At 52.1% G+C, this 68307-nt stretch overlaps 18 protein-coding genes across 18 annotated transcripts; 9 read left to right on the forward strand and 9 right to left on the reverse strand.

Annotated features, from left to right (window-relative positions):
* Positions 1 to 2045: 2045 nt before the first annotated feature.
* COL26b_012656 (uncharacterized protein) lies at positions 2046 to 3404 on the reverse strand (the record flags this gene model as incomplete). The annotated part of the gene is made up of 2 exons (XM_053185295.1): positions 2046 to 2489; positions 2541 to 3404. The coding sequence occupies 2 exons, from the start codon at positions 3402 to 3404 to the stop codon at positions 2046 to 2048; spliced, it is 1308 nt and encodes a 435-aa protein (XP_053030738.1).
* A 1208-nt stretch (positions 3405 to 4612) lies between these two features.
* On the forward strand, positions 4613 to 6452 carry COL26b_012657 (uncharacterized protein; the record flags this gene model as incomplete). The annotated part of the gene is made up of 4 exons (XM_053185296.1): positions 4613 to 4866; positions 4958 to 5389; positions 5443 to 6153; positions 6215 to 6452. The coding sequence occupies 4 exons, from the start codon at positions 4613 to 4615 to the stop codon at positions 6450 to 6452; spliced, it is 1635 nt and encodes a 544-aa protein (XP_053030739.1).
* A 5925-nt stretch (positions 6453 to 12377) lies between these two features.
* On the forward strand, positions 12378 to 14080 carry COL26b_012658 (uncharacterized protein; the record flags this gene model as incomplete). Its single annotated transcript, XM_053185297.1, has 4 exons — positions 12378 to 12623; positions 12734 to 12950; positions 13026 to 13426; positions 13517 to 14080. 4 exons carry the CDS (start codon positions 12378 to 12380, stop codon positions 14078 to 14080), a joined length of 1428 nt encoding a protein of 475 aa, XP_053030740.1.
* Positions 14081 to 14428: 348 nt separating this feature from the next.
* Positions 14429 to 15220, reverse strand: COL26b_012659 (uncharacterized protein; the record flags this gene model as incomplete). Its single annotated transcript, XM_053185298.1, has 1 exon — positions 14429 to 15220. One exon carries the CDS (start codon positions 15218 to 15220, stop codon positions 14429 to 14431), a length of 792 nt encoding a protein of 263 aa, XP_053030741.1.
* A 1415-nt stretch (positions 15221 to 16635) lies between these two features.
* COL26b_012660 (uncharacterized protein) lies at positions 16636 to 17811 on the forward strand (the record flags this gene model as incomplete). Its single annotated transcript, XM_053185299.1, has 1 exon — positions 16636 to 17811. One exon carries the CDS (start codon positions 16636 to 16638, stop codon positions 17809 to 17811), a length of 1176 nt encoding a protein of 391 aa, XP_053030742.1.
* Positions 17812 to 18068: 257 nt separating this feature from the next.
* On the reverse strand, positions 18069 to 20323 carry COL26b_012661 (uncharacterized protein; the record flags this gene model as incomplete). Its single annotated transcript, XM_053185300.1, has 3 exons — positions 18069 to 19360; positions 19637 to 20095; positions 20167 to 20323. 3 exons carry the CDS (start codon positions 20321 to 20323, stop codon positions 18069 to 18071), a joined length of 1908 nt encoding a protein of 635 aa, XP_053030743.1.
* Positions 20324 to 23441: 3118 nt separating this feature from the next.
* Positions 23442 to 24279, forward strand: COL26b_012662 (putative NRPS-like protein biosynthetic cluster; the record flags this gene model as incomplete). The annotated part of the gene is made up of 2 exons (XM_053185301.1): positions 23442 to 24215; positions 24256 to 24279. 2 exons carry the CDS (start codon positions 23442 to 23444, stop codon positions 24277 to 24279), a joined length of 798 nt encoding a protein of 265 aa, XP_053030744.1.
* Positions 24280 to 24593: 314 nt separating this feature from the next.
* On the reverse strand, positions 24594 to 25034 carry COL26b_012663 (uncharacterized protein; the record flags this gene model as incomplete). Its single annotated transcript, XM_053185302.1, has 1 exon — positions 24594 to 25034. The coding sequence occupies one exon, from the start codon at positions 25032 to 25034 to the stop codon at positions 24594 to 24596; it is 441 nt and encodes a 146-aa protein (XP_053030745.1).
* A 277-nt stretch (positions 25035 to 25311) lies between these two features.
* On the forward strand, positions 25312 to 29802 carry COL26b_012664 (NRPS; the record flags this gene model as incomplete). Its single annotated transcript, XM_053185303.1, has 2 exons — positions 25312 to 29476; positions 29723 to 29802. 2 exons carry the CDS (start codon positions 25312 to 25314, stop codon positions 29800 to 29802), a joined length of 4245 nt encoding a protein of 1414 aa, XP_053030746.1.
* Positions 29803 to 30298: 496 nt separating this feature from the next.
* Positions 30299 to 30575, forward strand: COL26b_012665 (uncharacterized protein; the record flags this gene model as incomplete). The annotated part of the gene is made up of 2 exons (XM_053185304.1): positions 30299 to 30534; positions 30566 to 30575. The coding sequence occupies 2 exons, from the start codon at positions 30299 to 30301 to the stop codon at positions 30573 to 30575; spliced, it is 246 nt and encodes an 81-aa protein (XP_053030747.1).
* A 2323-nt stretch (positions 30576 to 32898) lies between these two features.
* COL26b_012666 (uncharacterized protein) lies at positions 32899 to 33576 on the reverse strand (the record flags this gene model as incomplete). Its single annotated transcript, XM_053185305.1, has 2 exons — positions 32899 to 33050; positions 33111 to 33576. The coding sequence occupies 2 exons, from the start codon at positions 33574 to 33576 to the stop codon at positions 32899 to 32901; spliced, it is 618 nt and encodes a 205-aa protein (XP_053030748.1).
* A 3547-nt stretch (positions 33577 to 37123) lies between these two features.
* On the reverse strand, positions 37124 to 38231 carry COL26b_012667 (uncharacterized protein; the record flags this gene model as incomplete). The annotated part of the gene is made up of 4 exons (XM_053185306.1): positions 37124 to 37532; positions 37597 to 37671; positions 37727 to 37960; positions 38017 to 38231. The coding sequence occupies 4 exons, from the start codon at positions 38229 to 38231 to the stop codon at positions 37124 to 37126; spliced, it is 933 nt and encodes a 310-aa protein (XP_053030749.1).
* A 3500-nt stretch (positions 38232 to 41731) lies between these two features.
* Positions 41732 to 43117, forward strand: COL26b_012668 (uncharacterized protein; the record flags this gene model as incomplete). The annotated part of the gene is made up of 1 exon (XM_053185307.1): positions 41732 to 43117. The coding sequence occupies one exon, from the start codon at positions 41732 to 41734 to the stop codon at positions 43115 to 43117; it is 1386 nt and encodes a 461-aa protein (XP_053030750.1).
* Positions 43118 to 44179: 1062 nt separating this feature from the next.
* COL26b_012669 (uncharacterized protein) lies at positions 44180 to 46354 on the forward strand (the record flags this gene model as incomplete). The annotated part of the gene is made up of 2 exons (XM_053185308.1): positions 44180 to 44715; positions 45355 to 46354. 2 exons carry the CDS (start codon positions 44180 to 44182, stop codon positions 46352 to 46354), a joined length of 1536 nt encoding a protein of 511 aa, XP_053030751.1.
* Positions 46355 to 46759: 405 nt separating this feature from the next.
* COL26b_012670 (uncharacterized protein) lies at positions 46760 to 50177 on the forward strand (the record flags this gene model as incomplete). The annotated part of the gene is made up of 4 exons (XM_053185309.1): positions 46760 to 47118; positions 47172 to 47294; positions 47378 to 50001; positions 50068 to 50177. The coding sequence occupies 4 exons, from the start codon at positions 46760 to 46762 to the stop codon at positions 50175 to 50177; spliced, it is 3216 nt and encodes a 1071-aa protein (XP_053030752.1).
* An 11472-nt stretch (positions 50178 to 61649) lies between these two features.
* Positions 61650 to 63134, reverse strand: COL26b_012671 (uncharacterized protein; the record flags this gene model as incomplete). Its single annotated transcript, XM_053185310.1, has 5 exons — positions 61650 to 62154; positions 62202 to 62293; positions 62342 to 62455; positions 62510 to 62766; positions 62819 to 63134. The coding sequence occupies 5 exons, from the start codon at positions 63132 to 63134 to the stop codon at positions 61650 to 61652; spliced, it is 1284 nt and encodes a 427-aa protein (XP_053030753.1).
* A 1330-nt stretch (positions 63135 to 64464) lies between these two features.
* COL26b_012672 (uncharacterized protein) lies at positions 64465 to 65871 on the reverse strand (the record flags this gene model as incomplete). The annotated part of the gene is made up of 1 exon (XM_053185311.1): positions 64465 to 65871. One exon carries the CDS (start codon positions 65869 to 65871, stop codon positions 64465 to 64467), a length of 1407 nt encoding a protein of 468 aa, XP_053030754.1.
* Positions 65872 to 66731: 860 nt separating this feature from the next.
* COL26b_012673 (uncharacterized protein) lies at positions 66732 to 67931 on the reverse strand (the record flags this gene model as incomplete). The annotated part of the gene is made up of 1 exon (XM_053185312.1): positions 66732 to 67931. One exon carries the CDS (start codon positions 67929 to 67931, stop codon positions 66732 to 66734), a length of 1200 nt encoding a protein of 399 aa, XP_053030755.1.
* Between the last annotated feature and the right edge of the window lie 376 nt (positions 67932 to 68307).

Here is a 68307-nt window from a genome sequence, read left to right on the forward strand (position 1 = left end):
CCAGAGTGAGGGCTTTTTCCTTTATCAATAGAGTTTGGCATAACCATAGAAAACTCTTCTCAACTCCTCTCAAGGTCGCTTAGTGGCGGACACCTTTCATAGCGACTGACACCTCTCAAGGTTATCATGGCCAATTTGACAACAAGTGTGTCTGAACTGATCTCACTGGCTTGGAAACAGGGTCGATCAATTAGTACAGGCATGTTAGGTACCTTCCCTTAAATACACCTGTTTTTGCAGCTGTCTATGCTAGAGAATAATGTGAGCTTTTTTTTTTTTTTAAAGATACATAACTTGCTGTTACCTCCGGAAATGCTTGCAATGAAGGCACAGCTGCTAAGATGATGCGGAAAGGTAACCAGAATGCTAGGGTGACTAAGCCTATGTCTTTTACCTTCAGTCACATCTCCTTCAGGGCGGTACGTACGGACTGCACCTACCAGGTGGTGGGCATCAGCCACAGCCACTACAAGCCTCCAACGGGAGATTTTCAAAGGCCAATCCAGCTAGTTCAAGAAAGAATCATCTAGGGACCTACAGAGATAAGTCTGGTCCTACTGCTCTATGATGGGGCTAGCTGACACCCTGAGAAATGATGGAGGGTGAGTCGCTTCTGGTGCGCCAGCCATAAGGCAGCCACTAAAATTGAGGTGGTTCGCATCCTCTCTCGCCATGCCCAAATCCATTACTTCCCAGCTGCGCGAATGTTTCCCTCTTCTCTTTCAAATTATTCCCTTCACGATTTGGACAATCTTTCGGATCCTAGCTAAGGCTACCGTCACGACAAGCCTAAGGATTGCCTGCTTTCTGATTTCACCCGCCTCTCTCCCATCCCGATTTCAATCAGCTCTGGCATTGGACGACTTGCACGACGGAACCTTTCACGCCACAACGCTATTACATAAAGTCAAAATGCTTGGTTTATCTACATAAGCAATCAGTCTTGCCGTTTCAATCTTTTTTGGCATACTCAGCCTACTTGTAGCCACACTTAATCTCTGGGTAGCCTATAAAGGTCGTATGGATCGTATTAAGAAGCCTGAAGAGCTCGAAAGGCTTGAGGGTCTCCAGTACTCAGTGTACCAACCTCGCGTCCAAGTCTCACTTCATCACGATTATGCAGCTACAGGTCAGTTCTGCACGCCATGCCGCCTTACGTTGCCTAACCTTTTTCTATTCAGATCAGTGGCCAGCGAGACCTCGCGGGGTTCCACACCCAACTACACCCCCTTGCGGATGCCTTCTTACGTCTACGGAATCGGTTGGCAGTAGCCGCGAATGGATCCCGGAAGCTACCACGACCCGACGTGTGTGTGCTAGCCACCGCTCAGAAAAGCTGCGCTGGGGTTAATAGCATGTATGTAATCCTCAACGTTTGACCGCATGCACTGCTGATCATTCGACGGATGAAAAGCACGATCGTCCAGCATTCGCGGCCCGGCCCGCTTAACGTTGTCACTTAGTGGTTGAAAAGTACGATAGAGGTTGATTGAGGGATGGGCTTGCACCATCCGTACCTACTTTATGAGGTTGCTTTCCAGGCGGGCCAAACTGTATCTCACAAGTCTGCAGCCTCTTTGTATTATGCACACGGGTGTGCAAAAGCTAGGTCAGGCGTTTGGGGCGCATCTTTTTTATTAGTCGGCATTGGCTGCGAAACATACAACATCAATAGACCATCATGGCAAAATGATTTTCATCATATTAGAAAGACTTCAGCCTTTCCAACTTTAGTCGCAACGGAGTTTGAATTTCCACATCGGAGCACAAACTGTCGCTCTTTCCGGACTTTGCCTTTGGGACCAACAAGGTTAAAGAACTGACTCGCCATCAGACTGAAACGCAGTATAGTACAAGTCCCTTCCGATTAAGCGATGATCTTGGTATCGTCTGGCGGGCTTGTCTTCCTTCCAAAGGTCACGAGGTTTCGCGATATCTCGATCAATACGAAGGAGCCCAGATTGAACTTAAACGTCATGATATCAACTTCCAGTTCATCCCAATTTATGTTTCCGCCCAAGTCCCTCGAGAACACCTCGGACCTTCTATTTCTCAGGCACAACCAAGATATCATCCACATTCACAACCTGCCCCGTCGCAATAGACCGGTTCGCTGCAATGCCCGTCAAGATCGACGCGGCGCCGTCCACATGGCTGGCGGCCCTCATGTACTCGTCGGAAACAGGTTCTCCAAACAGATCTCTCAATAGCACAAGATCACCACCTCCATGTGCACCCTTTGCCTCGCCGAGATCAATCTCCTGGGGCGGGCCGAACAAGGGCCGCAGCAACATCGTCCTCTTCTCAATTGCGCCTTCGAGAGCCTGGCTTCCCCCCGAGTTCACGTAACTCTTCTCGACAACCTCGACCTCCAGACGTCCGCCGGTTCCGTTGAAGTTGACACGGAAGCCCTCCCACGGGGCATACGCCGTTAGCGAGTACGTCATGACGGCGCCGTTGCGGTATCGGATTAGTAGATTCATCGTGTCCTAAAATGACGGTCAGCATTTTGATGCTAAAGAGGACTTTGCAATGCCAACCTCGATGGAGATACCGTCTCCAAACACACTCTGGTCGCGATAATACGCGTCTTCATGCTCAGCATCAAGATACATCGCCTTCAAATTAGGATTCTGATCCAGCTGCAACGCAAACGGATCATCTTTCGCCGCCTCGCTCCCATGCGCACGCGAGTAGAACTTCGTCACGCCCCTACTCTCCGCGTTCTCCTTCCCGTAGAATTTCAAATCGCCCTGCGCATACACCGTCTGCGGCCGCGTCTGCAGCCAGAAGTTCACCAAGTCGAAGTGATGCGTCGACTTATGCACCAACAAGCCCCCCGAGTTGCGCTTATCCCGGTGCCACCGCCGGAAGTAGTCGGCGCCGTGGTTCTCGTTCAGCATCCACTCGAAATGCACGCTCGTCACCTTGCCAATCTTGTCCGCCTTGAGTATCTCAAAGATCTTGGTGTTGTGCGGCGCGTAGCGGTAGTTGAACGTCACGCGGACCTTGTTCCCCGTGCGCTCGACCGCCGAGAAGATCTCGCGGCACCGCGGCGCGTCGATGGTCATCGGCTTCTCGGTCACGACGTTGCACCCGAGCTCGAGCGCGCGCACGATGTAGATGTTGTGCGTGCGGTCGACGGTCGTCACGATCACCTCGTCGGGCTTGGTGTCGGCGATCATCTGGTCGAAGGAGGCGGCGAGGTACGTCGGGACGGCGCTGTGGCCGAGGGCTTCGAGCTTGCTATTGGCGAAGTTCATGCGTGTCTGGTTGGTGTCGCAGAGGCCGACGATGGTGGACGTCGCGCTGTAGTCTTGGGCTATGGCTGTGTAGAAGAAGCTGGAGCGGCCGCCGGTGCCGACGATGGCGTAGCGCTTCTTCTTGGTCGTGATGTCGGCCATGTTTGGTGATATTTCGGCGATTTTGTTGGTGTTTGATAGGTTTGAGATTCCAACGGAAACAGGTCTCAACACAGACGTGTGCAAAAGGAAAAGGACCTGAAGTTATTTGCAAGTCTTGGTAACCCCGCGAGGACGTCACGACTCCGAAGAACGGCAATCACACACCCCACGCAGCACGGCATCCGGCACATCGACACCCTCATCTCGGGTCCATCTCCCCCATCTCCCGAGTTTAGCCAAAATACGACCACGTTTATTGTCTCCTGCGGCAGTTTGAACACCCGAGGCCTGATCCCCACACAGCAATGCGGGGGTGGTCCGACTCCTTTTTTCTTATCCTCTGGGGGCGACGCGGGGGTGGATTGCTCTTAAGTGGGTTCTCCTCATTTTAACCAAACCTCGGGCGGGGGAAGTCGGGGTTACGAGAATGCGGAGAGAGTTTGGGGGTGTCTATCTTTTGATTGCAACGTCAACGTCAGCCCAGCCGGTACCCAGCTGAATTGCACATTGCCCAGCGCGGCCGTTGACAGCCACCCGCTCCCCAAGCCCGTGGATCTCCGGCTCTGAGCAGGGAATCGCTTCCACGACTCGTGGGAGACCTGCCAATCATCACGCGGTGTTGCAGGGCATGATTCGACACGAGGCGGCCAAAACGTCGCACCCCTCGTCGCTCGCATTCAGGCTGAAATTCTTCCTCCAATGGGGACTTTTCTCGGCGGCCAGGGGTGTGATGTCTTGGATGTTGGTCAAGCAACGGGACCAAGACCTTGGTATGGGATTAATATCCGGGTGGTTACGTTGACCGTATCCGTCCATGGGTCGTCGCGCCAGGACCACGCGATGTAGAAGAGAAACCGAGCGGAAATACGCAACGGCCCAGGTCATGTGTTCGAGGATATCCATAATTCTGGCCCCAGTCTACCCCGGGCTTTCTCCAGGTTTGCTGCGTGAAATTGAGTCGGCTGAGAGGAGCCCGAATGTTGGGGTAGAACCTGGGGTTTGGGGGCTGCGTGCGACTTGATAAGATGAACTGTCCCCGGATTCTGGGTGGTTTATACGACGCTAGGTTTTGGTTGACATCCCACCGGTTCCATCCTCGCGGTGTTGCGTGATCATCTCAGCCGCCATTCCTGTCGCCTTCTCATCGTCTTCTAGAAGGGATTCGACATTACTTGCATCATTTCGGGCCTGCTAGGGCGTGAGTCAGGATGGCTACCAATGCACCAGCCACGAACCAAAATGGCGGCAACGCCGTCGACGCGATTGAGCCCGTCCGCCATGAGCCGGTCCAGGGTGACAGCCTTCAGGAAAAGGCGGCTCAGTTCTTAGTGGAACATGGAGGCGGCGATACGGCATTCACCTATGAGGAAGAGAAAGCGGTCTTGAAGCGCATCAACTTCCGCATTCTGCCTCTTCTCCTGGGCGCATACTTCTTCCAGCAACTCGACAAAAGTTCCCTCAGGTGAGTTCCATCGACACAATCCTCTTCTCATTGAACCTTCTCAAACATTCATCTCGTCTTACATCAACAACTAACCATCTCGACACAACAGCTATGTTTCCATCTTCGGCATCACAGAAGACGCCGGCCTCGTCGGCCGCCAATACTCCTGGCTCGGCTCCATCCTCTACATCGCTCAACTCGTCTGGCAACCCGCCGCCGCCTTCATTCTCGTCAAGCTGCCCAACGGAAAAGTCATCGCCGCCGCAATCTTCCTCTGGGGCTCCATGCTCGCCATCATGACCTCATGCACAAACTTTGGCTCACTTCTCGGTCTGCGGTTCATGCTCGGCACGTTCGAGGCTCTCATCGCACCTTCATGTCTGAGTGTTACAACTATGTGGTGGAGACGCAGTGAACAGACGCTCGTTACCACGTCTTGGAACGCCATGAACGGTGTGACTTTCATCGTGGGTAGCTTGGCGACGTATGGACTGGGACACATCAAGAGCGAAACGCTGCACTCATATCAGATCATCTTCCTGTGAGTAACCATACCTCACCCAGCTGTCAAAACAGAGCTAACAACCGATACAGGTTCTGCGGCCTTCTGACCGTCTCATACTCCTTCATCGTCCTCATCCTCATGCCCGACTCGCCCATCTCCGCCAAGTACCTCACCGAGAGAGAAAAGGTCATCGCCGTCGAGCGTCTCCGCGCGAACCAGATGGGCATGCAATCAGGCCACTGGCGCTGGGACCACGTCCTCGAGACCTTCCTGGACCTCAAGACATGGTGCTGGTTCTTGCTCATCATCGCCATCTCCATTGCCAGCGGCGGCATCTCCACCTTTGGCAACCTCATCGTCAAGTCTTTTGGCTACGACAGCTTCACCACGATCTTGTTCAACATCCCCTTCGGCGCCATCCAGATCATCGCCATCATGGGCAGCGGCTGGCTCGCGACTAAGATCAAGCGCAAGGGTGTCGTCATCTCTATGCTATCCGTCCCGCCTGCCATCGGCTCCATCCTGATGCTTACCGTGCCCCGTCATGAGAAGGGTGTCTTGCTGTTTGGGTACTACCTTGTCTCTATCCTTGCTGCCATCACCCCCATCATCTTCACATGGCAGGTGCAGAACACCGCTGGTGACACCAAGAAGAAGACGACTTCCGCCGTAGTCTTCATCGGAATGTGTGTTGGCAACATCATCGGACCCCTACTGTACTCTGTCGACGACGCCCCACTCTACCGTCCTGGACTCATCTCGAACTTGGTCATGTTTGTCCTTGTTGGCATCATGGGACTGTAAGTTCAAGCCCTCCTAGCCTGCGACCTTGGCCGCGATTGCTAACTTGCCACTTTGCAGTCTGATTCCTATCTACCTCAAGTTCCTCAACAGCAAGCACGCCAAGCGCCGTGAGGAGCTCGGCAAGAGCGCCCAGATCGTCGACGAGTCCATGTTGCGTAAGGACGAGACGGAGACCAGCAAGGCTGTCGAGGTTGAGGGTGATGCTGCCGGCCAGCAGCACAGGACGATTGAGGAGGATAATGCCCTGCGCGACATGACTGATCTTAAGAACGAGGATTTCATCTATGTCTACTAGCTCCGAGGGAACACTCGTAGCGAAGCACCTCGGCAAACCTTTAGGTTTCTGTCATGCATAATACCATTTCACGTTAGCCATGTGTTCAACTTCTCTGAGTTCCTTCTTGGAGACTTGCCCAATGCTGTGGCACCGTTGTCATCGTCATTAGTTACCGTCTTCCTTGAATCGTTGTCATATTTAACATTGCGTAGGAGTCTTGCTATCCGGCGGATAACCTCCTATATTGGGTCTAATAGTCTATTTGACCTAAATTAACTTTCAACACTATTGTCACTATTCCTATCCCTGTCTCTATTTTTATCGTTATCGTCGTTGTCATCGATTATTTCTAAGTTACTCGCCCGGTCAGCCAGAAGTATTCGCCCGAATAGGAAAACTCTTGCGTGGACAGGAATAACCGCGGAGATATCAATCGGAAAAATCGGAAAATGAGGCGGACTCAAAAAAAAGTACGCCACATATATGTCAGCATCTAGTGCGCAACACAAGAATGTTGTGTCTCAGATTGCAGGCGATTGTGGAACCCCATTTCAGCAGATCTCCCTGGCGTGGCTGTGCGGCTCGCGCATGCAGGCAACAACCACTTAAGGCGACGATCTCCTCACGACTGCTTTACCATCCATTCAGGAACAAGCAAGCTACCATCCCCTACATCTCCTTTCGCGGACCCAGGTGTTTACGCGTTATCAAAAGCGTGTGTATAGCTGGTAGGTTCGATGGCGCCCGACTACGCGAATCCGCAGCATGAATGGTGGCCACGCCCATCCGATGGGCGGATGGTTCCATTGGTGGTGCAAACGGCCAGCGACCCGAGTCTCCTACCTCCGACGACGCGGTGGACGCGGTTAGGAAAGCCGATTCCGCAAGTCACGCTCCTTCTCCGTCTCACAAGTTGGGTTGCGTCGTCATTATTCGTCCCCGGCACCCGAGATATTCGTAAAAACCCTGTGTTTCTTCTCATCACGGCTCCCAAATTCATTGTTTCATGGCCCGTGTTTTGCGTTCTGGTATGATAGCTCTATGTGCATCTTTTCTGGGCGTTCTTGAGGCTTCCAGACGTATTTCGCTTTGCTAACATACCCCTTAGGTATCCTGGCAAGAACCCATGGCCACATTTCATAGACTAGTTTACGGATTAGTAAACTCACTTTCCATGCCTGGGTTGGGTGTTCAGCGACAACCCCTGGCAAATGGCGGCTCTCGGAGACTGGATCCGCACACCGCTCTTATCTCCGCTGGTGGCATTGCGGCAACTGGCCGTCAGTATCTGGACGACATACGAATGGACGAGGGCTTGGTTCCTCCTCTGCCAAGTCAGGACCAACCAAGGCTCACCTACAATGAGAACGGAAGAAGACATCAAGAAGATACCACCGCCTTTGTCCGTCCGAGGTATCTTTGCCTTGTGAAAGACTTCGACGAGTGCACCTATGAAACCATCAACGTATCCGAATACCTTGCCGAGAATGGAGACGACATTGATCTGGAGTTTGTCCTTGTATCCTACACACGTATGCATTTCCGGGTAGCCACCGACGATGAAATTTCCAGTTATGACTATCCCGATGAGGAGACGAGAGAAGCCAATCGAGCTCTTGCGAGAAGAGATCGGGAGACACTGGCACGATGGGGTATGGATGCGGCCAAACGAGTCAGGAAGAAAGCCTTTTGGTTGGACTTTGAATGCGTGCGAAACGACGACGGGGTTGCAAGATCATCTAGCAGCAGCGAGGACGTGTACAGAATCTGCGACATCGTACGGGCGGCGCACTCTATGATCATAGCTATCGGACCTACGGCTTCAGAAACGGTGGCCTGCCTTCTGGCCCACGAGGAACCTCCAAAATACCGCAGGGAACAGGTGACTCCCTGGCTCAGACAATGGGGCTCAAGACTATGGACGCTGCCCGAACTGCTACTTTGCCCAGCAGAATACAGAATACGGCTTTATGTTGTCGGAGACACTTCAGAACCAAAGCCTATGGCGAAACGGAATTTTGCAGAGAGGGCTTGGGATGATGCAGAGGCTGTCAAGGAACTGGTCAACCACTTCGAGGGCTCGGCCATCCTAACTTCGGTGAACTTGATCGAGGCAGCATTAAGATGCTTTGCTCGGCGCCAAACCGACCAGTTCAGCCAGGGAGATATAGCCTACGCGATCATGGGTCTCTTTCCCAGCCGCCTTCGGCCGCAAGTCAACAAGGAAGACACCGGGTTCCAGGCCTTTGCCAAATTGTCTCTCGTCAACGACAGTGGCGCCTTTCTTGATCGCTTAGTCTGTCTCTCGCCGCCAACTGGTGCTCCTTGGTATCACGCTGAAGACCTATGGGGAGCAAGACTTGGAGATATTCAACCATTTCTCAAAGTGCAAGGCGTTTCAGGCTCCAACACAGTCATTCTTGATGGCGTCTACGGAGCCACAATCCAATGGCAGCGCATCGATCCAGAGCCGTATGGTGACCGGAGTATGGGCCACTTTCAGAACGCACTCTTCTCTTTCTCTTTCTTCTGTTGCACAGCTGTGCCGGTTCTAATCATGATCGGGATTTATGTGTCATCATTTGACCATATGGGTGGAATAAAGCCGCCCGAAGGGTTCCCCAAATTTCTTCACCCGGATTGGCCACCCATTGATCGATCTGGCTCACTGGTTCCAGTCAAGGCATTTGCGACAATCATTTTCTCCGCCATTGGCGTATTTGCTTTCGCACTTCCTGCACTTCTCATCGGTTCCAAGCGAAACACCAAGCAGCCATTCGTCCCTCGCCTCATTGGCGTTGAAGGTTTCATGAATGCTGGAACTGTTGAGACATATCTCTGGGGCTCCAACCACGGAAACCTTAGAGACGTATCCTTACAGTCTTACTCTGACACTGTCAGCACTCGCTCAGAGACTCTTCCCCCGCAACAAGCAGAGGACAGCTTTTCTTACACCCTCATTGATACGCACCTCCTGACGGTGACACATCTACAATGCAACACGCCCCCTCTTGCGATGTTTGTATGTGGGCAGGAGCACGAGATGCACAGGGCCATGCTTTGTTCATATGACCCGAAAGCACAGACGTATCATCGGCAAGCCAACCTCAGAACAAGCCGTCGCCAACTGGAAGGGATGCGTTTGATGGACCAAGTTAGCGTCTCACTTGCATCACATCCAACTATCACCGGTGTCGCCGAAAGTCCTCTACCAGACGGTCTACAGCCAGATATTTCGAACACAAGCAATCACGGCAGGCAGTCTCCAGTAGTGGAACGACCGAGTCGACGGAAAACATAATTTTTGTTTCTCGTCATATGCCTTGTGAGTATCCTCACTCCTCTGGTATACCACTTCAACTGTTATTCGCATGTTGGGGATTTACCACATTTCAAGTGCCCGTCATATGGACTTGGGTGGTATGGCTCCAAGAGTCTTATTGAGACGTCCAGGTCCTTGCTGTCATCAACTCGGCATTGGCGTTCCTCTATTTTGATCCCCATTTGCCAATGAGTCTGACATTCTGTAGCTCAGCGTCAATATCTTCAGACCATACGATTTCAACGGCCGTTCCTACGATTTGTTGAACTACAAGGTCTCCTTCTTTGTTGGACAAGTCTTCTCGCTCGCTATTTTGTCAAGGCTGCCGCTCAACTTGGTCTTTCCGTACATTTTTGTCGCAAAGGGTGAGTTCGCGCCGCATAATGAGGCCACCATCAGCTAATCTCCCATGGTCAGTATTCATACTTGTCGCTGAAGCCACCAACGATGCTACTCTTACCGGTTTTATCCCCGAAGGCGCGTTAGATGGGTGCCTATTGTCAACAGTCCTTGTTCTCATCTTGGCCTGGTACCCAGCGAATGAGCTACCATTGAGACTGCTCCTAGTGACCGTTGCCGTCCCTAAAGTGGAGGTTCTCTGGGGGTTGGTCCTTCCCAAAGCTCTCCCATTTCGCCTTTTCGCCGCCATATTTCACTTTATCTTCTTAGTGATCCACATGATGATTAGCATGTCACAGACCATCGGCCAACCTGGCGAAGTTTCTTGGCTGGATGCGTGCCAAACTATTGCGCAACGCCATAGCGTTTGGTTACACAAGTTCTTCGACGATACGACGAGGTTGAATTTGAGTCGGCGACAGGTAGGTTGTGCTCCGCACTACAGTTCCAGAGCTAATTCCCAAGTAGCCGCTTGCACGCTCTGTTGCTGGGATATTTCTCGTCTTTGCTGTATCCTTTCTGACCTCGGTTCTTTTTGACTCAAGAGACAATAATGGTCGCGACGATTCCAGCCTAGGTCTTATTTACATAGTGATTACTTTGTTAGTAGGACTAGTCACGTATTGCAAGCCCCCGGCTTCCTGTGAGTAAACGCATTATCGACGGCGAATGAGAACGAATGGCGCTGACACTTGTGACTTTGCCAGACGCATTCATGGTAGTGAGCTGTCTTGTCCCCGGAATCATGATACTTTCCCAGGATGGCAGCCACTATTGGAGGAACGCAATCCTTCTTCTGCGAGTTCTTGTACACCTTGACCAAATTGTTCTTCCATGTAAGTACATGCTTCTTCCAACTTGGTCTCGAACTTTCTCACAACTTAGAGTACTCTGGTCAACAATTCTGCAAAGCGCTCAAGGCTGGACAGAGGCAGCGGCCGCCATTTCACTGTCCTGCGTTGGTAACGCCGTGGGCCAGACCTTGGTCCAGTATAGCACCAAAGTATACGACATGACTGATCGATGGGGGTTCTATCTTTCTTTCTTGGTAATACAGAGTGTTATCTTGGCCATCATTTGGGCCGATGGGTACTTGTGTAGACGTGGAACAAGACTCATTGGACCGCCTTCAGCTGAAGACGCTGAGGCAGAGCCGCTGTTTACAGACATTCATTCCTAATATCCAGGAAGACCAGACGAGACATCAACCTGACTTGATATTGTCTGAGATAATATCGAAGTGATTCACTCCAATTGCCTCATCAGCTTTGACCACGTGCCCGTTCGCTGCCCTTGCCCAGTCCATATTATACAGTGACGCCCCGACTGAGACAATTTAGTTTGTCTAAAGAGCCACACCGCTAGCATCGGGATTGCATCCGCCCTGACTACGGAAAGATCGGGGGACTGAGAATGTCAGTGCGGTATCAGTGGACAAGGGTCAGATCACTGACTTGGGGTTATGTACACAATTCAGGCCCCATCGCATGTTTTCTGACGAGGTATGCATAGTGGTAGTATATTGTGTGGTCACTTACGGTATGGCCGTCAAAAAGTGCCGCTTTTTACCCCGAAACTTACCTGGCCTGCCCCGAGCCTCCCTTTCCCTGGGGGGCGACTTCCAAAGTTCAATTGAATCTCTACCAAGCCCACATTCATGGATCCCCTGGTTTCTCTTACGTTTTACGGTGGGCCTTCCCAGTACGAGATGTGTTCTTGTAAGCTTTTCCTGCTTTCTCGACTCTCTTGAGCTGATATCTTGGTATCTCAACGCTAATGCTGTCAGCTTCCTTCCGGTGTGGTCCATGATGGCGATGAGCCTCGCTTACTGTTCGAAAGGAGACCAATGCCCCGGGCTGATGCCTGTTTCTGTCAACTTGTGAACCTTCCCCCCCCGGCTTTGGCCAGTAACTGGTCGCAATTTCAACTTCGGCATCCTACGCACGCGGGTGATGGGGTTTGCCGGCTTCCGTCCTGGTTCGGAAGTGAGGACATCGTTAGTCCCGGTTCCGTGTCGGCGAGGATTCATGAGTCGTGAGCCGGTCTCCCTTGGAAGGGCTATTTTGCAACATGCGACGTCCTGCACTACATCTTGAGTCCATCTCAGGTATTTCAAGAGTAGCTCGTTGCGGCCGCTGATTGACTTATTGGAACCCGATCACTCACCAGTCATATTCGTACTCATTTCCTGAACATCCCTCAGGGTCGCAGTTCCAGTCACGATGCATCCCACCGGCCTGAAAATCCTCGCTGCGGCGTTGACTGCTGTTGGTGTAAATGGCCACACTCTTTGGTCCCGGCAGGACGCCGACTACCAAGCCCTTGTCGCATCGCTTTCGAGCACCGCCAAGGTGCTCTATTCGGGATCCGACGATTTCAACAACGTCACGACACGGTGGTCAAATTTGGACATGCCGACGGTGAATGTGGCCGTGAGGCCTGCCACTGAAAACGATGTTGTCGAGACGGTAAGAAGAATCATCCAATTTCTGTTTTTTTTTTTTTTTTTTATACTTCCTATCTACCTTTCCTCAGTAGATCTTTGGCTGATATTGGAATCGGGAGGTTTGACGCACAGGTCAAGTTTGCCAACAAGAAAGGCCTCCCCTTCCTGGCCACAAACAGTGCCCATGGCGCCATCACCACACTGGGCAAGATGAAGAGCGGCATCCTGTTAGACCTCGATGAGCTCACGGGTGTGGAAATTGCCGCAGATGGCCAGACGGTGACGGTGGCCGGCGGAACCAAGTCGCATGTTCTTTCTCACGCGCTTTGGGATGCTGGCAAGCAGGCAGGTAAGGGCCCCTCCCCCTACACCTATCTAGACCCCGTGTGTACCTCTGATGATGCTAACGTATGACGGTTTGAAGTCACGGGTGCATGTGAATGTGTCTCGTATCTCGGACCCGGCCTCGGTGGTGGCCACGGGTTCCTCCAGGGCCGCCACGGGCTGATTGGCGACCAGTTCCGTTCCATGAACGTTGTGCTCGCCAACGGCACACTCGTGACTATCAACGAGATCGCGACCCCAGACCTGTGGTGGGCCATGAACGGCGCGGGCCACAACTTTGGAATTGTCACCAGCGTCACATCCCAGATCTACGATGTCGAACATCAAGACTGGGCGCTAGAGCTGATGAACTTCAGCGGCGACTTGGTGAAGGAAGTGTACGAGGTGACGAACAACGAGATTCTGAAGAACGGGACGCAGCCGGTGGATTTGATCAACTGGAGTTATTGGATGTTGAGCCCGGATCTTGATTCCGAGAAGGTCAGTTCAGCCCTCGTCTTCCTCGGCACCCTACCATCCCCCTGCCAAACCCCAAAGTGTGCCAACGTTATATCTGACTTACTCTCTCAGCCCATCGTCCAAGTCCTCCTCATGCAAGAAGGCGTTACCACCGTCGACCCAGCCTACACCGCCCCATTCCACGCCCTCGGGCCCCTCTCCAACTCGTCGGAGTCTGGCGTATACACCGACCTCGCAAAGTTCGTCGGCGTCAGGACCACCGACGGCCCGTGCCTTAAGACCGGCGCCAACAACCCGCGCTTCCCCATCTACCTCGAGACGTACAACACCACCGCCCAGAAGCTCGCCTTTGATTTCTTCGCAAACAGCATTGTGGCCAACTCGGCGCTCACTAACTCATTGGTCACCTTTGATGACTATTCCATGCAAGGGGTCAAGGCCAAGGCAGATGATTCGAGTGCGTATGCGCACCGCGCTCAGAATGTATTGGTCGGGCCGTTGCTGCAGTACATGCCCGGGGACGCGGCGCTGGACGAGGAGGTTGCGAAGCTAGGCAACGAGTTCCGCCAGATTCTCCACGAAGGCACAGGACGTGATTTTGTTCCTGTGTACCTGAACTACGCGTTTGGAAATGAGGGGCCGGAGCAGTGGTATGGACAGAGGAGTGGCGTATGACTCGCCTGCAAGAGGCGAAGGCGGCGTATGATCCCAATGGCTTGTTTAGCTTTTATGGACCTATTGCTTAGGTGAGTTGAGGTGGGGGAATGTCAGATTATTCATAGAGCTTTGGTGATCAGGTTTAGTTCTTCTAGCTTCGCAGGACGCGTACGCTATTTATTTCAGCTTGGAGGGTTTGGTTTAATTCAATGTCACCACCATGAGTTTGCTCGGAACACCAAGCACTTTGCCTTGGATAAAGTACGAGGATAATCTCGCAGATATGAGTCTACTCGGAGACTACTGACTTGAGAGTAATCAGCGAGGTGACTGACTATCTGAACATCACATGGGACATCGGCGTCGTCAGGCAGAACCCGGCAGCTTCAGTCCCGTAAAGTCCTCCAAAGCCTTCACTACCGCCTCCTGCAAGCCTACGTCTTCGGTAGCAGGCAGCGGCTCGCCCTTTTGCTTCTTCGGATCAAAGTACCGACCCATCTCTCCACTCACATCGTGTTCGCCCTCGGCCAGCATGACATACGTCTCCAGCCCGTCTTCCATCTTGTCAGGCGCCTCGAACTTCGTGAGCTTGGTGGGCACGTAGCCCGGGTGCATCGCCACCACCGACGTGCCCTTGCCCTGCAACCTCTTCGCGGCCGCATTCACGAGGCACATGACGTGGAACTTGGAGTTGCAGTACGCTTCGAAGTCGTTCCACTCCTTCTCGCCCCTCTTGAGCCAGAAAATGTCCTCGACGTCCGGCTTGCCCTCGCGATGCAGCACCGACGCGACGAACACGATCCGTTTCGGCGGCGTTAACAGGCAGGTGAAGATGTACGGCGACACCAAGTTGACAAAGACCTGGGCGGGCACGCCCGACTCGGTCTCGCGGAAGGGCCCGTACAGCAAGCCGGCGTTGAGGACGACGGCGTCGAACTGGCCGACTGCGTTGGCCTGCTCGGCGAGGGAGCGAGTCTCGGACGTGCTGGTGAGGTCGGCGATGAAGACGCCCGCGGCGCCCGGGACGAGCCTCTTGGCCTCCTCGGCACGGGCCGCGTTGCGCGCGTGCAGATAGACGGTGTGCTTGCGCTCGACGAGCTGACGGGCGGCGCCGAGGCCGAAGCCGTCGGTGGATCCAGTGATGAGGATGCGGCCCATCTTTCACTGGGGTGAGTTGCGAAGGTTTACAGGGGCGGGATTGATTTCGCGTTGGGATGGTGTGATTTTGTCGACCAGGAGCTTAAGAGAAATGAGGGAGGATTTTGTAGCGACCGATGGTGAGTGGATGCAGCGGGTGAGATGAGTGAGGTCCTCAAGAGTCACGACATCAGGGAGTGGAATCGCGGCGGCGGAAGCAAGAAAATTCCTTGATGGTAAAGTGGATCTGTTCTGTAGCAACGATTGCACGAGGCATTTTGCGTATAACCGGCTTGGATCGGAGCAAGAACTGAGAGCTGATTCTTGGTGGAGCATCTGCATGCTACATGTCAGGCGGCGGTAATTAGAAGCGGCACAGCCTGATGTTCAAGTCTGCGTGGATAATATCATATTATGCAGGCAAGGGTTGCTAGGCATCTTTATTTGGGGTTTTTTTTTTATTCTTCTTAGCCTCTTTGCCAGCTTGGCAGGCAACGTGAAGTGAGGCGTCTCGAGTGGGGCACCTGAGGGGAACCGGCGGGGTTAGGCTGACAGCCCCGGTTCCCCGGAGCCCCGGAGCCCCGCTGAGCCCCACTGAGGTCCAGATGGCCCGGGTAGAACCCCGGCGTCGCATTCGGGCACCGGCGCTTGACAACCGTGCCCACGCCGCTTAGCTGATAGTTCAGCACCAACAGCTGGATACACGTGGAGCTACAACCAGCCGCATCATCACCGGTAGCGGAGATTTCGCACACCCAATTAAAGCACTTCCGAAGGTGACAAAGCAAGAACTTCGTACTGCTATTCGCGCCGAGCTCGGGACCCCTTGTATGCGCCCCCGGATCCCGAGGGCCTTGCGCGCGATTCATTACGTTTAAAATGCTTTCCCCAGCTCCACGGCACGGCCCATTGTTCGGCTGTACCCTTTCATCCGCACCTATGCCAACCGAGCTTTGGCATATCTTGTCAGCCCTGCCTGCACCCCTGAGCCGGATCTATGCGCAAAGTACTCAGTACTCGTTGCGCATGAATCGTGGGTAGGATCCCGAGAAATGAGACTGCAGTGGGCAGTGCAATTTAGGTGGATCCTTTGCGTGCAAGACCCTCGTTTGGCAACACACTCATGGGCAAAAGCCGGGAAAGGATTAGCCGGAAAGACATCTCCTTAGTTGCAGAGCTGTTCAGTGAGCGTGTGACTGTGCCGGGCCGCTCTCTGTGAAGGCGACGCGAGAAGTCTCCGTTTTACGAGGTGCAACTTCTAATAAGGCTGCCTTCATGGAAATGTCTCGGATAATTGCGGGAGGTATTTGACGCTTACAGATTCTCATGTACCTCGTCATTTTTAAGAGTCTCGGAGTGAAATAAGTAAAACGAACAAGGCCTGTCAGCATCAGAGTTCACACGCTTGTTTATCATCGTCAACGCCAACTTTCATCATGTCCCACCAAGGCATCTTTCGCTACCTGCCTCCCAACGCAAGGCCCGCCTCGGCCGAGAAGGCCTACCTCCTGCCCTCTCTCTTCGAGTTCAGCTCCATCGTCACACTTCCACTCACAGACCTGAAGCCTACGCTCGACCTGGGCGATGCCTCGCCTTATAAGCTCTCGGTGCATGGGTTTACCTCCCGCCGGCATCACTCGGCCTTGCACACTGAGCCATTCGGCCATGCGAGCTGGAAAGATGAGAAGGCACTCAGAGACGTCTATTTTCCCGAGGTCGAGGAGTTTGTGAAGAAATTGACGGGCTGCAAGACAGCGGTGGTGAGTGCGGCGGTTGTGCGGACGCAGACGTACAGTGAGGGCACCGGCGATTCCAGCTCTTCAGCAGAAGACGACGGGAAAGGAGAAGGGGAACGGGAGGAGGAGGGGGGAGAAGAAGGCAGCAGCGCTGCTACTCCCAAGTTCCCTCCCATCGTCGGCCTCGCCAAGTTCGACGGCGTCTCCCCTGCCCCCAAAGTCCACCTCGATCTCACGCCCAAGGGTGCAAGACTGCACATTCGGAAATACGCCCACCAAGTCACTTTGGCGGCGGAGCACGTCATCACGGCGGAGAACGCTCTGCTTCCCTCCGGGGTCAGGTTGGAAGATCTCAAGGATCACTACCACGAGGCCGGCGTCCCGCGCTTTGCGCTGTTTTCCATCTGGCGCCCGATCAAGACGGTCAAGCGGGATCCGCTGGCCGTCGCACCAGCCAACAAGTTTCCAGAGGAGGATTATGTGATTTCTGCCCAACTGGAGCCTCTTGACCGGACCATCCCAGCTCACCTGTCGTGCCTCATGGGTCCCCAAAGTCCCAACTCTGCCTCCGCCTCTGCTTCATCCGAGGAGACTACGTATGATACCGAGGGGTATTTGGCCTACGCACTAAAGAATGGAGATGAGAGTGGAGCCCATGACTGGCATTTCATTGCGGACCAGGAACCGAGTGAGGTCCTGGTAATTCAGCTGTTTGACAACGAGATGGAGGCGAATGCGAGGGCACCACGCAAGGATGGAGGGAAGGGAGGATTGGGCGTCGGCGGAACGGTGCATAGTGCGTTTGAACTTGTGGGACAGGATGACACGGAGGAAGCCCGTGAGAGCATCGAAGTGAGGGTTGCGGCGTTCTGGTGAGGCGGGAGTTGGGACATAGATGATATTGGAACGCCCTATCTACCTAGGCAGTTAAGTAACTTGGCAGCAAAGTGCAAACCGGTTTCCCGTGGAGTTGTGATTATTTTTGTATCGTTTAACACCGGGTGGCAGCTCACCTAGGGGAAAAGGCGCCTACAGCAATGGGTTTCCCGTGGAGGAACGAGTGAAGAGTGAACGTGAGAACGCAAATTATCACCACTGGCCAAATTCTTCTGCGGATATATGCAACTCTCCTTCTACTGCCCCGGCACCGCCTTCTTTACGCCAAACCTCTTCCCCAACACCACGAATTGGGCGACTGTAATGGCTCTCCTCAAGGACAATGCATCCTGCTCCTCAAATGCCCTCTTCAGCGCCTCCTCGGCCGCCTGCCAGTCCACGAAGCCTAGCTCTTGGACGTTTTCCTTCGTCACCAGCTCGGTCACCTTTTGCCACAACGGGCCCCCGACCCAAAACTTTCTGGGCCCCATATACGCCTTCTTACTCATGTTATAAATCTCATCGGTCACAAACGGCTTCACCGCCTCACGCAGAATATGCTTCTCCCGCCAAGACTTGGTGCCGTGGTGATACTGTATCTTGAGCGCCGGCGGGATGTTGTTGACGTACTCGGTGAGATGGTGGTCCAGGAACGGACAACGCGACTCGACTTGGTGTCTCATGTCGACGTTGTCACCGTTGTAACGCAGGATATAGTGCGGCATGAACGTCTTCACAAACATGTACTCCGCCGTGTGGAATGGATGCCACCGCTTCCGAATGTTTTCTCGCACGCGGCCGTCGAGGCCCTCAACAAGCGCCGTCTCTGGCGCCGTGTTCCCGTGGGCATGTCTGGTCCACTCTACAAAGGGGAGAGAACCCACGCGCGCGATGGACGGAACGACGTACCCGTGGTTCATCATCCTCTCGGAGGAAGCGGGGATCTCTGGCGTGAAATCCCCAAAGATTCCGTGCTTGCTGGCGGCCACAGCCGTCTGCAGCGCCTCATGACGGTCACTCGCAGAGAGTTGCTCTTCCTGCGCCGCCCACGAATGATCGGCCTCGCTCAGCCAGTCGGCGCGAAAGGCGTCGTAGCCGCCGAAGTGCTCATCCGAGCCCTCCCCGGTGATGACGACTTTGATCCCCTGCTTATGGACGGCCTCGGCGAGCGCGTACCGTCCCATTCCGTTGAGGTCCGGCAGCGGGACCTCGACGTTCCACACCGTGTCCTCGAAGCGCGCGACCAGGGCCTCTTCGTCCATTTTCACCATGTGAATGTCCACGCCCAGCCATGCAGCCGTGCGGTGCGCCACAGCCGACTCGTCTGCGCCGGTACCCTCGTCGAACTGCACGGTGAAGCACTTCATCTTGGATGGCACGGTCGACGACTCGGAGCCGAGGTGGTGGCCTTGCTTCATGAGGTGGGCCACTATGCCGGCCACCGAAGACGAGTCGATGCCGCCCGACAGGTAGACGGCCACCGGCACGTCGGCTTTGAGGCGGATTCTGGTGGCCTCTAGGAGACGTGTCCGGACGTTCTCCGTGAGTTCTGTGGCGGAACGAGAATCAAGAATTGACTGCAAGGTGGACTTTAGAATTGATGTGCAATATAGGACAGATGCAGGAAGAGATTTACCTTGTCCGGATACTCAACGTCCCAGTAAGGCACCTGATACTCTTGCTCACCAGGCCTTGCGACCAGGTAATGTCCCGGGAGAACCTACAGCGCATCACGTTTCGTCAGCACTTCGTCATCTCTCCCAACGACTCATCCACAGAGGGCCCAAAAGTCCAAAGAAAGAAGTTCTACTTGCCCTGTAGATACCTTTGAAGTAAGTCTCGCTTCCCACCCGCCAACTCTGTTCCTTCAACTCCCTCACGCCCCACTCCATTCCCTTTCCAAACCTCAGAAAGCTCTTCATCTCGGTGGCCACCAGCAACTTCCCTTCGTGCCATGTATAGTACAAGCTCTTGATGCCATACCGATCCCGTCCGGCAATCAGCCTCTTTTTGCTCTCATCCCACAGCACGAACGCAAACTCGCCGCGGAGGTGCTCCAGGAACGAGAGACCGTAGTGTTTGTACAGAGCAATGACAATCTCACAGTCCGAAGTCCCGACGAAATGGAACTCGGGTGAGAGGAGATCCCGGTAGTACTCGTGGTTGTAGAGCTCGCCGTTGACGACGGCGGAGATGGTGGGCGCGACGGGAGGGTGAGAGTCGTGGAAGGGCTGGTTGCCGGTGGGAGAGAGGTCTAGAATGGACAGACGGACGTGACCGAGGCCTTTTGGAAAGGGTGGTGTCAGGAAAAACGGCTGTCGATTAGACGCTTCACGAGGGAAAGGGGATACTGACCGACCTGGTGGTTCTCACTGTACCATGTTCCTCTTACGTCAGGACCGCGATGGGCGATGATATCAAGGCTGCTCTCGAGCTCTTCGACAACCTGTTTGGTCTCCTCGGCGCTTCGGTTGGAGGAGCCATGGCTCATGAAGGCGCTGATTCCGCACATGTTTGCTGGGTTGGAATGACCTAAACAAAGCGAACCATGGAAAAGTTGACGTTGTGGCCTCTCTATTCACGCCTCTGGCAGCTAGTCAACGTCGAATCTAGTAGAGGATGTTATTACAAATTTCACGAGTCATCTATCTATCGATAACACGGGCACTTCTGATTCAGACGAGCTACCATGTGTCGACAGGAGATGCCCTGAGACTCGCGCTCGCTCTCTAAAAGTACTTTGGTAGTGTCCACAAGTTCAAACACAAGGTCTTCATGGAGATGGAGGCACTAATGCTGCTTTGGCCGTAAGCACAGCATGGGATTTCCACCAGCCCCACTGCAAAGTGTCAGGGTCTTTCCTCTTCCACCAGCGTCGCGCTGGAAGTAAGCCAGCCGAGCGCGGCACAGCGATCACGGAAGCCTCCATCTTCGGAGGAGAGTGTTTTGCGGACGAACGGACGAACCACGTGTCCCATTTATTACAAGGATATATAGTAGAATGTACTTTGTACAAAGCAGGGTGCGTCTGTAACAGATTTGTGGACTTTTCGCTACCTTGTCAAAGCATGACAAGTCGTGATGGCATGGGGGGCGGGGGCTGAAGCGTGTGTTATGGGTCCTGGAGCTTATGCCATCTTCTGGACCTAGACCGGAATCATTGGATATTTCACATCTTAATCCATCACAAAGTCCCATAATGGGCCTGGTGGGTCATCTTTGACCGTATCCTGAACCCACTGTTCAAGCTTTACAGCGTTACCAGCTCTTTAGTAATACGCAGGCGAAGTGTTACTGCTCCGCAAGAAGTCGGCCCCACTTGTGATGCATCTCATCGCTGCGGTCCAGAGGATGGTTCCCGCCTGCGAGCCGGTCCGGACAAAGCCCGGGGCCCCGGGCGGGACGTTCGGGCGTCTAGATCGGCACATTACCTGACTCGTATACTGCTGTGTAAAAGACATTTCGACGCACTATGCCGGCCAAACTGCGGCGTACTTTGTGGTTCGTGTTTGGAATAAGAAGAGGTGGGTTTGTTGAGACTGGCCTGCACCAAATGCCTCAGCTCACAACGCATACCTCGGGTCTAGCCCGGCCACCGGGGCTCTATACCATTGCGTACACCTCCAAAGGACGAAGGGTGCCACAATGACAGAGTTTTTGAACTCAAAGTCCCGCTTGAAATGATACGTGTATTCAGTCGTGCGAAATTCAATGCTATGGCTGGCTGATATTGCACTATCGTAGTCCAATACCTCTTCAAACGGTGGCCGGAAGCACAACCCAACGGTCTAGAGTTTTGGTTTGCTCGTGCATTTGGGACCCTTCAACGCTCATCAGCACGACTTTTGGGCACTGATCGGCAGTTTAAAGGGACAATACCAAGAGTTTTCCGGTCTGTTTACAGGACCTACGTAACATGACGGGTCAGAGGAGAAGCGCTCTTGCCCAGTGCCAAGCGTGATTTGTATGCCTCGGATAATACGTTGCGATTTAAGCTTTGTCAGGATCCTATACCATGTATCGTGTACCCACAAAGTCTGATTTGCAGCTCGTGAAGACAGGGGAGCAGCTGAGATGCACCAGCAAGGCAGCAAAGGAAGGAAAAAGAGCCGAGCCACCCGAGTCACATCTACTACCACGGCGGTTAACTCAGACTTCAGACTCTCGCGGGATTCATCCCGACTAACTGCTTTCGTCAGGGAGAAGCCGAAGATTTTATGGCAGCTGTCCCGGGACCCGAGCCGGTCTGGTCAGTATTCTTCCGCTCCGCTAACTCTGGAGATACTATTAGACAGTTAGCACTCATCGGCAACTACGTCTATCTCTGAATACCACAGACTTTCCCATCTCAACCTTACGAAACCTTACAAGGACCATCCCACCACCACCAACGCACTCTTAGCCTCCGCAGATTCAAGAGGGCCTTTGCGAAGAACCAATGGCCACCGTCACCGCTGCGGTGCCAGATCTCTCTGGCGATAACCTCACCTCCTGGCTTGAATCAGAGCACAAGACCCTACTAGACCTCGTGCAAGCAGCATGGGGGATCACACTGGTGAGCTATACAGGGTCTGAGGATGTGGGGTCTCGTTCATACAGTCAGAATGGTGGGGTTAGGTATGGGATCCCCCTCCCTTCCTCAGCTTCGTTCTTAAGTGAGTAAGTTCAGGAGGCTGATAGAATGAATCAAGTTGGTGGCACACTCATGCCTCGGCGAAGCAACCCGTGCGTTCGCTCTATGAAATTCAGCCGCGCGAGAATGTCCCCGAGGAGAGGGAAACTTTAGTTTGGGGGCAACGCTCGGTTGTTTTCGAGGGTGAGGGAGAAGGTTTTCAGGACATTGTGAAGGTAAGTTTTCGTCTCCCTCTCCCGGCTTCATCAAAACGAGTCGGCATCATGGGGAGTCAGGAGTAAGGCTGACAACTCTAAAGCAATTCGATTTTGCCGTGTCTTTCCACGAAGACACCATCAGCGTTAGTCTTCAGCACAATCCTGCCGTTATTGCATCCGAGCAGGCTCGCATGATAGCGGCAACAGCGGCTAGAGCAGTCGCACAGATTGTACGCCACACCAACTCTATCATCTCAGACCTGGACCTCGTCAGTGAGACCGACATTGCTCGCATCTCACAATGGAACTCCACTTCAAACAAGGAGATTGGGCATGCGAAATGCATCCACCAGGTCGTTTCGGTCACAGCCAGCTCCCAGCCCTCCACCACCGCCGTTTCCTCCTGGGATGGCGACCTCACCTACGGCGAACTCGAACGCCTCTCTTCTGCACTGGCGGTGTCTTTAAGGCACTTGGGCGTTCGAGAGAGGTCTTTGTGCCACTTATATTCGACAAGTCCAAATGGGCGATCGTGGCGATGCTTGGGGTGCTCAAAGCAGGCGGTGCATACTTATTCTTGAACCCTACGCATCCAGTTCAGTATAACAAGACACTGTGTCAGCCATTTGATATCAAGCTGGCCGTCTGCTCGCCGAAACACCACGCACTGGCGCAAAGCTTTGCTCCCAGGTTCGTGGAGTTGGGAAGCGAGGCCGGTAAGGACCTCAAGGCTTCGTCACTAGAGGACGAAAGCCCCCCCAAAAGAAGAAAGCCAAGAAACCCCGAGCCCCTCCCAAGCAATGTACGCAACCTTCACCTCAGGCACGACTGGCACTCCGAAATCCATCACCACCTCTCATGACGCCTTTTACCACATGGCCATGGCTACAGCCTCCCCTTCTGCCTTGCACATCTCGCCATCTACCCGCATGCTGCAGTTTGCCTCGTACACGTTCGACGTCGCAAACCTAGATATCCTCATCCCGCTCATGTTCGGGGGCTGCGTGTGCGTGCCCTCGGAGCGGGAGCGCGTCGAAAATCTCGGCGGGTTCATCGAGAGAACGGGTGTCACGCTGGCGAGTTTGACGCCGAGTATGGCGGGAACGCTGCGGCCGGCTTCAGTTCCAAGCTTGAAGCGGCTTGTGCTCGGCGGAGAACAGATGACGGAATCGCACGTTCAGAGTTGGACGAGTGATGAGGATAACAAAGTGGTGCTCTTCAACGCCTACGGCGTTAGCGAAGCCACCGGAATCGCAGCTCTTGCGCAGGATGTCCGGCTCGGTGGTGATTCCTCGCCCTCCAACATTGGCCGTGGCAACGGTTGCACGCTTTGGGTTCTCTCCATGATCGACCCTTCCCGCCTGGCGCCCGTTGGCGCTCTGGGTGAGCTCGTTATTGAAGGGCCATCTGTTGCACGCGGGTACCTGAATGACCCGGAGCGCACGGAAAGATCCTTCCAGGCGGATCCAGAGTGGAAGAGGGCTTTTCTCCAACGGCTTCCTGAGAATACGAATGGAGACGAGAAGGGTGATAAGAGGTTCCCTTGGACAAGAGCGTTTCGGACGGGTGATTTGGTCCGATACAGTCCCCGTTTGGACGGAACGCTGGAGCTAGTGGGCAGAAGAGATCATCAGGTGAAGGTCAATGGGCAGCGACTAGAGTTGGCGGCGGTGGAGAGTCAAGTTGTGGCTTGTACGCAACTCGACCCGTCCACAGTAACATTTCAGCATGCTGCCGTGGTGGCCGTGAAGACGAAAGAAGGGTGGGGTGGCACGAAGCTGGTTGCATTTCTCGGCGTCGAAACCTCCCGCAGGCCATCTGCAGCAAGCCCCGAAACGAAACTTGAAGGCAGCTGGGAATTACAAAACGTGTTGCAGCATCACCTTTCACAAGAGATGCCCGCGTTTATGGTTCCTTCTGAATTCATGTTCCTTCTGCATATGCCGCTCACTTCATCGGGGAAGATAGACAGCGTGTTGCTTCAGACAGCGATTCGTGAACTTGCCCGCCGTCAGACCAGAATGTCGGGTGTTGGTGGTGAACAAGCTGGGAGCGAGATCACGACGACCGCGGAGAAGGTTCTTGTCCAAGCTTGGTCCAAAATATTTGACATCGACGAGGAGAGCATCTCGAGGGAAGATTGTTTCTTCCAACGAGGTGGAGATTCGATCGCAGCCATCAAACTCGCCGCACATCTTCGCGAGAAACGGATTCAGCTTAGCGTTGAGGATGTCTTCAAATACTCCACCCTCGCCGACATGGCCGCTCTTCCTGTCCTCGTCCAAGGCGTCAACGCTGGCACGCACCGCCATCTCCCAAGCATCACCGCGGTCATCAGCTGTCCCGCCTCCTTTCTCGCTGCTGAAAGCTCCCCGATCAATCATCCCAGCCATTCTCAAGGGAGTCGGTCTCTCAAGAGAGAAGATTGAAGACATCTATCCGGCAACACACATCCAAGCGGGCGTCATCGCGCTTACGGCACAGCATAGTGGTGCGTATATTATCGGCAGCTACACCTGGCCCATATGCCATGATATCTCTGTCGCAAAACTCAAACAGGCATGGGAGAAGGTATGGAAGATGAACCCTGTTCTCCGGACTCGTGTTTTGTAGGTTTCAGAGGGGATATTTCAAGTTGTGACTGAAAGTGGTTGTGATATACCATGGACAATGGTCGACGATGTTGACAAATCAAGCTTATCAGTTGAAATTGCTGTGGATGGGAAGAGCCCTCTTGTACGCTTGTATCTGAGCAAGGAAGCCTTTCGGCTGGACATTCACCACGCGCTCTTCGACGAATGGTCTTTGGATCTCATTCTGGAGCAGGTTGACAAGGCGTATGCTGGACAATCTCTGCCTTACCGACCCTTTTCACCATTTGTTCAAAACCTCCTTACTCAAGAGCAAAATGTCGCCGCTGATGAGTTTTGGAGAGCAAGTTTCGCCGGCCTACGAACTGAACATTTTCCTCCCGGCAGCAGCATTACGCCCTCCACCGTCGAGAAAGTCATTCTCGAACACACCCTCTCTCTCGACCCTACCTTGACGAGTGCCCACTCTAAATACACACTCTCCACGACTCTCCGTTTAGAGTGGGGTATCATACTCTCAAACCAGACTGATTCTCCGGATGTGGTCTTCGGTGCAACAGTCACGGGTCGAAATGCGGACAACCTGGAACTCACAGGACCCACCCTTGCTACGTTGCCTGTTCGTGTCAAGGTTCCAGGAGACCAAGCCATCCACACGGCGCTGGAGGAAGCGCAAAAAGGCTTTGCCGATATGATGGCACATCAACAAACGGGCCTGTTGCGGATTCGAGCAGTGAGTGGCGAGGCGGCTGACGCGTGTGGATTTCAAAACCTCCTCGTCGTCCAGCAACAGACGGCAAAGATGGACAATCAACAATCCTCACCCAGCAGTATTTTCGAATCTTCGGCAAGCATAGGGGGCTCAAAGTCGCCTGACAACGCGAAGGCATTCGCAAGTTATCCGCTTGTCCTCACTTGCCGCCCCTCTCAGCACTCCATCGCCTTCACCGCCGCCGTGGATCCTACCCTGTTGGATACGGACACCACGCGCGGCATACTGAGGCAGATGGCGCATGTTGTGCAACAAATTCTGTCCTCGACTTCCTCCTGTTCCTCCCCCGAGGCACATGACTTGCGGATCAAAGACATCGACCTCATGCCACGACAGGATGTGGAAAGGTTGCGCAAATGGAATAGCATTCTACCAGCGGGGGTCGAGACGCCCATCCACAACACCATCCGCAAGAAAGCCGGTTCGCAGCCGGAGAAGGTTGCGGTCCATTCTCATGGTTTAAATTTGAGCTATGAACAAGTAGAGCGCTACTCGAACTTGTTCTCGCAGCATTTGTACGCCGCGGGTGTGGACAAGGGGGACTTTGTGCCGTTGTTAATGGAACGCTCTCCATGGGCGCCAGTCCTGATGCTGGCCGCCCTCAAACTCGGCGCAGCCTTTGCCCTGCTTGATCTCTCACACCCTGTCCAGAGACTCCGCACGATGTGCACCGTGCTATCGGCCAAAAGAGTAGTGTGTTTCCCTCATCATCAAACAATGGTGGAGAACGATCTGTTGCTGCCGGAGATTATCTTCGATCCGGAGGTCATCACAGATGTTTCTCAAAGCACCCAAGATGCTCCCGCTAGACTGGCAGAGATAGAAATGGATGCCCCGGCCTGCATTGTCTTCTCGTCTGGCTCAACTGGTCTCCCAAAGGCCATCCAGCTCACGCACCGCGCGCTGTCCACTTCGGCGTATCACCTCTCCACCACCGGCCATCTCTCTCAATGCTCTCGTGTCTTCAACTTTTCCTCGTTTGCATTCGACCTCTCCATCGGCGAACTGTTGTTCTCACTCAGCGCGGGCGCGACGGTCTGTGTGCCGACCGAGGAAGAGAGACGAGCGAACCCGTCCAAAGCCGCTGGAGATTTGGGCGTAACGTGGGCTTTGCTGACGCCCTCCGTGATCGGCCTGCTTGACCCTGAAGAGGTGCCTACGCTGCAAGTTCTGGCGTCGGCGGGGGAGCAACTTACGTCGCAGATTGTGGAGAGATGGGCAGGGACGGTGAGGTTGTTCAACATGTATGCGCCGGCCGAATGTACCGTCATCTCGCACATTTCGCGCATTTTACCAGAAGCAGATACACCGCCGGCGTGTATCGGTCGCAGTCCCGGCGCCGTATCGTGGGTGGCGAGCCAGAACGATCACCACAAGCTTGTGCCGATTGGGACCATTGGCGAACTGCTCGTCGAAGGCCCCGTCGTGTCGTCAGGATACCTCGGAGACGCCAGGAAAACGGATGCTGTGTTTCTTTCTCCTTCGAATCCACCCTCATGGCTGACCCAGATCCGCGGCAAAGCTCAGGGCGGCAAGATTGGCCGGGTGTACAAGACGGGGGATCTGGTGAGGCAAAGAGAAGATGGCACTTTGTTGTTCGTCGGACGCAAGGATGATCAAATCAAGCTACACGGGCAGAGGCTAGAGGTTGAGGAGGTGGAACTCAGCATCACCTCGCTGTGCTCGAGTGTCCACAAGGTGGCGGTGGATTGTGTCAAGATCGCGGAGAAAGGAGGAGGACAGAGAGCGTTTTTGGTCGCTTTTGTCGCGCCGCATGAGTTTGAAGATTGGGGAGAAGTCGGAAAGGAGGGTGGACTGGAAGTGATCCAGGACCTCAACGACAACTTCTACAACACCATCGAGAGCCTATACACCTCTTTCCAGGACACCCTACCCTCATACATGCTCCCCTCGTATTTCCTTCCCTTTTGGAATATTCCCCTCAGCTTGTCCGGAAAAGTGAACCGCAAACTGTTACGGGAAGAATCGACAAATCTCCTCAGCAGCCAGGACCACAGGGAGAAGTACCAACTTCGCACGCGCACAGCACGCGAGCAAGCAGCAGACGGAGAGCAGGTTCCTCTCACGGAACATGAGACCCAAATCCTCCAAATAATCGCCCAGGTGTTGCATTTGGATGCGCAACAAGTGCCCATCAAGGGCAACTTCTTTGGCACAGGCGGTGATTCTATCTCGGCCATGCGTGTGGCTGCGCTCGCTCGACGCAACGGACTTCGCCTGGGCGTCGTCGAGATCTTCAAGCATCAGATCCTATCACAAATCGCGGCTTCTTGCTGTCCAGAGTCAGACACAGACAGCACCACTCCAGACTTTTCGGAAAGCTCGTCGACCACAGACGCCACGTCTCAAGATTCTTCTGAAAGCTTGTCGACCACCGACAGCAACAGTGAAAAGGCCCTGGGATGTGAACTACCACCTGGTCTACCACATGAAGTGGCGCAGCAAGTGGAACTAGCTCTCCCCGCGACAGATTTCCAGACAATGACGCTGTACAACTTTTACTCGCGCTATCTGTGGATTTCGCTTCCGGACAACCCCGATATTGAAAGGTTGCAGCAGGCGTGCCAGCTGTTGACGGAGAAGCATTCGATTCTGCGGACCGTGTTTTACACCACAACCACCACCACCGCCACTGGCTCCATCGTCCAGCTCGTCCTCCGCAGTTTCTCGATGGACCTGAAACATCACAAAGACATCGAGTCATTGGACCAGCACTTCACCAGCGATTCGTTGTCCCACGGGCCCCCGGTCAACGGAGCCGAAGGATTCCAAGTGCAACTGCTCACACTACGTGACAGGCAGAAGAAATACCTGGCACTGAGACTCCCGCACGCCCAATTTGACGGGTTATCTCTCAATGTCCTCGTCGACGACATGTCGGCCGCCTATGATGATAACACTAGCCATTCTCTAGCTCCCTGCACACAATTCTCGGACCAGGTCAAGTGCGTGACAGAAACAAAAACGACACATGAAGCGTACCAAGTTTGGAAAGATGTCCTTGACGATGCGGAGATGACGAGATTGGATGGCCAAATTTTGCGCCGCGGAGATGGCGTGGCGAGAACAGAGGAGGGTGGGGAGAGCGTTAAGGAAGAGTTGAGCGTCGTGACAGCCATGACCGAGACAGCGCCGTTGGTGGCGCCAGCGGGTATCACGATGGCTACGTTGGCGAAGCTGGCCTGGGCTCTCACACTATCAAGGCTCTTCTTGGCAAAACAACTCAACGAAAAGGGGCCGGAATGCGGAAGGAGTGTGGTCTTCGGTCAAGTCATCCACGGCCGCTCACTGTCCCTCCCTTATGAAGACAGGATCGTGGGGCCGTGTCTGAATATCATCCCCGTCCGGGTTCTTCTACCATCCACCACGCCCAATCTGGAGGACCCAGTCAGCACGCGGATGCTTTTGGAGCAGATCCAATCGCAGCACATGGCCACGCTCCCGGTAGAGAGTCTGTCCCTCTCGACCATTACCAAATACTGTACCCACTGGGCACCGGGGACACAGTTTGGGAGTTTTGTGAGGTTTCAGAATTTTGAGGATGATAACGGCATGCGATGTTCTATGAACGGAGAGAGCTGTGAGACTGGGTTGTGGAGTCTGCCCAATAAGCCCTCCAAGACGGCGAATGTATTGATTATGCCGAAGATAAAAGGGAGTTTGCAAATTACGCTTACGGTAGGGAATATGGTGTTAGGTCAACAGGACGCGGATCATGTTGTGGGATGCTTCAGAGAGGTTCTAGAGAGTCTCGCAGGAGGCGAAAAGGTCATGTGAGAAAGTTTTAGTATTTCGACTAGATTCACATTTGACAGTGGGATGGGTTGTTTTATATTGTTGTTATTGTTATGCCGTCACTTATGAAAGGTTTGCCTATCAGACTTTAAGCGTGATTTTAGAAGAGCTTCATTATGGCGCCTAGTACGCCCACATCATTCCACACCCTACGTTCTCACCAATACAACTTTTTCTAACGGAAGGCAGCTTAGAAGTCTCTTTTTCGGTGTGTTGTCTTGTGTGTATCTAGCGAAATCTCTTGTACTGCGATCTGCGGCTAAATCTGCCTGTAGCCCGAATACCTCTGAAGCTCAGTAATGCCGATCGGAACAGCCGGATTCCTCTCCGCTTTTAGGCAGAAAGGTGGGTGGATCCTTAAATCAGACAGGTGAATCAGCTATTAATTCAACACAGAAACCCTAACTTCAGAAATCCATCATCCAAGCACACAACTCTCCAGGAACAATCTTCACGGTTTCCCAACAAACCAGCGAACATGGCGTTCCGCGTCGCCATCCTCACAAATTTCGACCCGGACGAACCAGGTGGGAGCGAGATGTTATCCAGAATCACCACTCTCCTCCGCTGCTCCCGAACAGGTGCTACTGAGATCACTGTCCACGCCGCCATCCGCGGCGATGCCTTCCCGGACCCGTCCGAGTACGATCTAGTGGTTCTGACAGGAGGACCATTCAACCTGTTGAAACACGCCGAGGAGAATGAGAGACCGGAGTGGGTGCAGCGAACACTTGGCTGGATCCAGGAGATTGTGAAAATTCACAATGCAAGTGGGCTCAGTGAGCCAGGTAGTCAGAAGAAGGCCAAGTTACCGGGTATCTGCTGGGGTCATCAAGCCATTTCCTTGGCTCTTGGAGGGCGGTTGGGACAGGTGCCGCCGGAGAGAGGCGGGCAATTAATTGGTGTTGAGACCGTCCCTCTCACTTCTCAAGGCGTTGCTTTCTTCAAAACTGAATCGCTTGTATGGACCTACCTACTCAAGACCCTTCCGATCTTCCTACAAACCAACAGAAAAGCTAACATATGCCTCTATCTTTACTGTAGGACATTCAAAAAAATCACGGCCTTGTTGTAACTCACCCCGGGCCATATCTTACATCTATCGCTTCTGGCTCATCTTCATCTCAAAACGAGGTTCTTCTTTCCCACAGCCCTCCTATTCTCACCTTCCAAGGCCACCCAGAGATGGACGCCGCTCTTGCAAGACTATTTGCCGGGTTTGCGACGGGAGGCGCGTCGGACCGTGCAGATTGGATTCCGTCGGAAGGGCTGAAGGGTATCGACGACGTACATGATGGGGAGGCGATCTTGAAAAGGGTGGTGGCGTGGGCGGACGAGTAGAGGAAGTCAGCGAGGCTGAATTGGGGTCTGCTGAGAGTCGTATCAGCGGACGCGTGTGTTGGACGTAGGCTCCACCTTTTTACCTAGAAGCGGTAAGGCCTTACACATCGATGGTGATGAGTAAGTAAGCTGTAAATAGTATACAGCCAACAAAAGCAGCCAAGAGTAACGTGGGATATAAAGACCTGCCCATCCAGAGTGAAGGCCCGTCAATCATGTAATTAGCCGCTGCATGTTGAGATTGTTGGATTAACGACTGTGTCTGGATAAAGGGATGCTAGAAATGCATTGAATAATATGCAAGAACCGGTGATGATGGGTAAATACAAGACAGAACCCCGCTCGGAACTGGATAGGAGGAAATCCCTCAATCAAGCAGAACAGTCACCTTTTGATCAATGGACCTCAGTGGTATTGCATTAAATCAACATCGTTTGTCCAACAAAAATCAAATACACTGGTCAATTTCAAGATGGTCTACTGGCACAAAGACAAGTGGGCTTTAAATCCCCTGCGTTATCCTCACTTGCATACACCATGTGCAAGAATCGCATCTCGATGAACGACGAGTGATGGTCCTAAATGCTATACACCGGGTCTTAGGTCATCGAGGAAGCCAAAAAGGAGCACCGGCGGATTCAATAATACAGAAGATCACGCTTACGCAAATAACCTTGTGAATGCTGAAAATTAGGAAGTGTATCATCGAAATTCACTGAGTGTCCAGCTAGGGGTGCCCGCTATCAATATTAGCTAAGATCAAGGCCTGCTTGCAAATTCAATAAGGACTCTGGAGAAGAAAAAAATGAATATGAAAGGCATCCAAGTATGGTCGAATGATCACCCAAGGTAAGTTCTAGACATCGCCAGCATATGAGAATGACGAGGTTGCGACGTTATACTGTTCGCAGTTCTCCATTAGCAAAAATTGAAAAACGCACCAATTTGAACAACGTACACTACGCTACGTTAATAGGCGTTTGATGACTTTGTCCACTTCTTCCCTTTTGACTCTCCCTAGTGTCACTTCGATGCCCCTTTTTGATGGATGAACGATTGGCACCCATGGAATAACGACGGGCTATTAGATGTTCAAATGTAGTGGCTATGCATTCATTCCAAAGATATTGAAGCCATTCGAGAGGAACCATCAGGGAGCTCTTTCTGCCTAGTGGGAGTGGCGGGATGCCTTGCTGATGGGTAATTGTACTCTTTGCTGGACTTCACTTCTACGAAGCCCACTGGCTTTCTTTCCATGCATCATAAGCCATTACATTGCGTGGGTAAAACAGGATACCCGAGTCGCCACAAGGGCGCGCGCACTTGGGTCACAGGTACCGGATGATACATAGCACAGTTTTGGTCAGCAACAGAAACAAAATGCCTTGCATAAGCGCTGCATCGGCAGAATGCATAATTGCGCAATACATCAAATGTGTTCTCATAGGTGGTGGACAGTTCAAGTTCAACAATTATATCGCAACGAGAGAATCAGACCCAAGTCAAGGGTGGCGGAAACTGAGGCACCCATAGCAAAGCTTTCTACTATTCTGCGGTAGCGTTGATTCCTTGGTTTCATGCCAACTCACACTCAATCAGACTCTCAACGCCATTGCCAACATCGTGGATCTTCAAGACCGTCAATCCAGCCTTGTCCAACAACGTTTTCCACTCAAGACGAGTTCTCTCTTTACTACTAACAAGGGTTAGCATCATGATATCTTGTCCGGTGTTTTGCTAATCGGCGCCAGTATCCGGAATGCAGTTTTCGTTGACCAGCAACCTGCTGTAACCGTGTTTCATAGCAGCCGTCGTCCTTGCCAAGATCTCTTCGCATTTGATGTCTGGCCAGTCGTGGAGCACGGAATGCATGTAATAAGCCCGCGCGCCTGGGAGATTCATTGAGTCAAACTCATTCGTGTTGTATCAAGGTCAGGCTGAGGACTTACCCTTGATTGGTTGCTCATCGAAAAAGTCATGTCCCATTCTCTCGATCGTCTTATCCAACTTGTCGATCTGGTTGATGACGCTCGGCAGATCCTGCAGGACAAGCCTACCAGGAGCCTTAGGATACTTCTTGCGAAACTCGTCAATGTCGTGGCCAAAGCTACCACCGACATCAACGAGAAGAACTCCATCTTCGGAGTGGTCGAAACCATCAAGAAGGCGCTCCTTTACGGGGTAGAATCCCTTATCCATCCAGCTTGGTCTGCCTTGTCTATACGCGCCCATGTGTTGTGCAAACTGCATATCGCACGGTGCATTAGCGGCAAAGTGGCTGAAGCAGTCGAGCTTTGTGTTATATCCGTATTGCAGAGGGCTGTTAAGAACATCGTGGGGCTCGCGGTAGTTGGTCTTCTTGGCAAACTCGTGGAACTTTGCAAGAGCTTCCATGCAGGCACCAGCACTGGACATAGGTTGGATCATTAGTAAATTGAGGATTTCATGAATGTTTTGGACCGCACTCACACGCAAGGATAACCAGCTCCCATACTTGTGATTGTCAATGCATTGGAGAAGTTCGTTGGTTTGTATTCATCCGGCCCGGTTTCGGTGATGTATTGCATCGCTCCTAAATGCCGCATGATCCTACCTGCTACGCATTAGCACCACATCTGAAGTGAAGTATTCTCGTGAAGAGACATCACACCAAGTAGAGCTGGATCATGTCCGAGTCTGCAAGCGAGGTCGGATACTCGTTGAGGTGCTTGAGTCTGAGCCATCAAGGTGAAGAGTCCCGAGTCCACGGCGTATGTGAGTGCAGTGAATGCAGCGGGCTATACAAGAATCACACATTAGACATGTCTTGAAGGTATAAACAGGTAAAGTTATATCGCACCTGCGCCCAACAATGCTTGATCATAGTCTCTCGCGGAGTCTCCAGGGCATGGACGAGTGATCGTGCGTTTGCCAACATCTTGAGACGAGCAGTGTCATTTCCAGAAGCCACAACCTCGGTCAGACCAGCAATATTCTTCACATGTTGATTGACGCTGGGAAGGTCACACGCGCTCAAAGCAACAGAGATGTCGACCTCCTTGGGTGGTTCTGGTATGGAGCCCATTTTGCGGGTGTGGAAGAAACCGAACACGACTTGGAGTTCAACGTACAGAGAAGACGACAAAGGGGAAGTAAGGAAGCAATGCCGACTACCGAATTCAAAATACGCAATGCGAAGATGAGCTGCTGGTGTGAGGACACTGGCCATAGACCTATCTTTAATGAAACTGAGCCAAATTGACAGCATGGGTAACCATAGTCCCAACTGTCTATTCCTCCGGCGCGACCAGCGGCTTTCCCGGCCAACTCCTGGCCCCGCCCATGATGCTTTAAACCGATCCAATCCCTCTCCCTCCTAGATGACATCTCATGATTTCTAGCCTCTGCTGTCGGCCAGACCCTTAAGGAGCTTGTCTCAAAAGGGCAGGTTGCCGGATATTAGTTGCTATCGGGAGGTGGCGGAGGAAGGTGATGGACCTTGTCGGGACCGTAGGCAGCTTGCGCGATGCTCAAGTTCCGTTGAACTTTCTGATTCGGCGCTCTTGCTGGGTCTTGCTCCAACGCGTTTCCATGAGCTAACACTTGTGTTTTCATCCGTTCCACTCTGATTGTGGTTGAAGGAAGTTTGAGGGGCACCTTCCTATCTCCAGGGGCTACACAAAAACTTGACAAGGGGATTCCAACGTTCCTGCATAGAATGGGCTGATGTTGTTGTTGTTGGTTCAAGAGAAATCACATGTAGTCCGGCCATTGGACGAGGACGCTTTCAAAGTGGAAACTGTCCAGGATCCCGGAACGACTTCCGGTGGAGCTTGCGGATCGTGATCCCCGCGGTTGCGGCCGCAGGCCCGACATGTCCGAGCATTGCGCGTTCTTGATGGGGAAATCTTCACGATCGTGCATGGGTATTTGTCTGTTGGTTCAAGTCGTTCCACCTCCAGGTCATTAAATCTGCTCACCGGAATCCACACACAGGAGTCCTTCGGGGCTAATGTAAGCTTCAGGTCGAAGGATGGGTCACCGGCGTCTGCTTGCTCTGCCACTCCCCCCTAATCGAGACTTATGAATGTTTGGCCAGATTCTCTGCCGGACTGTTGCAGGTATCTCCCTCGTGGCCAGGGGAGTTGGGTGATAGCAGGCTTGCGTCGGAACCTGCACCTTGCTCGTAGGTATGTCGGCATCGCACCAACAGCGGCGGAAAACTGGGTCTCTTCAGTCCTCGCGCGATGGTCCAAGGTCTTTTCCGGTAGCATTATCGGAATTCGTGTAGAAGTCTACGTGCCTCGCAGCAACCTCGAAGGAAAGTTGCGAATGTTTTCCCTCCCTCATCATGTGTCTCGTTTTCTTCTGCGATCGCGGTCGTGAACATGGCTGACACGTCACTAACAAGTCAGTCATCCGCCGAATCTAAAGGCACAAGCATAATAGCAACCATCTGCATCATTGTCGACATCAGCACTCTTTTCGTCCTCGGTAGATTGTTTGTGAGAACCAAGATTCTTGGAAAAGCTCACCTGGATGACCACTTGATGGTCCTGTCACTGGTAAGAGTGCTCATTTATCTAGTAAGAAGCCTCAGACTGCTGACATCCTTTCTCCAGCTTCTCAGCTATGTCACAGTCGGACTCGAGATATGGGCCGTTCAAAGTGGCAACGTTCGCCACGTCGGTACGCTTTCCACAGAACAGCAGTCCGCCGCTGTCTTGTCGACGATTTCCGGCTTCCCACCCAATGTTCTCGCATATACGGTGCCCAAGTTCGCGGTGGTAGCGCTACTAGTCAGGATACTTAACCCGGGAAGGATACTTAACCCGGGAAGGGTCCATCGCATCGTCTTATGGTCACTGGCAACAATCTGTCTGGTGCTCGTACTGTTGTGCATCATCATCCTATTTGCCCAATGCACACCATCACGAGCGCAATGGGACTTTACGATCACGGAAAAGAGCTGCTGGAGCCCCTGGGTGCTGATCGATGTTGCTATTTTGACTGGTGGTACGTGATTATCTCTCGCAGACACTGAACTGCGTCGAAAGATAACATATTTCTGCAGCATATTCGGCCGCACTTGATCTGTACTTAGCAATATACCCCGCCACCGTTCTGATGAGGCTTCAGATGAATATCAAAAAGAAGCTTATTCTTAGTGTTGCGCTGGGCATTGGATCAATGTGGGTATTCTCGACCCAAGCTGTTCATTGCTTCTAGACACTGACCTGTATATGGCAGTTCCTGCTTTATATCGATCTACAAGAGCACGCGGCTGCCATCTCTCGCCAGCAAAGACTTCACCTGTAAGCCAACCTCGAGTCGCAGACGATACCATACTCACTTATTTTAACTAGATGATAGTGCGGACCTTGTAGTTTGGACAGTGTATGTAAAATGATGCTTTGAAACATTATGATGGAGAAGCTAATGTCACCGCAGAGTCGAGGGTAACACTCTCATCATCGCTTCGTGCATTCCCGTCCTCGGCCCCCTCGTCGAGCTGGCCTTGGGCCGTCGCGTCCTAAGCTCGACCGACCGGAAATATCAGAAACAGAGCGATACAGGTGGCCTTCGATCGGGTGGAATCGAGATGGACGGCTCTAGACCCATGAACCGGAATGGACATGTCGTCGGCAAGACCTCAACTGTCATTCAGTCACGGCATGACCGAGACGACGCTAGTAGCCAGGAAAGTATTCTCGTTGGGACCGCTGAGTCGGCTCACAGACCACGCGGCATTATGAGAACGGACGATGTTACGGTATCATTCGACTCCCGAAGCGTAGCGGATGGGAGAAAAGAAGGAAGGTGATGAGCCGAAATGGGATGCCTTCCAGTCACGAGACTAATCAACTGCTTGGGCAGATACGCGCGACGGCGGCTTTGGCAGATTGGGCGCGTACCGAACTTGTTTTGCAGCATTCCTATGACTTTGTTTCATCGTACTTTCTGTCTTGTCTTATATGGTGGCTCAAAAACAGCTGTCAAAGTACTCTCTGACTTGAGGTGGCATCTCGCGGTAGTGCTCAAGCTTTCCATCCACAATCAAGTCCTTCAAAGTCGCCTTCTTGTACCCCTCGACCTCCCAGAGATCTGTTCCAACCATCTGCGCCTGCTGGCCTGTGCCCCATATTTTGCGACAGTACCACGACAGGGTAAACAGACTGCCTGAAGCAAGCCCATCCTCAATCTCTCTGTTGATCTTCTCCAGGCTGTGGTTAGATACTTGAGGTGGCTCTCCGTTCCTCTCCTTCAGCGCATTTGCAACGTCTCCTCCTGTGGGTGAGAGTTCTGTCAAAGCTATGGCCCGATTTTGAATTTGAGCAATTGGCGTCTTGGTGAAGATGGACACATAGGCCGCCGCCACGTAGTCTCTTGTGCTGCAAATAAAAAGATGTCAGCCTCAAGTTTTGTAGCAACCGCATGGCGCAGTTCCAGACTTACCACAAGTTGACTTTAGCCTCAGCGCTGTTGGCGGAGTTGATGAGTCGATTCCCTGATATGTCGACACCCATGCCACTACGAGGAAAGGAAATCAGCACATCAAATCAATTGAACGGTTCACCGCACTCACAGCGTGTTCAGCGCAAACTCTGCAAAGTTTCCGACGAGGACAACCGTAGTTGAGATGCCTGCGGCCTTCGCCGCCCTCTCGACCTCGTCCTTATTCTTGTTGACGGCGATACGCATGCCCTGCTCATCGTAGCGGGCGGCCAAGTCGGATAGCGAGAACAGCTTTACATTGGTCTTCGGAATGGCTTTTACGAAGCCATGCTGTCTCTGAACCCCCTCATGACCAACAAGTGAGCTAGTGAGAATATTTGTCAGTACTCTCGAATATGGCGGCTGCGTCATGGATCTTACATGACGATGTCTATGTCCTTGAGGGCGCCGACTAGACGTTCCTCATCGTTGACATCTACTTTGACCTTCTCGACATCATCTGGAAGGCTGGATACATCTGATCCAGGACGGGTCAGTACCCTGACTGGCGCGCCGGAGGCGATCAATGCCTTCACGATTCGGGAGCTTCCCCAGCCGCGATGGCCATAAACAGCGATTCGGTTGAAAGATGACATGGTCGGCTGGGACAAGTGTAGGCGATATAGATGAATGATCCTGCTCAGATGTGGCTTCGGGCGCAATGTTGACACGGAACATGAGATGAGGGGGAAAGATCCTTCGGTTTATGTAGTTCGTGGCTGAAACGGTAACTAAGACATACATGCACCCTCCTTCCACTTTGCATCGGATGTCCGGGACCAAGAAAATTGGTATGGCTTACGAAGAAATTTATTGGACTCACGATATTGACAAGTAATTATTGACTGGATCACTAGCCACTTTTCGTTTTCGTTCCCGGATAGCCGCTCACCGCCCCACATCGACAGCCAAATGCCAACGTTAAGTGGCTTGCGGATCGCATGTTCTGGGGTAGTAATTGATCTTGATGTGCGATCGTGGTGGAGATTTGGTCCTGATGAGCAGTTTGTGCGTTGAATCCTAGCCTCGGTGATAAATCGATGCTGAACGATCACTCAATGCGGCAATGTTTTGCTTCCGAAATGATACCCACACAATGCTTCGGAAGCCGGGTGCTCGTGGAGTGGCGCCGGAAGAGCGCCTTAGGGCGCAACGAGCTACTCCATCTGGAAGTGAATTGAGGGCACAGTGCCTGTTGGGGTCCTAAGCCTGTTCTCGTACCATGCAACCGCGTCAATCCTCAGCGATAACTCCGGAAATCTTTTCACTGTGCCGTAAAACTGACCGAGCACCGAAGCCCGGCTCCTCGCCGGTAAACGGCCCCACATCTCGTTCAATCCCCGGACACACGTTTCGGCCCCGGTGCTTATAGTTCTCCGGGTCCCATGAAATATTAGACCTAATTCCTGCGACTGGTCGGATGAGGAAAATTGGGCCGCGGGACGTTGAGGCCGATGGCTCTGAGGCGCAGACGAAGTAAGTGAGTTCATCCGATTCTTGAGACAGCTAGCATAGGAAGTAATGGTTAGGCCTCATTGTTTGGCTTGTCATTACTACATAGTTCACTTTTTGTCCCTGAAAAAGACTGCTTCAGAAGTTTCTGTTTCAACTCAAGCTGCACCCAGGATTTGAAGTAAGCGATGTTCATGACGATTTTAGCACCACGACTACGTAGTGGCTTATCTTGATGGGGAGGAATCACCAACCTCGTATTTACAAGGCTGGCAAACTCGACTTTATCGCTACTATGCCCCACCCACCCACGAAGGATTTCAGGTACTGCAAAGGCCGGTTCTAAGTGCGTTTACTCGAAATCCACTGTCAATCAGGCTGTGCAATCAGCGTTACATGCCATCACGCCGATCAACGGCTCATGTCAGCCTGCGCCGCACCGCAATCTCCTCGCTCTAATCCACTGCTGCATTCGTACTCCGCGGCCAAAAACAACTCACCAGAACTTGTTCTGGGCTACCACGGTCTTTTAACACGATGCCATCCGATCCGAAATTGCGCGATAAATCCTTGGCATTTTACGGCTGAAGATAACGGACGCTAGCCGCTATGTCGCGTGTGAAAAAAGCAGCTGCCTGGCTTAGGCAGGGATAGAGGTCTCATTCTAATCGTCTCAAACGAAAGGGCCACAGCCTTATGAACAGGCGCCACCGGTCCTTACCCTCTCACCCGGAATTTGGAAGAAGCAGGCACGCGGTCATTGTTTCGAGATAAAGAATCTTCACCAGGACACAGAAAGGCAAGAGATGCATTTTTTCGGGGCTTGTTCATCGCATCACATGGACTGCTAATGATCCTTCAGCCCCCAACAAAGTTTGGCGAGGGCGGGGGTTAGGTCCCAGAGGAGCCCAGCCTGGTCTCGACGCCACATGTCTTAACAACCTTAGCTTAATCGAACCCGCCGGTTTGAATAGCACGTTCTAGCAAAGTCTGTTGGTAACTCCCTGTCTTGAACTACGCAGGAGGAGTGCCGGGTACAGGAGCCGCTCGACTGCCTAAATAACTCATAGAAAACGTTACTAATTGAGACAAAGCAGTTTAGAATGTGGAGAAGAATCGTTGTTCGCGTTTCATTGCCATGATCCATGACGTCCTGAATCATAGCTCATCGACTGCTGGTGAAGTCGCACGTGGATGATTATTCGAAGAGGCCTGGTCCTGCAATTGCACCACAGAGATGCAGGAAACAGTGGACCGGTAGGATGCATCACCACCCACTCCCCGGCCCTCTAAAGGCCGAAGGCTGAGAGTACACTAGCCTACATGTGGTAGCCAACCCGGACTCGCATTCCCGCATGCCGCCGTAGCCAGCCTGATTTTCCATCATGGAAGCAGAATTTAACATAAGAAAACCCCATTCGAAAGAGCCTTTTTCTTGTTCCGAAGAAACCTGCAGACTTCTACTCAATGCATTGTTGCCAAGATGGCCTCGCATTCTGATCCCATGGAACTCAATCAGCGGTACACCCGTTTGGGGAATGCCACGCCGTCTGATGGAGAATTCAGTCCAAGCATCGTCTCTTATGACCCGATAGAGCCTGCACCGGTACGTCGAAGGCCGCTTCCAGCAGGTGCCAGAACTACGCTTGAGGAGCCGCTCTTGCTTGAGCAGTCCCCAGATCCTCGCAACAGCATCGACGTCAGTTATGAAAATTCTCAACATCGTTTCTCAGACTCGACACTGAAAGACGACTACATAACGTCGGTCCATCCTTACCATAGCCCCGGCCTAGACTGTGTCGGGAAGCAAATCACCTACGACCCGAATCTCAAACCAAAACCAATCACCCGCACAAACCTACCCCGCTATCTCAATGGATGGCTTATCCATATCCCGGCGCTCGCCTCCACCGCAGTCATCATATGGATCAGCTGGGAAGATTGGTACTGGTTCCCCATGGAAGGGCCCTGGCCTAAACTAGGATTCACTGCCGATGTCATGAACAACATACTTCAGCTGCCCGCCAAGATCCACGAACTTCTCATCGTTGCTTCGTTCTCCTCCATCGCTATAGCAATGCTCCGTCGCCGACTGATTGGTGCCGGCGTGAGTTTGGGGTTTCTTACCGGCGGTTATCGAGTTGGCGACATTCTCTACCTCGCTTCAAAGCCGTTCCGTCACTCTCAAGACCTCAAGAACCCAATATCTTGGGAATTTATTATCGCCCTTTTCCTTGTCTTTGCCACTCTCATGTCCACAGTCGTTGGGCCTGCATCGGCCGTCCTTCTTGTTCCGACTCCCGGATGGTTTCCCTTGGCCCATTCCCTAGCGTTCAGCAACCTTTCCGACCGCTCGCTGCCGGTATTTTACGATTCGATCCCGGAAAGAGTGTGGCCGCACACATTCAATGCAACACCAGACATATCAGAATGCAAGACTATAGATGGAATGTACGAAGCATGGTGTCCGGCTGGTGGCTATTCGGAAATATGGAATTGGGCCGAAAGCTACGGCGCGACCGATTTGAAGAACAACCTCACGTTCCAATTTCCCACGACAGATGTACGACGACATTTGGTACACGTCGAAGCCGATGGTAAATACAAAACTGTCCTCTCAACCACCCCGTCCAACTTCTTCATGATGGGGCTCGGTCTCATCCAGAAGTACATTGATGGCCACAATGTTGGACTTGTACACAGTAGCTCCCGTTACGAGCTCACGCCCCGGCTGGTTAACTACACGCACCCCAACGACCGAGAATTGGACAGTTCAATCTATCAGCCCATGGTGCAGTCTAAATGCAGGGTTTACGAAAAACAATACTTCACCGAGCCGGGTCAAAGCATGACATATCCAACGGAGGCCATGAATTGTTTTGGCGACAGAGACTGCGAGAAAGTTAGGGACACTCCACCGACTTTCAATGAGAAGTTTCTGTTCACCGAAACCGAGGAGGATGAGACGATCTCCACTGAGTACACTATAGAGGGTGGCAAAGTAAGCTCCGTGGTTCTCATCGCCGGACAAGTTCCAAACACAGATGATCACACGAAGGACATAGCCTACACCTGCAGCCTTCTAGCCACTTGGATCCCCTCGAACTTTTCCTTGGACCCTGCAGTCAGCGATGTTCTGTACTCTAGCCTGAGTAATGCAAAGACACTGCGGTCAGTCTATAACCAGACATCGGTTGAAGAGGCCCGCGTCATCAGGTTCAACCGCACCTGGCTTCCGTACCTAAATCCTTCGTACGAGATGACGACTGAAGGTGGCATCAGCTTTAATACCTCAGCCGTGCTCAGAATTATCGACCTCATCGGCGGCTTAGGTTCCAGGGCCAGCAGTTCCAGGAAGTGGCCCATCTATGATAGAAAGGCAGAAGACGCGGAGCTCTTCCTCTCTAAGGTATTCGGTGTCTACCTTACTGAGGCTTTAGCACGCACGGGAATGGCTAGGTCCATGATGATGATACAAGAGGGCGACGACGAAAAGATGCAAGGCATCGATTTGAACACACAGTACACTAACTCCGATGGAATGTTCAACGTCGAGCTGCTCCATTCAAATCAAACTCAATGGAACTTTGGCAGGGGTGTTGATGTGAGGAACTACACTCTTCTGAATTTCGACTTCGACGTCAGGAGATACGGATACGGAACGGGCCATCAGCGGAAGACCGTTACCTTCGCACGGGTGATGATGTACATCTACCTAGCAACGGTTGTGCTCTACGCCCTCACAGTCGGCTTTGCACATGCTGTCGAGCTGACCGGTAGGGGAAGGAGGCTACGGGTCCTCAGTGTAGTGCCGTGGGCGGACCTACAAGACCTAATCGTTCTTGCACTCAAGACGCCTCCTCCCAGAGATGCCGACCTTGCAGACGCTGGCGCGGGGGTCAGCTCCCCTAGTGTGTGGAAGAAGACTGTGAAGGCTCGAGCGGATGAGCAGCATAATGTGCAGCTCGTGCTAAACGACGAGCCGGGGATGGAAAGGTTGGATGTCACTGGGAAAGAGAAATACTTTTGATGGTTCCCGCTGTTTCGAGATTTCGTTGATTTCCTCACTTCAACTCCGTCCTGTTGTGATTCGTCACTACTAGGTATGAAGCATCAACGTGCGCTAAAGGAATTAATACTAGATAAACTACACAACTAATCACCCTCTTCACAAGAACTGTAAAAAGCCATGACGCCAGGCTGCATCAAAATCACATCTAATGGCCATATTCCCTTAGTATAGTCACCATGGGTCTAATTCGCAGCTTGAAAAGGTAAGTTAGTTACGGGAATTTCCTCAAGTCTGGGCATTTCTACCTCTGATTTTCCTTTGCCTACGTTTTCCTGCACAGCATTGGTTTTTGAAATGTGACCGATCTGAATGCGCGGGCGGACATGGTCCCTGAATCACAGGTGGATAGACCACGCTCTCTAGGTATGAGGCCGTTGGATGGTGAACGCACGGAAGTGGAGTAGTGATCTGGATAAGTACCAATTAGACTCATCATGAGAGACGCAACTCGGAAGTAAATCTGCTCACATCACAGTTGCTAATGGATTATTGCAGAGAAACAACAGTCTGAGCCGATCATCGGCTTTGTAACGTCACTGCATCGGCCCAGTTTCACACGCCGCCCAAGGGTTACCGCATTTGAAACGCTCAATCATTCCCCTGCCTGAGACTTAGTCACCAAACTTGACCTCACCGAGCCCTCACCGCGACCATTTAAGGAAACCTGCCCCAAACCCGACGGCTCAATTCCGTCTCCCTGCAGGAGAGCATGTAGGGATGCCGATCGTAGGCGTGCCTGCACAGTCTTCGCACTCGCACCTCAGCGGCTCGCCTCGCGAAGCGACGGATCCCGCGAGCCACAGGAACAGACGAAATGACATCAGAAAGCAACCGAATTGTCGGAAGTCCGTTCTCGTGCCAAGGGACAGGGCAGCGATCGAGTCACGTATGCGACCCTGAGGTTTCTGAAGCTCGATCTGACAGGTGATCTCGGACCGAGAGCCTGGCTTAAAAGGTGATGCATCCGCAAATCTGCGAACCGTTGGCCCACGATCAACCTAAATCTCATCTCGATTCACCATGAAAGAACCCACGCGCAAGCTGAGATACAACGTTGCCACTTCGGTGGATGGCTTCATTGCGCCCCCCGATGGGTCTACGGACTGGATTGTGATGGACTCGAACATCGACTTCGACGCGCTGTATGCACAATTCGATGCGTTCCTGATGGGCCGCAAGACGTACGAGTGCATGTTCGCCATGGGCGAGCAGAACCCTTTGCGAAAACAACCAAAAGAAAATCTCACCGTCTTCAGTCGCACCCTGAAAACGGAAGATCATCCCGCCGTGACGGTCGTGTCGAAGGATGTCATCGGGCACGTGGCGGAGTTGAAGAATGGCGAGGGCCGGGACATTTGGCTGATGGGCGGGGGCGAGCTAGCGGGCTTGTGCCTGAAGGCCGGAATGCTAGATGCGGTGGAGGCGGCGATCATGCCGGTCATGTTGGGGAAGGGGACGCGGATGCTTGAGGAGGCATCGCTGATGCCCCACGGCGGATTCAAGTTGGAGATGGTGGAGAGCAGACATCTGGACGCGAGCGGGATCGTTATGTGCAAGTACAATGTTAGCAGAGGGATGGCCTGCTCACTTGGAGAAGCGTTGACATTTTGCTGATCCACGGATGGACAAGCTGAGCAGAGGCAGGGATTACAGTTGACTGAGGAATACCCCAAAAGTTGCATCTTCAACCTTACGAGTATCTAAATATTGAACAAATTAACAATTTCGTCTTGATCGTAATTGCAGCTGGGAACGATGAGAACGATCGATGACTTGCATGTTCATTTCTCAACATGGCCAATCCCGTGACAATTTGATACTGCCAGCACGTAAAAAAGGACTTTTGTACGATCCGTACCGCGCGATCACGCCACGATTTATAATCGAGGTCACTAAGGAACAACCTGAAGCCCGATTGTACTTCGAGTTTGTCAGTCTTAACCCGTCGGATAGATTGCGGGTCTGAAGGATTCTGGTCGCCTCCGATGACCGTGTAGGATAGGCATGACAGCGAGCTTAAGTCCGCCGCGGGCGATCTTCTTAGCTCCGCTAAAACCCCAGTTACCGTGGTAGTATGATCGCATACAGCATCATCTGGCGTCATGTTAAATAGACATTTCCATGTCGTGTGCACCTTCACAATCATTCATTTCACACCAACCCGCCGGGGAAAATCTCACCATGTCTCCCAACAGCAATCAACAGACGGTTCTCATCGTAGGTGGCACCGGTAAAGTTGGCCGGCAAATCACCAAGCTTCTGGCCAACACCGATACCCCCACCTACCAGTCCTCCCGGAGCGGCGCATCCACCACGGAGCCGGGGGCCGAAAATGTCAAGCCGATCGCCTTCGACTGGACCGATGAGAAGACATGGGCCGCGGCCTTGAAGTCCGGCGCAACAAGCGTCTTCCTCGTAGCGCCGCCCGTGCTCGACATGCTGCCCCCAATGCAGTCCTTTATTGACCAGGCACGGCTGGCTGGAAAGGCCAAGCGCTTCATTCTCTTAAGTGGAAGTCCGATGGAGGCAGATATCAATGGCCAGGGGATGAGTCGGCCGCATGCGTACCTGAAGGAGCTTGGTGACAGGGGTGAGGTGGAATGGGCCGCGCTGCGACCGACATGGTTCCAACGTGGGTACAAGTCAACTGAAAAAGATGAGATGGGTGCTAATGAAATGGCAGAGAACTTTGCTGAACAGCTGAATCACATTAATTCCATCAAGGACGAAAGCACTGTCTACTCCGCCACCGCAGACGGAAAGATTCCATGGATCGCGACCGAGGATATTGCTGCGTGCGCATTCCAGCTGCTTCTCCAAGATGACGCACCCAACGACGAATATCTACTGTTGGGGTCGGAGCTACTAAGTTACGATGACGTATGTGTTCAGCAGACTCGTCGGCAGAGGTCATTGATGTCTAACTTTGGTGTTCAGATTGCCCAAATTCTAACCGAAGTGCTCGGTCGCAAAATCATTCACAAGAACCTCTCACGAAAGGGGCTCGAGGATCGATACGTAAACTACGGCCTGCCGCAGGACTACGCGGAGATGATGGGTGCCATGGACACGAGCATCAAGAATGGGAGCGAGAACCGGACGAATAGCGTCGTCCTAGCAGTGACTGGTAAGCAGCCGAGGAAGCTCCGCGACGTAGCCAAGGAGCTGAGGAATGTTTGGGTGACGGAATCGTGATCCGCTACGTAATTGGCGGGGTTGGCTGTGCCTGAAATGAAGCGTCTCGGAGATCTGCAAACGCTCGCGAGGTGAAATGCCCCATTCGCAGACAAAGATGCCTATTGTCTCGGAGATTAGGCCACATGGAATTTTGACCTAGCTAGAAAACAGAGTTGGGAATTTGAGAAAGGTTTTTGTTTTCAGTCAGCGACAGCCAGTGTCCGTTTCCAGCCGAAATGTTCGCACATGCTTGTGCGGGGGACCCGCGCTAGGTTGAAACAAGTCATGAGATCACAGGTGCTAGTCCCCAGATGTGTAATTCTGCAGGGCGAATGGACCTCTTTCTTCACGCTCAATATTGCTCTAGAAGTTTCATCCTCAATTTGGCCATGAGATAAATCCGCAAACTCGAATATCGTCAACATGGAATCCTCGTTCGTAGACATTGAGGATGATCGGCCGACAACCCCTGGGACCGGACCGGAGTCCGGAGGGGAGAGGCCGAATCCACTAACGTACCCGAAAAGCACCAAGCCATTCAGTCAGGACCTGTTCGAGAGCCCAACAACAGAGTATCGCGGGTGCCCATTATGGGCATGGAACGGGACGTTGGAAAAGAAGAGGCTGCTGCGCCAAATTGACTACCTCGAGGAGATGGGCATGGGTGGATTTCACATGCATGTACGGACCGGACTTGATACCGCCTACATGGGCCCGGAGTTTATGGATCGGGTGCGGGACTGCGTCGACCATGCCGAGAGCAAAGGCATGCTCGCCTGCTTGTGAGACGCATGTGACCCAATGACGATGGGTGGGATTGCTGACTCTGGTTTAGATACGACGATGACCGATGGCCGTCTGGGGTTGCTGGGGGCAAGGTGATTGAACAGTACCCCGAACACAAGACTAAGCACATCTTGTTCACGATTCATCCTTATGGGACGGTCGACTTAGGAGGGTTTGTTACCTGAGAGCTGGTGATGAAAGCCGGCTGACCTCCTCTAGCGAATGTTCTCCAAGTTCGGCAAAACCATGCCGAAGTGAGGAGGGATACCTCCTCGCGAAATTCTCAGTTACTCTGGATGAAAATGGACGACTCATATCAAGCCGCAAGCTGGATGATGATGAGGATGCCGATCCTGGGGGTAGGGTATGGTACGCCTACGTCGAGCACAATCCGCCGTCACCTTGGTTCAACGGCCAGACGTACATCGACACGATGAGCACTGAAGCCATGGGCCGCTTCATTGAGAGCACTCATGAGGTGTACAAGACTGCGGTTGGAGACAGGTTCGGCTCGACGGTGCCGTGCATCTTCACGGACGAGCCCCAGGTTGCCATCAAGAGTCAACTATCCAGCCCTGATGGCCTCGAAGATGTCTTCATGCCATGGACGCAGGACCTGCCCGATACTTTCAAGGATGCGTTTGGCAGCGACGCCAACCTGATCAGCGGGATTCCAGAGCTTTTCTGGGACCTTCCAGGAGACACACCAAGTTTGACACGCTACCGCTTCCATGACCACGTAAGTGATCGCTTCGTCACCTCGTTCCTTGACCTTCTCAGCACCTGGTGCAAGAAGAATAAAATCCTTTTGAATGGTCATATGATGGAAGAGCCGACACTCCGACTACAAACAACCGCCCACGGCGAGGCCATGCGATGCTACCGAAATCAGTCACTGCCCGGGATGGACCTCCTTAATGACGGGGTAGAGTACAACACCGCGAAACAATGCACCAGCGTCGCGCGCCAAAACGGGATACGCGGGGCTATGAGCGAGATCTACGGCTGCACGCACTGGTACTTCAGCTTTGAGGGGCACAAGGGCTGCGGAGACTGGCAGGCCGCCCTCGGCATCACGTTCCGAGTACAGCACTTGAGCTGGTACAGCATGGCGGGCGAGGCAAAGCGGGATTTTCCTGCGAGCATCAACTATCAGAGCCCGTGGTACAAGGAGTACAAGTATATCGAAGACCACTTCGCCAGAGTCGGCGTCGCCATGACCCGCGGGCGCGCCGTGACGCGAGTGGCCGTTATTCACCCCATCGAAAGCGCTTGGCTTTGTTTCGGACCTAACAATAGTGGCGATGACGAACTCGGGCGACGGGATCAGTACTTCGCTGAGTTGACGAACTGGCTGCTTCAAGGGCTGGTCGACTTTGACTTCATCGCGGAGAGTCTGTTACCCAGCCAGATCGGAGAGGATGTGTCTGCACCACTGAAAGTTGGCCATTGTAGTTACGATGTGGTCATTTTACCTCAGCTGAGAACCATTCGCTCAACTACGCTCAGCATTGTCAAGAGGTTCGCCGCTGCTGGGGGCAAGGTCATTATCGCTGGTAATGGGCCAAGCCTAGTTGACGCCCAGGCCGTATCCCCGGATTTGAGCCTGGACATTGAGCCCTGTACGAAGTTGGCATGGGATCAGGCTGAAATATTGAACAACCTCTCCGAGAACCGGGATGTGGCCGTTGAAGTGAAGGATGGAAAGCCGGCACAAACTCTGCTTTATCAGATGCGTGAAGATGGCGAAGAAAGATTTGTCTTCATCTGCAATACGGACCGTAGCAAGCCCCACGATACCACGGTCAAGATCAAAGGCGACTGGGAAGTTGAAGTCTTGGACACATTCAAGGGCTCAACGCATCAGCACAAGGCAGAAATTGACGGAGGCTGGACAGTCTTCGACCACAGGTTTGAAGGATGTTCCAGCCTGTTGCTCCGTTTATCTGCGGTGCCAGCTGAAAAGCTCTCCTTCGTCGATATTGCCGGCGCTGTGACTTTGTCACCACCGAAAGCGGAGTCAGTCGAGCTGAAACTTGAAGAAGTGGTGTTGTCCGAGCCGAACGTCTTGCTATTGGACTACGCCTGCTACAGAATTGACGACGAGCCATGGGAAGACTCAAATCGCCAAGAGATTCTCAAGATTGACAACGAGATCCGATCTCGGCTACGACTGCCGGCAAAGGGCATGGCATGGAAGCAACCATGGAGTATCCCCCCATCAAAACGCTTGCCAAGGGTCTACGTTGACCTCCGCTTCGAGTTCGAATCAGAGCTCATTATCAAAACACCTACATACTTGGCGATGGAGAACCCCGAAAACGCCAGAATTACAATCAATGGCCACAAGCTGCCCGTATATGACGCGAAGCTGTCTTGGTGGGTAGATGAGGACATCAAAACTGTGCCGGTGCCGAAGAGAGCCGTCCGCAAGGGAAAGAACGTCATTGAGCTCAGTATGCCGTTTGGTGTGTTGACGAATCTTGAGAGAATTTACTTGCTGGGCAGCTTCAGCATAGATCTCAAGGACAAAAGGCCGGTTGTGCGAGAACGTCGACAGAGTTTAGGCTGGGGAGACGTTGTTACGCAAGGGCACCCTTTCTACGCGGGCAACGTGACTTACAACTGCAGCTTCTCGCTCAACAAGACATCGAATGTTACTCTTTCGATTCCACATTTCGCCACGCCTGTTGTCAAGGTTCAGTGGGGCAAGGAGCGAAGCGACCACATTGCACTTCAGCCCAGGACACTGAGCCTGGGAGAACTAGAAAGCGGAAAGCATCATATGACCATCACAGCCTTCGGGTGTCGGTACACCGCTTTTGGCCACATTCACTTGGCTGATGGAATCGCGGGGTGCTTTCCCGATCAATGGCGAAGTAAGTAATTCTACACAACAAAATGCATTCGTATTCTTGCTGACAAACACAAAGGTGGTGGTGCAGCATGGAGTGACGAGTACAGGTTGAAGCCCACAGGAGTTTTGGAGAAGCCGTCTCTGCGAGTTGAGCCAAAGGCCGATGCCGGAGAGGACTGGGTTGTACTGGCCGAATAGCATGAGGGGAAAAGAACATTAGCTAGTGTACTGTTCAACGGAAAATACACTTTAATCTAATGATACTTGTCAGACTAAAGAAATTTCACTGTCTCTTCGCACTTGTTACGCTGGTCCTAAACGTGATATCTTGTGGTATGGAGTTTGATTATACGTCTTGTTGGCTGCGGACGGCTTTATCTAGACACCGACGACAACATGAAGGGGGCGTGTATCGTTTACCAAGGAAGATGTCTGATCTGTCCAGCCACAACCGAACATGTCGTAGAACACGCCTTTCCATTGCCTGCAGCATCCTCAATTACCAAAAATAGCATTGCCCATGAGAGCAGAGGATAAATCTCTGAATGATTCACCCCTGAAGGGCTCAGGCAGTTGCCTGATCCACGGCCCCATTCACTCCACAACCCCCTAGGCAATCAATCTGTTGCAAAACAATATGATTAGCCCAATGTATGATGAAAATTAAGGTCAACACCGGAGAAGGGGGTTCGATATTACCTTCACAGTATCCTGCTTCAACACCAGTGGTCAGTGTGGTTCGGCCAAACCGTCTTTGGATAGCTTACCCGCCTGTATGAATCAACAGTCCCAGTGAAGACTCCACCGGCGCTGTAAACGCTAAACCAACAAGGGTAGCAACAATGAGGGCAATGTAGCGCATAGTGAATGTTCTGATGGGGTCGTGAGAATGATTGGTCTGAGTGGTGTTGTGATAATGTTCTGGATGGCATGTGAAGCTTGGTGACAGTTTGTGAGAAGATGGAGACATTTTATACGCAATTCATCAGGCCAGTCAGACAGTCACTTCTCATTTGACCGGCGTCCTCTCATACTGTGGATTCTCAACGAAAGCACTTCGCAGACACGAGCGAGCCCTGTTGACAAGGTACATGAATAAGTGCCGTTCGGCTGGCCGAGGTCTGCCTACGGAGCCTGGTCTCCTCCTGGCCAGCTATCATGGTCCTTTAACCGAAAACGATGTATGAGCACGAATACCATCTCCAGAAATAGGCATGTCCTGTCGTCCCCGGTGTCTCAAGCTGTGCCCGCGGCAAGGCTACCATTGGCTCACTTATGGATCTGATAGTGTGGGTTCAGAACACCAGCCTCATTCGCCTCGTTGCGCTCCACCGAACGAACTTAAACCGCCTAAGCGTTTTAACTGGTCTCGCAAGCTAGAGAAGCGGGCAACAACATCAAGTGCAATCATCACCGCATCCAAGAGCAAAGGCTGTGCACATCATCCGCTGGAAGCAAGCAGAGTCATGTTCAACTAGACTCATGTTCAACTAGATCACACGTATGATGACACTGGGAAACGCTCGTCGAAGGGATAGTTCAGGAGGGGACTTAAGGACTATTACCGGAATGCAGCCTAGTCGTAAGCGTGTCTGATTTAATAATAACAACGTCGGGGAACAATTTCTACTCTCGAAACACTGAAGCGGTCTAATTTGTAGAGACAAGCTTGGGATTGCTAAGAAACGAACCTGGCGGGAAATGTTCTTAAGTAGTACACAGTCGGTTGATGCTGCATATTCACCTGCCTGTTGATTTGAAGAAAGTGAGTCCAAAGTGAGCCACTCCAAATCAAGCATTGGACACCAGAAAACAAATATCAAAAAGAGCCTTGGAGCCAACTCAAAGTCGCAAACCTCGACCGACGGCAAGCTTTGACTAAGGAAGGAAGATTCTCTATTTTCATGGTGGTGACTTAGGAAGGCACTTCCTTCCCATATGTCAATCGCAGCTTCCCGAAAACGAGACAGCCAAAGCCAGACAGGCAGGTACCTTCCCACGAAAATCTTTTCTCTTGCCGGGCAGGTAGAGCTTCTTTTGTAGTTCCTTTCCCCCCCCATTGGACTCAACGAAAATTTCTTCTCTCACATCGTCGGCCTCGCAACCTTCGCACGCAAAAGTCCGCTTGCGACAACTCACTCCTCCACAACTTCACTTTTCCATCAGAATATTGAAGAAGGCCAACTGACCGGAAATATTTGCGACAATCGTGCGCGTCTCCAGGTCACCGTCCGCATCGCGAACAGAATCGCCGTCACGCCTGAGCAGCTTCGCACAACTCTCTCATCCTACTGCTGATTCTTACTCCTCTCTCACAACCACATTCTCCTTACCAACGTCAGCACGCCATCATGATGATCTCTACTTGCGGCACGTGCGGTCGCATATTCCCTGGTGGCGACCAAGAGCTTCAAGATCACATCGCAGCGACGGGACATCAAAGCACCTTCTACCCGTGCTTTTCTTGCGACTACCGTTTCGCAAGCCAATACTATGCTAAGCAGCATATGGATGCTGAGGACCATTGGATTCCCACATCGCCTCCTTTGTCGTGCAGCAAATGCACCTCGCGTTTCTCGAATGAGGAGGATGCCGAGAAGCACGAGCACAAGATACACTTGAGATGCCGACCCTGCAATGTCAGCTTCCCCACTTCCCAGGAACTGAGTATGGTAAGATGCTTCCCATTGATATTGATATTACGACGAATTTCTAATCGTTGCAGCATCTTCGCGGCCGAATGCACAAGGACTTTTCGATGTACTGCCCCTTCTGCAATCGCTCGAAGCTGTCCGCCGGTGGTTTGATCAGCCACCTCGAGAGTGGAAGCTGCCCCGACTCAAAGCTTGACAGCGACACTCTGTACGAAGCTGTGCTTCGACGCGATCCCAACGGAGTTCTTTCCAAGCAGCTTCAAGACTGGACTGGGACCCCTCGATTCGAAGTGACTGCGGATACTTGGAACTCAAAGGCGCAGGCGTATGAATGCCGCATCTGCCATCGCTTATTCAAGCAGCTACCTGATCTGCAATTCCACGTCAATTCTGCCGCTCATACGAAGAAGATCTATCACTGTCCAAACCCGCGCTGCCGTAAGGCTTTTAACCACCTGGGTAGCACGATCCATCATCTCGAATTGGAGACTTGCCAATTCATGTCATTCGAAGCGGTGCAGAAGAACGTGGAGGAGGCACTCAAATTCTATTACAATGTTTCAAGATTGAGGCTCCACAATTTGAAAGTCGTTTCTGCGTGGAGGCATTCTGCCTTGGCGGAGGATTGAAGGGCGATGGGCATAACGAGAAGATCTTCGGTCTGGACGAATGATGGAAATAGCAAGACATAGGCGTTTATGCTATGGGATTTCTTCTTTCGTTTGCGTCATCATAAAACGCCATTTTGGCAAGGATAGCAAAGAACTGAATTCACGTTGACTGATCGCAAATCTTGGTAACAGCATGTTTGCACAATCCCGTCGTGGAAATAGCGGATCCTCTGTGCTTAATGTTTCTGTGAATAGAGGTAATTCAAAAATGACAATGGCGTGCTCCCCAGAGAGAAATGGTTGAGACAGTAAGGCTGGCCCTGAAATAATCATCTACAGGTTTTCGCCGACTTCTTTTTTTAGTCTGGCTAAATATCAGGGGGGGTTGAATATTGCTGCCACGAAGCAATCACATGTGCAATCATCTGATATTCAGAGGTTCATATTCTGTCGTTTTGCTGCAGACGGATGTTGGCGGCGCCACTAACCAGCCACTGTTCTTTGGGGTGGTGGTTGCAGTGTCTTTCGACTGGGCTCCACATGTTTCATTTTAGAGGCGTCGGCTTTTCCTCCTTGACCAATCGTCCTGAGGACGTCTCCTCGTTGTACGGATGTTGCAACCGTGATCGAACCATCTGGTCCCCGACTATGGAGGACCGGGCGGAAGCCAGTTATTAATCTGCATGCTAAGTCGACAAATTACTGCTGGTGGAACCCCGAATCTCGCGCGCACAAAGAGTCATGTGGAGCAATTTTTTGTAGAATGTTTTGAGGTTTGGGAACCACCTGTGCAGGATGTAAATTATAAACACTGAAATCCCAAGCTTGACTTTTGCCAAATGCGTCTTCACTGCGCGGCGTATTCGCAAGTACGAAGAAAGACCTCATAAGAGCATAAAGAATCCAGCATTATAGAAGCTGTTCGTGGAATCCGAACTTTGCACATCAGATGATTGCTGAACATTCGTTTCTTCTGTGCCGCGGCTTTGACCTGGTTCGCCACGCGAAGCCTTCCCGTCATCATATCCGTCGACACACCACCGCTGCGAAGCAGAAACATCCTCTCCCCATATGTCGTCTTCACAAAACTTCTGAAAGCTCTTTAACTCCGGTGTTTCACTCCGCATAAACGGCTCTGCTACATGCAAGAATTCGTTAGAGAGTAGACGGACCTGGACTTGGCGAATGATGCGACAGTGGAAGGTAGTATCGTTATCTGACCGGGATTCTTCAACCCTTTTAAAAGTGTCGTTCTGGTTTCGCTTAGGCCCTTCTGTTACGCCAACAAGATGGACGAGCAAGCCTATCTCCCATCTTGCGCTGTCTTCATGGCATCTGGAAAGAATAATAGCCAACTCTATGCCGTTGTCGCTGTCATCTATTTTTTGCTGGAGGTATTCCTCGTGCAACAGACGATTGCTGTTTGCCTCCATGACTGTGGTTACGTTGCCACTGGCTTCTGCAGTTCTAACCCTGTACCACTTGTCAGTTTTTTTGCCGACGCCGAAGTCGAATGTCACGTCATTGCCTGCACCCGCAATGCGTCTTAAACTTGCTGGTCCGATTTCCAAACGGAAACCAGGATATTCCACTGAAAGACCCCCATTGTTCTGAACTCGGGCTGAATTATTGTAGCCGAGAGGGTATGGGTAGGACTCATCCGCATGGCCCATCCATGTCAGTGGCGCCCATCCATACCCCTTTGTTGTGAGGCGGGCGCCAGGCACGAATATCATCCCAGAAGGAACGGTTAATTCTGAATTTGAAATTTTCTGCCACAAGCTTCGCATCAGCTTTTCACGCTTCCTGGCTTGTTCTTGAACGTCTGTCGACCGCGACGCCTTTGGGACAAGGTCCGACGGCTCTTGAGGAATTTCGACGCCCAGCAAACTGGCTATAACAAGAGTTTCGTCGTTCGCATGTTTGATGGTCTGTTCATGACGTTAGTATACCTACAAAAATATAAAAACTCACAAACGGTTTGACTTACTCGATATCTCGCAGCGCGCCAGGCATTCGCTATCAGTGCGGTACTGTCTTGGTGATTCGCTGCCCCGTTCAATTCGACCCTGAACCACCGCCACCTCATCATGCTGCGTGCTAACTTCTTTTCCACAAGCTTGTCCATCGCCATAGCCATGACGTTCTCTTGAAAATGGCTTCCATTCTCATTGTTGCCTCCGGCTTGGTCTTGTTCTCCGATTAGTTCTTGGTTTCTACCTTCCCAAAGCTCATCCAAACATCGCAATGTATTCCTTCCCTCCATTACTACCCAGAGCTTATTACTAACGAAGCCTTCTTGTAGAGTCCAAAGTCGCATCATCCATGCTGAAGCTAAGAGTCCGATTGCAACTGTCCGGCTATCATCGGCTCTCTTCATTGTTTTGAATAAATGCCGGTCGATAATGATGCAGTGAGTGCTGCTTCGAAAGACATGGTGTATACGATTGATGGCCGCTTTTTTCATTCCTGCCTTTCTCGAAATTGCCTCTTCTGTGTCTCCTTTGGTTTGGGGAATAGCCAGTGTGTCCAGCCAGAAGTATTGTAGCTGCTGGTTGGGTTGAGACAGTTGCTTGAGATACGTCCGTATCATGCGAAGCTGACAAACGTGGATTTTATTGGCAGTTTTGTTCTCAAGGCCCTGTGACCAGACGTGAGAGATGGTTGCGAATTTCAAGTTCTCCTTGCTTTCGCGTGACCATCTTTGGACCTCGATCCGTTCTTGCCCAGGTTTTCCCTCGATTCGAAAACTCGGGAACGTGTCCCCATTACTGGCTTCTGATTGAGCGACTCCATCCTGGTCAAATCCGAGCGCCAAGGCAATATCCTCTTGATTTGGCTCTACTTGGGAACAGGAGTCACCTCGCAGACATATGTCTGGTACACGAGCCGGCACGTAGTCTTCGGCACCATTTGCGCCACCGGTCGAAGACGCTTCGATGTAGTTGCACCTTTCTGCAGTGCATCGACTGTTGCCAGCTGATAGAGGGTGCTTAGCATGATCGTTAGATCCGTGGGCACAAAGTGTGGCGTAGAGAAGCGTCGCGCTTCGGCCCAAATGGCCCTTGAGCATCTTTTCGGTTCTTTTGCACCAATGTTGCATTTGTTCCGATACATACACCGGTGGTCCCCAACCTTCTTGGTCGTCGTCATAACCCGAGAGCCCTGCTTCGCATAGATCCATGGATCTGCTCAAGCCAGCTGACAGAGCCTCCCCGAAGATCATGAGACACAGGTATTCTTCGTTGTCAAACTTCGAGCTGTCGGCTACGGGTTGTGATGAAGCTTGCCCAGTCGCTGTCGGATTAACCCACAGTAGCGGCTTCTCCGCAAGCTCAGCCACAACAACATTTCGAGACAGGTCAAGCATCCAACGCGCACGCCGGAATCCAGATCTTGCCCTCCTTGGATCAGCCTGGGATACACGCAGCATGCCATTGTGCCACACCCCGAACAGATCCCCCAGACCTTTGGTATTGAGTTGTAATCCACTCACGAGGTCAGCCTTTGTCAGCTTTCGGATTCCGCAAATATTGAAAAATGACTTCGACAACTGGAAATAGATCCATGCCTGGAAGAACTCGTGTCGATCCAGACGCATGCAGCTAGTTTCCATCGGTCCCGACATTCTAGTGATTGTGCTGTCATCGTTCAGTATCCAACCATGCTTTTTGGGAAATTGGATAAAGTTTTCGACTCCGAATCCATGCTCTTCGAAGCAGTCTGACTGAGCAGCATGGTATTCGACAGTAACGCCAGTAATGGAGGCTCCAGAATAGCTGTCGTTAAAATGTTGCATGTTTTCTCCGGTAAACGTAAATTGTAAATCGGCTGGAAGGTAGTACCATGCAGAAGGCTTAGCAACGTCAATGCCGCTACACACTTGATGTGTTTATTATGATGGGCTGGGGGATGCCAGGCTTTATTCGGTGGCCCATCTGGCAAGCCCCATCTTGAGCTCCCAAACAACCCATGCTGGTTTTGCGCATGCTGGTTGTGCGCATGCTGGTTGTGCGCATGCAGCTGGAATATGCTCAGGACATTCTTCTTGCAAGTTGGTGTGCATGAGCAGGCTGCGGATATGAATGATGAGCATCTGCATCAGCATCTGACTGGCCGCGGTTGAGACAGAGGGCCATATATGTGCAGGGTGGCTCCGGTCGGGTGGACCTTTATAGACTTCTTGCATTACCTGCAGTTCTTTGGCTTGTACCCTTTGGTACAGTCAAATCCACCAATGGCAACCGAAAACTGGATGTCTGCATCTGCATCCTGTGATTGGTTGAGAACCGGAGTGGTGTGTTACACGATTGGCGGCTGAGCCCCGACGCTATGAAACCGAGGCGTTCTTGCTCTCCCTTCCAAATGATGACGACAAAAGAGGTAGCATCCCCGCTCCTGTTTTCACGTTTTTTCCCTCCCATATATGTAGGCTTTCGACGACTTGATGCTGACCACGACATTGACTTGGGTCCGTGATCAACATGGTACGTGGTCTTGCAAAATACCCCCTGTAGCATAAGTCTGAATGGCATTTGAACCTGACCTGCCACTTTCGCAGGTCTTTGAAGTTAAATCGAGCAGGCTGCTGCGGCTTACAGATGTTGTCAGATGGAAGCCCCCCATAACGTTATAGTAGGGAAACACTTCCTTCATGAACCTTCATACATTAATTGACGAGTGACAGGATCCTGGTTCTTTTATCATCACCCCCATCTCCAGATGCACATAAGATTTTGGAGAACAGGACAAAATCGCATAAGACAAGCGGGATCCGTCAAAGAACCACAACAATGTGGGAGCACGTAGAGGAGACGTTGGCCCAGCCTGAAGTATTTGACGACGCTTCCGGAAAGCTTGAAGACTTCATGAGCGGCAAGCAACCCCGACGCCGTGACAGATTTCTTCGTGGGTTTATCCACATCTTTCGTAAGGAAATGTTGGTCAGATACTTTATCATAATGGATGAGGATATGTCCATCGTGGTGAACGAGTTGATGACCCAAGCAAAGTCTAAATTCCCCCTCATCACAGTTGGCTTAGTAATTATGGAAGATATCCATGATCAGAAACGCCTATCAATTGGGACTTCTACAGATGGCTTTCCAGGGAGGGAATCCGTATCCCTACTTAAACCCGTCACTTGGAGCGTACAGAAGCGTCCTCAGTCTATCGACAGCCAGTCAACTCTAGTAGATGACTTGCGTGACGCTCTCGAGTACGTCAGGAAGTCCGAGCCTCTTGTGAAACAGGAGGCAGAATTAATAAAGAGCAAGGAGTTCTCAAAGAAAGCCGTGGAAGAAAGTCGACGTTCACAGATGGGAGACGTCAAGCATCGAACACCGGAGACGAATGAGATCCAGATGGAAGACTACTCGAAGATAAACCCGAAGAAGTCGTCAAAAATCACCGGATCGCCTAAGTTTCCTCAATTGCACGAGTCCCCTAAGTTGGTTCACCCCGCGAGACTATCGGCAGGGACACAAACGGAGACCGAAAGTGGACCGCTGCTGACTACGACGTCCAAGCCCAGCGGCAAAAAGAGGGTTTTCCCAGAGATTTCTCCTATCCAATTGAAGTCCGAAAGTCCATCGAATATGCCGCAACAAGATTCAGATGCCCCAAGAGAGGTCAAGTCCAATCCAGCAATTTCAGACGAGCATCAGCGTGACTCCGGAAGACCAATTATCACCACTTCCAAACAACAAACAACTTCGGAATCACTCTCAGAATCGAGAGACCGTCAGTCAACCTTAACTCATACGACGAAGAGGTCTTGCGATGGGCGGGACGGAGCCTGTGGCGAAGGCGAATCTGAACAAAACCAGCAACTAGATGCGTGCTTTGGATGTACTTTGGGGACGTTGGTATCGATGAATACCTTCCGCACGTATTGGGCAATGTCGACGCACCATCTCTAGATGTTGTCCATCATCTCAAAACGCTCGAAGGTCTTCAGAAATCTGAATCGTTCAATTCGGTTGAAGGAACTCGAATGCGAATTGCCCTTGCAGTTATGCATATGCATATTGGCCAGAGTCAACAAGCTAATGAGATTCTAATTGCTGAGCTAGGGAGGATGGGACAAGAAGAGGTAGTCGACAAGCCTATTCAAGAGCTTAAGAACGAATCGATGTTCTGGCGTGCCACATGCATGTGGCATCTTGGAGACTACCAGGAAGCCAGAAGCATCATAGGTCTGAACCTCGAGCAGAAAAGAAGGTTGGGTTCTTGGAACGTATCGAGTGTCAAATACCGGCGCGGCTTGGTGCGATCTGTGGAGATATATCGACTATACGCCATTATGGCTGCGTCATCCGGTCTTCCTCCTGAAGACGGTGTTGCTGCTGTCAACAAGTGTCTCACTAAAGCCAGATCGTGCTGCGATATCTTACGTACAGTATCATGTCACGGAAACCTTAAACCATCGAGGGACGAGGAACTGGAATACGAAGCACTGAAAATCTCGATCGGAATTGTAGACTCGAGGAGGCTGTATCTTGGAGGCAAACTCCGTTCGGCTTTGGAAGTTGTCCAACCATTATACGGGCGGGCAGTTCACCTATTTGGTTCGATGCACGCCTTGACTCTCGAGGCAGCTGTTTTATGCAGCCAGCTCTACATTGACACTTCGAGGACCCTTGAGGGCAGAGAACTGAATCTTAGATGCGTCGATGTCATTGAACGACTTTTCGGAGACTCCCACCCCTTGGCTTTGCAAGCCACTACTGTTCTTATTTCTGCTGCTCGAGCGGAAGGACGCCTAAAACAGGCGCTGTGGAAGTCCGTTGATCTATGCAGACGTTTAGTTTGCAACCCAAATTATGGGGATACGCACCCAGTGACGATCGAATGTTCAAGTCAGCTGGGCTCTATTCAGACGAAGCTGGGAGACTTCCTACCCGCCGAAAAGACTTTGTCAAAGGCAATACATGACTTTTTGAGATTATGGGACACTCTACAAAGCTGTTCCACATCTTTGTTCATGTTACATGCAAATCTGGCCCTCGCTCAGTTACAACTCGGAAAGGTCGAAGACGCGAAGGAACATATCACCAAGGCACTTGAGGGGCAATCTTGTCGCTATCTTGGAATGCGCTTGATGGAAGTCTCTAGTCTCTTACGTGAAGGTAGTGGTCTGCTTGCCCGTGTAGAGGCTCGGCTACAAGTGTGGGTTTTTGAGGAGCCTTCCGGCAAAGATGTTCATCCAGACATTCTTGAGTCACTGTTGACATTAGCGAAGATCCAATATGCGGAAGATCCAGATGACATTAATCCGGTTTTAGACACTTTCTCACTGGTCAAGCTTTGTTCTTCGAGAATCATGGGCACTACTCATGAAATTACATTGCTTGCCTAGGGAGGACGTACTTTGTTAAGACGTCTTCATCTAACGATCGGTTTACGAGAGATGCCAGTCGTTCCGAAGCGATCAAAGAGCTCAATTTTGTCATCACAAAGAATTCGACTGCCAAGCGCATGATGGATTCTCAATTCTACTCCTCCAGGGATACAAGGCCATCGACAATTGATGCTGGAGTCGGTGTAACCGCAAGCAGCGATTTGGGTGCAAAAGACAGTACTGGACCGGGTGGAAACGAACCCCACCTTGGACTTTCCAGCATCTATCTGCAGGAGAACCATCCTACGGTGCTGCGTGCGAAGCACGATCTGCTCATGGGACAGCTATTTGCCCACAGGGACCATATTCCTACAGCAGAGGATTTGCAGGATGCACGCACGGAGCTTAAACAAATCCTGGCATCTCAAGAAAACCGGCCAGGACCGAATCACCCTGACAGACTACTGACAATGTTATCTCTGTTGGCCGTGCAACGGAGATCACATGATTCGGAGGAGAACATAAGGTTACTCTGGAAGATCTTTCTGGCCGTTTGAACAGGAAGGATGTCAACCGGGGGCGACTGCTAAATCGACTTGTCTTGCAGGAAAGGGTTGCACAGATTATTTCAGGGCATGACTGACTGAAGGGGCGTGCGATTAACTATTTGAAGGAAGTTGCTGAAATATCTAAATTGGAGGCTGCCAAATGGGAAAATACAAGTCTTGGCCGTGGTTTGCAAGGGGTCCAGGGTCGGTCTGAAGCTGCCCTTCGCCGGCTGGGAATTACATCATACGAAGCAATATTCTCAAGCTGAACTTTAGTCACCCGTCTTGGAAATGAATTGGTAAGTACCGCCATTCCTAATCAACGCATCCGTTGCGGCTAAATACTGCTAGTAGCTTATGTTTCACTCACTTGAATGCGGTATATCAAGCTATTATAAGCCACTCGTTTTACAGTCAGAGTTAGATCATGTTAGGACGGAGGTATATGTTGAATTTGCTGTTCTATACTCCTCATTGTTTGTGGTTTCTCGTACTTAAAGGGTGTCTTCTATACTTCAGACGTTCGCCAGTAGGTACTTCATGCCGTTCCACTGCTCAATCGCGCTAGGCAGGATCTGCGCGGCGGACAGAACGAAACCACCACCAGCAGAGCCAGACGGCCTGAGCTCAATGGTCCAGGCAACCTCCGCGCCAGCAGCACCTGTAAGGTAGTCAGGAGCACTGCCAGTAGTCGCATAGAGAGTTGAGCAGCTGGGGCCGTAGGTGAAGCGGGTGCCGTAGGATTGAGCGATAGTCGTGGCGGTGTTGCCGGCAAGAGTCATCTGGCGTGCGTGGTTGCTGGCACGGGCAGAGCAGTCATAACCGTAGGGAAGCAGGATGTACTGTCCATAGCTATGCCAGTCGATGAAGAGCTTGATACCGTTGCCAGAGGCGAGGCGGTCAGTGTAAGCCTTCAGAGCAACCATCTCAGGAGTATCGCCAGCGGCCACACCCTTGTAGGTCTCTGAGCAAGGGTTGGTGGAGGCGCCACCAGGGAGTTGCCAGTTGAAAGGCCAGTTTCTGACAAGGTTAGTGATTTGTTTGTTGGAGGATAGTCATATGCCTACCTGTTGATATCTGTGCCAATGCAAGTGCTTCCAGATCGGGGTTGACGGTTCTTGCGCCACAGGCGGTCGTTGGTTTGGGTGTAGGCAAAGCCCTGAGAGAGTCAGTTTCACGTCTTGCGTACTTGAAGTGAGTTTCTTACATCAGGGTTCACGATGGGAAGAATGTAGAAATCGTACTTGTCAAGGATAGCCTTGACAGTAGCGTCGTTCTTCTGGTATCCATCGATGAGCTGGTACGTGAGGTACTCAACAACCTGATCATGTGTTGGTTAGTAGACCTTGATTTCACGATGATTGAGAAATGTTACCATGGAGGTGATCCACTCGCGAGCGTGGACGGTGCCGTGCCAGTAGATCGCGGGCTTAGATCCCTTGCCGCCGCTACCCCAAAGGTGAATGCCCAGTAGTGAGCGTCCGCCGTACGAGCTGCCGGCGTTCACCAACTCAGAGTTGGAGGGGAAGTTGGACTGCAGGTCACGGATGAACTGCTGATGGTCGGCGAAGGCGTGGTACGAGTTGAACCACGACAGGTCCGGAAGGGCCTGAATGGTAGCATCTCCATTGCCTGATGAAGTCAGTATACACACAACTGTTTCATCGCCATGATAAAAAAGTACTCTCGTAGGGAGCAAAAGTGCCCTCCTCGGCGATGTCGGCACCCAAATCCTCATGCAGCACGCTAGTCTCCAGTCCGAGCTTCTCGAACTTGGAGATGTCGCCAGCAGGGATGGCCACATCCAAGTGCTCGCTGTTGTCGAGGTTGAAGGGGATGGCAGCGATGTTGGCGATCTTCGCCTTGATGGAAGCCGCATCATTGTGGGTGGCGATGCGGAAGGCCTTGAACCCATCGTAGGTGATCTTCTTCTCGAGAGGGGTGACAGCCGCGGCGGAGGCCAGCGGCAGCACGAGGGAGAGACTAGCGAGGAACTTCATTGTGAGCGGCACACTCTGCTTGAGGTCGGAGGTTGGAGGCTGGAGGGCTAGAGGTCAGAAATGCATCCTTCCAGGCAATCATCCGCCCATTTTATGGAAACCAGAAGGTGCCTCCATTCTTGTGTGTCCCGCGGCAAGGCTTCTCAAGGTAGTACAACTTCCAATGGTGTCACTGATCGACCTTTGCAGAAAACGGTAGGTGTGATCTGAGGCTGCACCATCCCGTTGATTGATAAGGAAGTTGTGATTGGTGTTGTCATAGAACCCCTCACTTACCTATGGAGAATGAGCCCCCATGGCTGCTTCTGCTTGTTGTTGAGGTAGGAGTGACGAACAGGGATGCTTCAACATCGATGACAAGTGAGACCCATGCAAAAGGCATGAGCAGACTCCCAGGGGCTGGCCAGCCACTGCCGCGTAGAAACCCATCATGATGCGGAGGGAGGAGCGATCTGGGGCAGCTAATCGGGCAGCTCGGCAGGACCAAAAATATTCGTCAGCTGTCGATTCATGAGCTCGCTTAGCAATGAGCAGGGACTTTGGGGGTACTGGCCTCTTGGACTGTAAATATTTCTTCAGACCTTCCCGAAAGGAACAGGTCAAGATAATCAGGCAAGCATACCGTTGAACAGCCAAGACTCGGACTCCCATGATGATTACGGGGGAAACCTGCTCACTGATCGAAGTAGCTTGGCCGGGCACGCAACTCGCACGCAACTCTTCAAAATCCTTCCACCTGCCCTTAAAGTTTAAGCTTAAAAGGTTACTTGGTGGCGGCGATTGGGTGATTGACGGACTAATGGAACGAGCCGATCTGCAAGAGCCTGCTTTGGTATGGTGCCACGCGCTCGATGCGACCTCAGACGGCGACCAAATCCCGGTTGGGTCAACTTTGTGAACACTACTGCTGCAGCTTATTCTGAAAGATCTATCGAGTTCTGGGCCCAGGGAAACTCACTGATGTTGAATTGAGCCTTTGAAACGGCCATATATGGCTGAATCTGCTCGTGTCAGGTCCCAAGTCGTGGGTATCATCGGCTTCTATTGATGTAGTCAACGAAGCAAGGAACGATACATCTCCGGAGATGGCGGAATCGCGAAATATTATCTCTCAAATCAAGGTGGTGAGCAATTGCCAAGGCCCTAAAAAGCGCGGCGGGACCACACTCGAGGTCGTGACTGGTGATATCCCAGTCGCCAAGCAATCGACCAAACGAAAACGAGGTTGGAGACCTTGACCAGTACGACGATGGCCGACTGAGATATCACCCCTAACATGATGACGATGGACTTTAGGGTCAGACGTTGTTGAATTCTCCAGCTCCCATAGCTATCTTCTCCAAGACTTCACCTTGTAGTAGCCGCTCTCATCTGCTTCAAATTCAACGCCACTCTTGCCAAACAAATCCTTCAGCTCTTCCAGCTCTTCTGGAGGAACTTCGCTCCTGTCTGTTGTGCTGAGCATCCGCCGATATCGTATTTTCCGTAACTTGGGACAGCACTGGCCGATATGCGACGCAAATGCTAGCAAATCATCGTCCACCGGACCTCGCCTTAAGTCCATGAGATCCAACGTCTCCAATCTCTCTGGGAGCATTCTTCCTAATCGGCGCACGGTGTATGCGTTCTCTCCATCGTACAGATGATGCCATGGATCATACAAACTCACACCGTCAATATCGAGACGTTCGAGTACTTCGAAGTTCTTGAACGACGTGACCACGTCGAGAAGCTGGTCTCTTCTTGCCTTGGATACCTGAAGAAGCGCCCCGTTTGAATGTAGCGTCAACTCGGTGAGCTGGTGTTGCAGTGGCTTGAGTGCTTCCACCATCTCTCGCGGTGTGCAATCACGGACAGTTTGGCGAGGTTCCAGCGTAAACTCCCTGTCGCCAGTGTTGAGGTCATCGGTCCAGCTAAACCAGAATTTCTTGACGTTCGGAAATCCGCGAATCAGTTCCTTCATTTCTGGACCAGTGAGGTTCGCCATCGTCAGCAAGAGTACCCTGACTGTGTCAAACTTAAGCTCAGAGACTGGGCCGTGGACGGTCTCGAGCCATAGCGAGTCGAGATTCGGAGCCCACCCTGATAGCGGCTGGATATTCTCAGCAGCTCCGAGGTTGTCGATGTTGAAGTCATGGAGTTTTGCCAGGAGGGGCGCGCTTCCGGTGGTCTTGGCCACCGATGAGAGTGTTTTGAAGAACGTGGCCTTGTTTCGTCGTTGATAGTAGACAGTGCGGACATTGGGCGTATGCGCCACGATCATCTCCGTCAGAAACTGGGCGACCTCTCCTTTCTTTCTCTCCTCCACTTTCGAATCCTCCACATCGTAGATGGACACTTCCTCCCAAGTCAGGGGCATAGGTACCGTCATGTCCAAAGCCTCTGCAGCCGACACGAGATCCATGTGGTTGTCGCGTGTTCCACGGTATAGGTCTAGTGCCGGATAGGTTGAGATGTCCTTCACCTCGGCCGCCATCTCCGGGTTGGCCATGAAACTGAGTAGTAGCGGGATGAAGGCGGTTAGGCGCGGTCCCCCGTACATGTGCTGAGGGTTGATGAACTTGAACAGTTCGGCCACGGCCACGCTTCGCAGTCGCCTACACACGTGAGACAGGACAAGGAGACTTGGTTCAGCCCCGACCTCATAGTCCCCATCGTCTTCAATGTCGGGAAGTTTGCTGCAGATCTGTCGGAGAATCTCGACCGGCAGCTTGTCAAGTCTCAGCTCTCCCATCATGTTATTGATGCGATTGTTTTCTGATAGGATAGTAATATTAATGATCGCCACATCAAGAAATGATTCATCGACAAATTTGCTTTTGAGTTGTTCGCTCCTGAATTCACTTCCCAGTGAGCTTGCTGAGGTCGGTTTAGCGTGTGGCTGCCTACGAGCCCCGCTTTTACTTAGTCATGTCCATGGTCTCGATGAACACCGAAGATTGAGGTCTGGAGAGAATTAGATTTCCAACCAAATGGCATGAAGAGGTGATTATAATGTGTTTTTACTAGAGGGTGCATCGTTGAAATTTTGAGAGTGTCTATTATTTCCATGACAATCTCTAGAAGCAAAAAGAAGAAAAGTGGACAGTGGGCAACGGCGGCGCGCAGATAGAAAGCTTCTTATGAGTACAGGCGCCTCATCGCTAACTGATGTGATGGCTATCTAGGTTGTGAACTTGGACAAATGGACTGCAAAATGTTGATTCATTTTACATCACGAAGAACATCATCAGCATCATTGCTGTTGACTGTAACCTCATTATTCTGGAACCTGGCTTACGATACTCACATACCCAGCTAAACAGCCCAACTTCGACCGTATTCAGTAACGACGACGTTGATGTCCTTTAGAAAAGGCATTCTGGAATGTTTCAACTATGAAAGCTCGGCAGAATCTCTCAATATTGACTCAGGAAATCCGCGGTGCGTCATGCATGAGTTCACATTTTGTGGAAGTTGTAAAATTGGATGTTTTTTTTAGGAAACTATCTGATGATGTCCTGTCTAGACATTATTGTTGTCGTGTGTTGAAACCAAACCCTGTAGCCAAAACGCCTTCAACACCAAGTTCGCTCAGTATCCCAGAGGCCATTTATACTATTCCCAGTCCTTCTCGACCTTCCAAGCGTCGCTCGGGTGTAAGCCAGCAGCGGCAAAGTCGCAACCACGGTGTCCCCATTTCCTCCGGAACACCTCGCGCCCAGCTTCTGTCATCACGTCGATGCCTGTCTCAAAGCCATATGCGTCGTAATAGTAGGGTTCGCTGGGGTCCCCGCCTCGCTGGCCCACTTGCCATGTATTCCTTTCTCGCTCGGCGTGTTTGTGGTTGAACATATCCTGGCCGATACGGAAGAGCCGCTTGAAAGATGGAATCGGGTCGCGAACTGTTGTGGTGAAGTCCGCGCCATCGATTACGGCACCGTCACCCGATTTTGGTGGCAGCTTAGCCACACTATCCTCCAGTCCCCTAGCTGTCTTCTTCTTCAAATGGTCATCGGCTGTCTTTGGTACTGGTGGGTTGGGGTCGGTAAAGCTGAATCCATCTGGTACTTCGGTCTCCCGGTAAAGCATACGGAGGTCTTCGAGCACCGACGCCACATCTTGGATGACCCCTGCCTTGGCGCTGAGCATACTCCAACCCGCTTCCTCAAGTCGCCAGTGCATGTCGCAGTCCGTCATGTAGTACGGAATAAAGGTGTCCCAGCCGCCGACGTCTTCGTAGGCTACTGGGTTTACCAGAGCAAGATGATCATAAGCAAAGAACCTAGCGCCCCATTTCTTGTCTGTGTGGAGGGTATGATTGACCTCCTTCACCGCAAGATCGTAGATGGTCTGGTAGTCGGGAGTGTTGACGGGCCCTGAGAGTCCCTCTTCGCCTTCCTCGAGAGACAATACGAGCGAATCCATGTGACTCCAGAAATAGTACGGCCATTTCCTCTCCTTGCTGACCGAAACAAAGTAGTTCTGCAGCTGGGCAAAGTTGAGTAACACCGGCGTGCTAATGACATTGACGCCGAGCATGTGCAACTGCGTGTGGTTGAGGTAAAGCGGGTTCTGCAGCGACAACCTGTTCAACGCGTTGGAATCATGGACGCCTGTGTTTTCCACCACGTATATTTGGTCCGCCGGCCAGCCCGCCGTGACGTATCCGACAACGGTTTGCAGCAGCATTGGCCAGCTGCGCGTGAAGCCGATGAGCAATGGCGGAGCGATCGGGAGGTCGTACTTCTGGTACACGTTTGGTTCCTTCGGCTGGTTCCAGGAGGGCACCGGAGGCGGCTGCGACGACATGAGCATCGGGAAGGGGTCTTTGACGGGTGGAGGCGTCCATGTCGGTAATGGCTTGTATGTCGGCGTTTTCGGTATGTTCGTCTTTCCTCTCGTCCTTGCAGAACTCCTATCAGCGACGCTGGTGATAACGGTGTTACCGAGGTCCGTTTGCAGAAAGACAAACATGAGGCAAACGGCGAATGCGACGTATAAGAACGCGAAGTGCTGTCGCGATCTGGTGGATAGCAGCCTCGGGGCTGCTATGGATATCATGATGGCGTTAGGCATGAATTATGATCGGGTAAAGTGGTGGTCTGGTAAACGTTGAGATGTAGGTCGTGGTGGTGGTGATGATGGATGTCGTGGTGATATCACGGGCCTGAGGTTGTAAGAAACTCGGCGA

This window comes from Colletotrichum chrysophilum (genome assembly GCF_026319265.1).
Source record: "Colletotrichum chrysophilum strain AFK26 chromosome Unknown scaffold_185, whole genome shotgun sequence".
NCBI lineage: Eukaryota > Fungi > Ascomycota > Sordariomycetes > Glomerellales > Glomerellaceae > Colletotrichum > Colletotrichum chrysophilum.